Source organism: Cavia porcellus, unplaced genomic scaffold, assembly GCF_034190915.1.
Source record: "Cavia porcellus strain 051 isolate PalLab524CR breed Dunkin Hartley unplaced genomic scaffold, mCavPor4.1 scaffold_24, whole genome shotgun sequence".
Taxonomy (NCBI): domain Eukaryota; kingdom Metazoa; phylum Chordata; class Mammalia; order Rodentia; family Caviidae; genus Cavia; species Cavia porcellus.
The window spans coordinates 18,240,114-18,312,202 of record NW_026947507.1 but is presented as its reverse complement, the minus strand read 5'-3'; positions in this window follow the sequence as shown (position 1 = coordinate 18,312,202).

The following is a 72,089-nucleotide window of genomic DNA, read 5'->3' as shown; positions in this document are numbered from 1 at the left end:
TGTGTCATAGATGCCAGAATTTTAAGCACTTGAGGAACATTCTGCCTTACAGCATTTTCTGAAAAAATAATTCTTTAATGAATAATGATTTTATTTATTTGATATTTTGGCTGAAATATTTTCAAATAATCTTCAAATTATCTCACAATATTTTAACTTTGCACTTAGGTGCCATTTTTGTTAATTTTATTTTAATTTCTTTTAAGAGTAAAATATGTTTGTTGAGAGAAAGAAAGCTTCTTTCTGAGAAACAGACAGAAAGGGTCCCAAGTGGGTTTCCAAAGACTGTTTTTTCTAGAGACTTTTATAAAGTAAAACCACGAAACAAGGCAAGCCTAAGGTAAGGAAAAATGGGACTCAACAAGGCAGGGAGTCCTGAGGTGGGGCAGAACTATGGTCAACCACTAAGATTACAAGTGTAATTTGTTAGATAAAATTGATTAAATTGGTATCAAATGGGGTCCGTGAATAATTAATTCTTTCTTTGGATTTGTCCCCTTTAGATTTAAAGCTGTATGCCTACCCAAGATAAAAATTCCTTGTGTGTATTAAGGGCCTTTTGATAGACTCTCTGCAGACTCTCTCCTGACTGCCAATACTAACTACGATAGAAGTCAGCCTGAAGAAGCAAGATCGGTCATCACCCATATTCCTTCACTGCACTTTGAGTTACTGCTTCAAAGGGTAGAATGTTATAGGCAGCTGAGTTAGTTAAAATATTATAGGCAGTTAGACATGGAACGGCCTTTGAAGGGGCCAGTGCAGAAGACAAGAAATCTTTCATTTTTTTAAATAAAATAAAATCAAGCCAAACAAAAAGTAATAAACAAATAAGAGAAAAATGCAAGTGATACACAACAAGACAATAGGAAATGAACAGTGGTTACAATAATGTGTCTCGGGGCTGGGGATTTAGCTCAGCGGCGTAAGTTCCTGCCTTCCAAGCAGGCAGTCCTGAGTTCCATCCCTGGTACCCATAAAAAGGAAAAAGACAAAAAACAAAAACAAACAAACAAAAGAAAAGTGTGTCACTTTCTTCAAAATACCTGTCCATATCTCCACACACAATAAAATTAAAAAAAAAAAAAAAAGAACAAAACCAATCAAAACAAAATAATGAAAGCATTACAAGGCTTCAAAACAAGATAACAGGAAATCAACAATGACTACCATGTCTCTCATTTTCTTCAAAATAGCTGTCAATATTATCATGCACAATAAAAAAGAACAAAATCAATCAAAACAAAAGAATGAAAGTATTACTAGATAATAGGAAATGAACAATGGCTGCCATAATGTCTCTTTTTTTCTTCAAAACAGCTGTCCATACTATCATACATGACAAAATCAAATAAAACCAAATAAAATTAATCAAAACAAAAGAGTGAAAGCATTATAGTACCTCAAAACAAAATGGTAGGAAATCAACGTGCTTACCATGACTTTTTTTCTTCAAAATAACTGCCCATGCCATCAAACACAGTAAAATCTAACAAAACAAGACAGAATAAAACTAAACCTAACAAAATTATTAAAAAAGATACAAGAACTCAAAACAAGCTAATAGGAAATTAAAAGTGGTTATCACTTTTCATTTTAGTCATTTCTTTCTATATCACTTTCATAGTATCTAAGGTATTTTTTGGATCCCATTAACTCCTTTATTTTTTATTTTTTATTTTTTTATGTCAGGGAGATAACTCATGATCTCTAGTGGAATTTATTTACTGCAAGAGCCTTGATATCATCCTACTCTATAGCTGAGTAGCTTTCCATTGTATTAAAATACCATATTTTTCCTATCCATTCTGCAATTGATTGGCAAGTTACCCTTGCTTTTTTCAGGTATCCTGTCACCTGGAATAATTGTTTTCTCTCCTTTGATTTTCAGTCTAGGAATTTCCTTTTGAGTTAAATGTGTTTCTTCTATATGTATAGTGATGGATCTTGTTTCTTGATCTACTCTCCTTGTGTTTCTTTTTACTGATGAATTGAGGTCACAACAGGTGCACTGGTTCACTTCTGCCTTGATATTTTGCTCTTACTGGAGCTCCACTTTTCCACTTCATTCAATATTTGTCCTGTTTGGTGATGACTCTGCTGTTGTTTCTCAAAACATGCTCATCTTTACGTCTCTCTAGAATATCCTTCAGCATTCTCTGTAGGGTTGGTTTGGTGGTCATGAATTCCTTCAGTTGTTCTTTCTCGGAAGTAATTTTTTTTCCATCAATTTTTAGACATGGATTTGTAGGGTACATGAATGTACATTGTAAGCTGTTTCCTTTCAGGATTTGAAACATTTCATGCCAAAGTCTTCTTGACTTGGTGATTTATGCTGAGAAGTCTATTATGATTCTGATGGGTTTTACTTTATAGGTAATCTGTTTCTTTTCTCTAACAGCTTTTAATATTCTGTTATTGTGTTGAATTTCTGAGATATTGATTATTATATGTCTGGGAGTAGATTTACTTTGGTTCTGTCTAGCAGGAATTCTATAGGCCTCACTTATCTATATGCCAGATTCTTTTCTCATGTTTGGGAAAGTTTCTGCTGTTACTTCTGTAACTAGTCTTTTTATGTTATTTGTGTTGACTTCTGCTTTTTTGCTGAATGTATCACTTTTAAATTCTTTTTTCTTTGTATCATCTTGCAGCCATCAAATTGTTATTTCCTTGTTTCTTGTTATTTTTAGGAGATCTTTTCTTTCACAATTGCTAGCTGTGATCCTGTCTTCAAGGTCTAAACGTTTATTTTTAGTCTCTTTCAAGAAGTTTTGCCAGCTTTCAATCAACTTTTTAATTTCGTGAATATCTCTTTGAATCTGTTTCATGCATTGTAACTTCTTCCTATCTTATTCGTCCAATGTTTCCATCTTTTTCCTATTCTCTTCCTTGTTTATCTATGTTTTCTTTAGATATTCTCAGCAATTCTTTCATTATTTTTATGATTTCTTCTTTTAGCTGAGATAGTATTTCTGATCTGATTATCTTTATAGTCTCACGGAGTTGTTTCATTTCTTCAGTTTCTATCTCTCAGAAATTTCATATGTATGGCTTCCATTTTCTTCCATCTATATACCTGCCAAACTTGATCTGTGTGTGCTAGAGGTCTGAGGTTGTCTTTTGCTCCTTCATCTTGACATTTTTCTGGGTTCCACCTGTCAAGCTGGTTGAGAGGTCCCATGCACTTTCCACATTGGCTCCCCCTCCAAAGTGCGAGAGAGTAGTCCAAGAAACCTGGTTTTTCCTGAACCCAGTTTCCTAGGGAGGTAGCAAGGTATGATGTGGTTTTTTTTTTTTTTTTTTTTTTTTTTTAACTGTGTAGCTGCACTGAGGTTTCTCTGATGGCCAGGTGTTCTTGGTGGCAGGGCTGCTTCTTCTCTCCACCTGAGTGTCTACACTGGGACTCCTATGATGAGAGCAGGCACACGGGAGTGTGTTTGTTGGATTCTTCAGGTGGGCACTTCCTGACTGACTTAAGCAAAGGTCTTCTTGTGCCTGGGATGCGTCTGGCTGTTTTTCACTGCCCATGCTTGTTACCTAAGGAAGGTAAGCTTTCCAGTAGCCACAGCGAGTGTGCAGGGGTGGGTCCAGCTGTGTCTCCCTGCCTTTGGTGGCTTTCTAGGGCATTTTGTAAGATACTACTTTTCTAACAAGATATTTAGAAAAAGAAAAGATTCATTTAGCAATATAATATAAAATGTAAAGTTTTAAAAATATGTATTTTATTAAATATCAAATAACATACATATCAAAGCACATAGTGACCATTTTCTCAATTTGTATGACTAGTATGCTAAATTAAATTATTTCCTGTGTAGGTCAAGAAAATAAAAAAAATTCAGCTAGAATAAGATACACTATACTTTTGGTGATTTGTCTAAATTGTCACTGCTACTAATTTTTAAAAGAATGAACAAATATTGGGAAATATAATATGAGTCACTTGAATAATATATGATTCATATATATGATTCATTAGGAAAATATGAGTCATATATATATTTATATATGATTCATTTAAAAAGCATTCTAATTTTAAGGACATTTAACTCATTTTTAAAAGAATGAAATACTGGGAAAATACGATTCATTTGAATAATATATGATTCATATATATATGATTCATTTGAAAAACACATGATTCATATTTATATATTATTCATTTAAAAAGCCTTCAAATTTGAAGGACATTTACAATATCAATGTGTAGTATACGATTTCTAGTTGGCTTATTACTCAATCACTTATTAAGCATCTACTGAAGGTTAGTCAATTTTTCTAATAGGGCATAAGGATTTTATAGTATAGAGATTTTTTTTATAGTTAAATTACAGAAACCCTAAGAGCCTTCAGGGAAAGCATAGGGAAACTGACGATTACCTCTTTTTAAAATTTAAGCCTGTAGGAAGGTAGAGAGATAAACAGCAAGTTGAGGAACACAGACTATGTTCACTGTAGCATTAGCCACAATACTAAGGATGTAGAAACAACTTACTAAGTCTGTCAACACCTAGAAGAAAAATAAAATAAACAGTGGTCACATGGTATTACTCAGGCTTGAAAAAAAGGTGTTTTGCCTTTCTTGTAAACATGGATTAACCTGAAGAACATTATGCTAACTAAAATAAGCCAGACAGAGAGAAAATTATTGCATGATTTATGTATAGCCATATGAGTATTCCTAAGAACATTAATTGCATACTGGAAACCTTGAAAGTCTAGTACTACATAATTTTAGTCATTTTAAAATAATGGTTATAGAATTCATATGCCTGTGTTGCATTCTCATTGTTCAACAATTTTTAGATTTGTATCTTTTTTCTTACATGAGCTTTCTCCTTTTCTGTTGCATATACATAAAAGAGGTGTATTCTTGGACTTTCAGATAAAGTTTCTGTGTGTGCAGTGCAGCAAAGTCAGAATAGTCCCTTTAGGCTCCTTGGATGAAAGACAAATTCTTCCTTTGCAACAGTGACTATTAACTATTAATATTAGGAGTAGTTTAGCTCCCAAATTTAACACCTATACAATTCTGGGATCTTTTTCCTTTGAATATCTTCTACCTCCCTAAAGATAGAAGCACCTTCTATCTTATTTCCACTGTTCCATTCCTACTCTGGTAAACTTAGATTACCAGCAGTGATTGGCACCTTTCTCGGGAGCACTAGTTTCTTTCTCTTTTTCTAACGTCCTGCTAACTTCTTAACAGACTCTTTGGGGACTCTCGGGGTTGTTAGTTTGTCTTACTCTAACTCAGAAATTGAACACAGAAGAGTCATTTTAGCTTTATAAATTTTTTGTGGATCTCATACTGAGCACTCAAGGGACAGTGGGATCTTCTGTTGGAAAGAAAATTCTTGATGATGATTTTGAGGGTTTCAGTGATCCACTATCTTTCAAGCTTGTCTCTCCTTCATTTATTATGCCTACACTTCTGATGAAAATTGTTGGAAACTATCTACCACAACCTAATCTTGATGGTGTTCAGTGACCGTGTGCATTCTGCAATTTGTGAGCATAATTACATCAGTGATTTTATCACACTAGCTTTTCGGTCTTTCTTTTAAGTCATAAAGTTAAAAAAAAATCTACATTTCTATCTTGATTATTTATCATAATTTATGGTCCATATTTTAATGGAGCATATTTTAATGTACATCTAGCAATTTATAGATATGTATATATAAAGTACTATATTTTACTTTGTTTCTTTTAAAAGCTTTTGCAATTTTTCAATTTTGGAATATTTTAAGTTTTACTTAGTGGAAATAGTGCAGATCAATTTAACCACAAAAATGCATTCTGTTTCATTTTTGTAGTATTATATCTTTATTGAAACACTCTAATACACTTAGTTTCTTCCATTGTTTCCTCATAACGCTTTAATAATAGGTTTTTTCATTCAGCCTAATCAAATATCTGAGCAGATCAGTATTATACATCTGTAGAATGCTTGGGCCATTATGAAAAATCACTATGATTTCATAATAAATAAAATATATTCTCATTTCATTTGAATATCTCTTTTCTCTTTTCTACGTAGAATATTAAAGATAGTTATGGAGGTGCTCATGCTTTTGATTTAAAAACAGGTCATACTTTTAAGTGCAATGGAAAGAGATTCCTACAAACATATACTCTACTTTCAAGTAGAATTAACAGGATTAGCAAATCAATTGGAATTTAAGTACAATCTGATAAAAAGATTCATTATAAGGCATTATTATTTTTCTGTGTCATTCCCAGTAAAATTAAATTCTAACAATAGAAATGAATCAAAAATAAAAATTATATATTTTACTAAATATATATGTGAGTAGATCTAAGAGTCATCAAAAATAGAACATATAGAGTTAGTATTCCATGTCTTCATTTACATTTTCAAATAAGTGGAGTTAGTATAAGTTTTCAGAGATGATGGCCATATTTAAGGTTACAGGGCCTCAATTTCATTGTACAAAAGTCAGGCCAAAATGATTTTTTTAAATCTCAGTGACTATGTTATAGTCATAGTAAAATTATTATATATTTTATTTCATTAAAATGTTACTTGAGAAAATGTTTAAGTTTATACATATTTTGAATCTTGTCAAATTAGAATAAATATTATTTACTTCGTACAAGTATGGTGAAAAATAATGAAATAAAATTTGGAAGATCCAGAAAAAGGTTAAGAAATATACAACTGATTTGTTTACATTTACAGATGGATTCATGACATGCTTTGTGCTTTCAAAGACACAAATTAAAACCAAGAAAAGAAAAGCTGGGGAAAGAAAGAAAGCATGGAAAAGGGAATGGTGTGTACTCTTCCTGTACACTGTTAAAATTTCACAAGTATGCACAGAAACATTATGGAAGTAAGCAATAGCCTTCTTTTTTAAAATTTTAACTTAAAAAACAAAAACTTAAAATTTTTCTCACTAGTTTGTACGTAGGTAGTTACCATCTGCAAAATGTCTTAAAAGGAATATGCATATGGAATGTGTGCAGAATGTGAATGTGCCCTATTTACAAAACAAATTGGCAGATTGCATTTGGCTTACTCTGTAAAGCCCAAATAAATATGTTCCTTTAAAATTGTGTCTATTCTCTGTTAGTGATCTAAAACAGAACACCATTAAAAACACAAAGCGTGAACTTAAATAAAGTATCCTATCTGGCAACCATAGGTGGTGAATTTTTAGAGGAGATTTAATTGCATGTTTTACAAATCTTTTTTGACTTAAAAATTATATGTCACCACTGGAAAAAATTCAAATTGACAGGAATACATATTTTTTTCAGAAAACTTCATTAATGCCTGGATGCTTGCTTTTTTATTTCAAGATTTATGTATTTTCACTAGCATAATTGGGCCAGAAAATTGAATGCTTGGAATACAAAAAACATTTGAATAAACTGTGTTTTGGTGACCATTTTATTTTTAACAAAGTCCTCAAAACTATAATTAAATAGTCATTGTATTTTTCTGTTCTTCAATTTTCTATGCACTCAATATGTATATTAAATTATATTAATATATGTGTATGTAAGTAATAGAGAAATTACATTTAAACAAAGCATGGAACTTGAATAAACTTTTTATAATCTCAAAACTTGCCAATTACAGCAAAGGTCATCCATTTAAAAATTATTCTTCTTAATCATTGAAAACTAAAGGTTGTCACTTATTACACTTAAGAATAAATTTTTTATGGATTTCTACCCAGTTTTAATGGCTCATTTATCTACTGTAGTAGCTGCTGAGTAGGTGTATGTGTATGTATGACTATGTACACATGTATCTTCATGTATGAATGTATACACGCTCAATGTATACCTAAGTGTACATGTTTAGCCACTCACAAAATTCTGAGATTTCTCTCCTTGATTCCTTTCAAAGCATCTTTTATCTTTCCTCCAAATGTTTGTTTCCAGTCTACTAAACTTAAACAGATTATCTATAGTGTGTCAACCTAATTTTATCTGTTTTTAAAAAATGTTGATATTAAAAAGAAAAGCTATTGGAGGATTCCAAGTTGTTTGTATTATACTAACTCAGAAATTAAAGACACTGCCAGAAATTATGTAATGCAATTTTAAGATTTCCATCCAGAGGTTGGAAAAAACAGGTCATTAAACACCCAGTAGATCATGTTTCCTGAGGTTCCATGAGCAACTCAAGAATGGTTAACTCACTCTGTGACTAGGCAGTGTGTTCAAGGGTCTGTACAGCATTCTGCCTCAGCGGAGACACAGCTGATGGGACACAGCACGTTTTCAGTACAGAAGCAGGAAAGGCAGGCTCCTCTACAGCGCTTGGAACCTTCAGAATGGCTGAAGGAAGCGGAAACCAAGCAAGGCCGTGAGAAATAGAGCAGTCCTAAGTGGTCCCAACTTAGCCTAGGAGAAAAGTGCGCTCAGTCTGCAGGGTCTCAGACAGTGTTACACTGACATGACAACTGGTGCGTTGAAAATGCGAGTTTTATGGGTCAAGAAATCAGTCTTTTAAAAATCACACGGTTTTGATCATGGGCAGTGTGGCCCCCACTGAGGTAGCTGACTTGGAGACGGGAACAGGCAATACCAGATAGTTTTACTACTTGTAAAGTAGTAAAGTTGCTCAGCTCTTTTCACTAAAGTTAGTTATTAGGCTTCTAAACAGTTTTTCTAAAGAAAAGAAAAGAAAAAAAAAAAAAAAAGACTTTCAAATCATAAAATGTACCCATGGAGACCTGTTTTCAGACACTATTTGGGATTCTTTTTACCAAAGAAAGTAATCTTCATAGCAGAACTCCAAGCTTAAAAGTTATTTTGCTTTTAGATTTGTCTCTAAATGTTGCTATGCTAAAAGAAACTTACAAAACAAGAATAAAGCTTTTAAACTTCACACATAGCCACAGGGATACCTTCCTCATGCATAGCCAGGGGGGTATACAGAACTTTAATGCTAAGAAAAAAAGATTTCAAATCCCTCTATCCCCGTCCCATCTGGAGGACATTTACTAGGCCCTCACACACACACACACACACACACACACACACACACACACACACACACATTCCAGATAAGCACCCATAAACTGTGTTAACTAACAACTTAGAGATATTTTAACAGTATAATTCAAACCATCATATATTTTCAGAGAGCATTAAAATTTGTATAATGTGTTCTTCAATTTCTGATACTTACTCACTTAGTTCACTTATTGTGTGCTTAAAATCTTAGAAAATTAAACTTGTAAGAATTCCCTGGTTAGTTCCTAAACCATGTAGGTTATTCAAAATTCAAAATCTTAAGAAGTTCAGGTTCCAAGGGAAGTGCTCTCTACTTGTTTATCTAGTGAAAACCATTTTGAGCAGACACATGACTCATTGTCAGGTTTGAGTCATTTGAGAGATTTAAATTTAATACTGTTTCTTTACAGTTCGAGGAAATTCAGAAAAATCATCCAAACTGTGAAGAACTTTTAGGTCATCTTAGGGCGATTTAAATATATCTGAAAGTCATTAGGACTTTCAGATATATTTAAGTGATAAGTGTTAATCAGTCTCTCTAGTTTTAAACAAGGATAACTCCGATTAATCAGGACATTGTTTCCTGTTGGCCTGGGCTTGAAGACAGAACGCTCTGTGAAGAATCTTGAAAAGTGCAGTGTGAATCACAGCTAGAAGACTCTTTGAATAAAACCTGTATAAAAGACCACAAAAAGAGCAAAGACAGAAATATTCAAAATTACATTCTTTTCATCTTAAACATGTGCAATCGATTTGAAATTACTACCCACATCACTATTACATTCATTTTCAGTTGCTTTTAGTGATGATGAGTTATTCCCTTTTAGATATTGAGATTGTTGAACAATTATAAAGAAGTGTCTTCTATTAGAAATGTAACTTGAAGTACAGTACAAGTCAGTTATAGTGCTAGCTGCCCAGAGATAAAGCAGACCCCATATATTTAAAGATGCAGGTCCCCAAAACAACACCTTTACCTCAAGCCATCAGCACTGTGACGTTTCCAGGTCCACACAGTTCTGCTTATTAATTCAGGGCTCCTACAATTTCCTCAGGTTTGCTACTCGGCTTAACAGACTGAATTACAGGTTGGTGTTAGAGGACAGACTCAAGAAAAAGAAAAATTTGACATCAACCATTGGTCCAAATATAGACCAACTGAGAATTTCAACTGACAGGAAAAAGTATTGAAATAACTACATTAGAACACAGCATAACATTTCAATAAAGGTTAAGCTTCATTTTCTTTTTGATCCTACAATTCCTATTGTAGAAGCATGTTAGAGTAGTGATTAAGAATGAACATCAAAACAGATTTTTTAAAGTTATCAGAATTATTCATACTAATTCTAGACTGCAAATTGCTCCATACTCAATTTCTTCTTTTTTTTCCCTTCTTTCATTTCCTCTTCTTCTTTCTTTCTTTCTTTCTTTCTTGCTTGCTTGCTTGCTTTCTAATAGAAGAAAGAACAAGTCAGTTGCAAATTACTTAACAAATAAGACAACATTTAATAGAAATGCATATAATTTTAATTTAATTCAAAATGAAAGATATTCAAATAAAGCAACACCTTATGTGCACCTATCAAAATAGTAAATAATGTCTTATTCAGAATATTTTTCAAAATGGACAGCAACAACAGTAGCAAATACAATTGTTTAATGAACGTTGGTCAGATCCACACTATGGAAGCAGAAATACAAGATAAAAATTTCTTAGCCTGTAGTGCACAGTGTTTTGAGTGTTGTTCGTTGAATTTCCAAAGAAATCATTTAACTGATTAAGTACTGCCATGTAAAACTCCTTTGTCCTGGACTTTTTTGATCCTGTTGTAATGTAGTACTTTTCTGTACCATTTCGCGATCATTCTGCACGTCCCACATCAGCAAGACCCTGCTGATTGATCCAAACAGCTTTGACGCTGGATGGGTCACTTTCTGTGTCATGACTGATTGATACTAATTGCAGAGAGAGATCTTCCGCCATCTGCTCTTTTTTATTTGGTTTGTTTTAGGTTAGGACTTTAAAGAAATGCGAACATCTGTTGAATTGCTTCAGTTTTTGGTAGTTATGATTTTAATGACTGCTGTACAAAACCCTGTGTGTACGGGACTGTGAAGATATGAAGTTCTTCTCTACAGGCAAAACAACTGCTTCTAAGATATCTTCTCTCCCTCCGAATTGCTGCCCTGGGAGGAGTTTCATCAATTTTTCTAACATATAGAGGAAATAAAAACTCTTGATCAGAGTTCCACAGAAAGAATCTCTTCAAATCCTCCAATGCCCTCTACACTACAATTACTTCTTTGTGATTCTTTCAAATGTCTCCTACAAGCAGCAGTCTTGGTTGAAACTGTTCACTTTTGGCTTCCTGGGTTTTAATATTTGAACTGAAAATGTATAAACACAGAAGATAAAATAATGTGCATTGATTTTATTTAAATAAAAATATATGTTTAGGTCTTTTGTGTCATGTGGTTAATAATACCTGATAGGACTTACTCCCAAATTCCAAGTATAGTAAGTATAAAGTGAAAATAACTATAGGAAAAATATGCTACTTAACACTTAGTGTCAATTTAAGAAATTTTTAACAAATATAAGCTTTATGTAGCAACATATCAAAAGAACTGTACACCATGGGTATTTAAAATTTGCCCTAGGAATACAAAACAGCAATAAAATTACAAAATCAATTCATATAGGAATATCCTAAATTGCAACAAAAGAAAATACATGATGCTATCAGTTATCACCCAAATATCTTGAAAAATTCATTGCTTTTTCTTAATGAAAACATCATCAAAGTAATACATTGAAGGGGATTTTCTCAATTTGCTTAATACTATCTATGCAATCATCACAACTGCTGTAATATTCAGTCATGAAAAACAGAAAATTTTCAATGTTAATATTTGGAACAAGGCAAGATATCCACTTGTGTTGCTTTTATTGTACATTTTGTTGAGGTTCTAGCAAGTGAAAGTAAGTAAGAAAAAGAAGAGGTCCAAGAGTAAGTATCAAACATATTATGCAGGAAAAAATTCAGCTTTACTAAAAGACAATTATGGATTTTGTTGTAAGCTCCTGGCAGGCAATCTGAGTATTTTGGGAATGTCAAAAAAGGAATGCTTTGTTTTATGAAAGTATGTGCATTAGCAATGTGGTATTTTGCCTCTTAGGGTCAGGCTTCTGTGAGTCACAGAGTATTAGCTGAAATTCTGCAAGGATGAAATGGTGGTCCATCCTGAGGACAGTCAACTGTGCTTGGTAAAATACCTCTAAGTTTTCTAGGCATCAGTGATTGAGTGAGATCACTACATTGAAAATTCAAAAGTAAGCTTCTTTATCCAGTGCTATTAATATTTAAAAATACTCTATTTAAATATAGTTATAAAATAAAAGCAACATGCACTTGTTTTAGTAAACTCAAATTAATAAAAAAATGGAAATAAAAAGTCTGTACCTCTTCCTCCTGTCTCCCTTCATCTATATCTACCAACTGTTAACCTATTACATATTCTTTGTCTTATTTATAAAAAGTTTGCTATAAAATTATCTTGATTTAATACATATATTGTTGTCTCATAGCAAAGATATGCTCTTCTGAGAGAAGAGCAGAAAAAATATAGATTTACAAAAATAGATCTATACACTCATTTGCTTATTTGTAAGCTCATGAGGCTTGGCTCTAGGTATTTCTCTGTCACTGATTAATTATGGGGATTTTTATGAGTTACTGATTGCTCTAGATCTATCTTTCCAGAAACATACTCTGATTGTGTGTATATAATCAGCTGAAAGCCTAAACACAAAATAGGAGTCTTAGCTCTTAACTTTAAATACTGTCTTTTAGTAAAAGAAAGAGATAGGAAACCCTAAAGTCCATTCAGTGTGTCAAATTCATAACCTGTAATCTTTCATTATCTTTAGTAGTTTTAATGAGGTATAATTTAAACTGTGCAGTTTAAAGGTTTTATTATACTGACAGATGTGTCTAAACAACACTGTAGTTAACTGCACACCATGTTCATCACCTCAAGAAATAATGTACATTTTAGATGTCACCAACAATTTTCTATTTCATAATAAATTCCTAAACAAATACAAAACAAATATTAAATATATTAATATTTAAGATTGCCAAAGAATCTTGATTATAAATATTTTTTTATATATGAAGTGATATAATATATTGAAACTAACTTTTTTAACAGGGCATAATGTTTTCAAAATCCATCTGTGCTGTAGTGTATATTAGTACTTCACTTTTTGGGGGTTAAATAATACCATATATATGTTCTACACTTTGTTTACAATCATCAATTTGCAGACATTTGACTTATGTCTAACTTTTGACCATTTTGAAAATTCTTCTTCTATTAACTTTAGTATACATGTTTTCACATTATGTGTTTACATTATTTTTCTTATGTACAAACAAGAATCAGACTTGTCTGGTAGAGTGTAACTGTAATCCCAGGACGCTTAAAGATTGAGGAAGAATGATCAAAGTTCAAGCCTGCCTGAGAGATGAAATGACTAGTTAATATCATGTCTCAAAATAGAGAATAACAATAAATAGTATTTGTCAAAAATTCTATTTGAATAGTACATATTTTTATTATGTAAACAAATAAATTTTCGTATATCTAAGGCTTTCAAAATTACACATGCATATAATACTTTTGAAAAACATTACAAAAAATATGATCCAGGCAGCCCAATTTTATTTAGCCTGCTTGGATCATATATTTTAGTAATGTTTTTCTAAAGTATTACCTTTGAAAACTGACATTTAAGAATTTAGCAATAGAATGACTTTCCTAAGAGTTGACATCTTAATCACTGAGAACTATGGAGTATTAATTGAAATAATTTTTATAAGACTAGTGAAATTATAGTTTTTAGGTATTGTAATTTTTATTTTTTAAATTTAATTTTTTTTTTATCAGTACCAGGGATCGAACTCACGACCGCCTGCCTGCAAGGTAGATGTTTATGCCACTGAGCTAAATCCCTAGCCCCGGTATTGTAATTTTTAAAACAGTTTCCTATATGAATAACACATGCACATACTACATCCTACTCACTAAAGTATGTTACTCTGTTAACTAAAGCCTTGGAGTTGTTAACTCGTGATCCAGGAGTCTTGTTTTCCACATCTTTCTTTCTGCACCTTCATATGTACTACATAAGCTAACTATAATTATTTCAGTTTTGTGACATTGCCAGTAACTTCAAATTTCAGTTTCCATCTTTTCAATTTGATCTGTAATCTAAATTCGAAACAGCCACAAATATTTTTTGAAATATAATTATTTTTCCTTTTGTTTAATATCTACCACTGTTTTCTCATTTTGGAATGTACTCAGCAAATATATTAATAGGCATTTTATGCTTGCCTGCCTGCTGGCTTAATGTGGCCATATTGACCTTCTTTCTAGGCTTGACAGTAATTATGAATTTGATTTTTCTTTTGTTCTCTTTTTCGAATTATTTTCCCTCCACTAAAATTAAGATAAAACGCTATTTTTTTTTTTTGTTGCTCTATTCAATGTCCCCATTTCCCTGCTATTTTCTTGTCAATGAATACATAGCAATTGGTACCCTACACTGGGCCAAGCAATGTTTCAAACATTTTAGGTCCATATATGCTATAATTTTGTTTGATTTTTTTTTTGCAGTTTCTAATTATGGTGTTTATTTCTTATCTTGACTCTGTAGTCTTCTTGCCAAGACTTCTCTTTCTCATTTCCTGCAGTTCTTGTACATAGTACAATGGACAGTCCCACAATAGATACTCAAAGACAATTCTTTCAATCAATGTACCATGTTCTGGCTTTTAAATACAGCCTTTGTACAAGCTACATTAAAAGCCAGTCTGAAACAACACTATGAGCAAAAGGCATCTATCCAGAAGCTACTGAAATCAATTCTTCATGATTCCACTTTTCAGGTTTGGTACACTTTACGGTACTTTTAGTCTCAATATTTGCTGAAAACCCTTTGTCTTATGCACTAATTTAGTTCTTTACTCAGCGCAGAGTCACTGAATGTAACTTAATAATTCTATGTTAAAGATTGGAGATTTAGTTGCACATATAATGTATTTAGTCTAATTCAAAACAAAACTCATGAAATATCATGCAAATAATTGTATTAAATTATATAAATACAGTGCTGATATGGAAAAATGCAGGCTTTATTATGCTGAATGACTATGGTATAGGCAGTTGGAAAATTCTTATTAGTAGACAGACACTGAAGATGAATCATAACAAAAGTATGGAAGTTTTTCAAAATGGCCAATGACATTGGGAAGAGGCCAGGCTGTATTTTCTTCTGTAGTTTATAAACTGCCATTTTTTTTTTTTTAATATTTGGCTTTATGCAGTCCTTTGACTCTGGGTATAATTTTAGTCTTAACTCTGTGAGATTCTTTCACCTATTCCTCCAAAACATTACAACAATGGCAGCAGTCAACCTTTCTTCTGAAATGCAACAAAAATAAGTTTAAGGAAAAGAAGTTTGAGAGATGGATTTCAGAACTTTAGAGCCTCGAGGAGCAGAACAGTCTGGATATAAGTAGATTCTGTGAGAATGGTAAAGGATAGTAGCAGAATTTTTTGATAAACACCATAGGCTTCAGAAAATGGGGGAGGGACGATGTTGGGTTTAAGTATGAGTCTTACACTGGCAGAACATTTTGATTGCAAATTAATAAAACTGCTAACATGAAATAATTAAGAAAGTATGTTCATGTTGAAAATGTGTATCATGGTGTGATGAAAATTTCAAATGTAAGAAAAGAAAGATGAATTTTGCTTACAAGTACATCTGTAAGTACAGGAAATAGTAGAGAAGATTGTCGTGTATATGATATGGCTATCTTGAACAATGTGTATGTTTGAATATTTCCAAATTTCTAAGTTTGAAAAATAGACAATATCCTGCATAGAACTGCTAGCATCAATGTGGTTAAAAACTTAACTATGTATTGTATAATTCTTCTTTTATGTGCTTTTGCTAAATACTACATGGTTTTTTAAATTAGACAGAGGGACAAGAGAGACACATTTTTAATTAGAATTACAACATTTATAAAAATAAGACATTAACAATATTAAATCTGAGAAAAGCACCTACAAGATTTGTTGAGGGGAATGCTGGACACCACAAAAAGGGGTAAACACACTACAGTTCATGTATATAAATAGAGTGTCATTTTTTTCCATTTTTTTCATGATGATAATTATATTATTCAAATTTTTGGTAGTGTTTTACAAACCTAAAAGGAGGTACAGGTAAAATTATTATAATATCCTGTATTTAAAAAAGCAATTATGAAGAAGTATAAGAATGCCATAAATGCAGTTTGAGAATATTCTGCACCCCTTTATTTTCTTTTAAATTGGCCTTGTATTTTATTTTCTTACTCTCCTATGAATGTGAAATAGAGCAAAATATTTATTTTTTAAGTTAGTGATTTCTCAGATTTGAGTCAAGCAATTTCCATAAGACAAAGCACATTTTATTTTTTAATTTACATAGATATTATAATGCATTGTAACATTTTGCTACAGGCATACATTATTGAAAGTTATCTTTTCTGAATGTAATCCAGGAGATGTTCTCCCAGATGTCCTAGAAACTTGACCAATAGGAGAAGAGCCTAAACAGCATTTTGTATCAATTATGTGCAAAGCCCTGCCAATTATCTTCTCATATAATCCACATCAATAACTGAGAAGCACAAAAGATATAAACTCAAACCATCTGCTCTCACTACAGTAGGCTACTGAGAGCTTAGACAATAACTCACATACTAAAATACTCTGATACATTTATCTAGGATCATGCTGTTTAAGTGGGGTTTGTGATTAAAAATATTACCACTTTGGCCTATCTTCTATTAGAAAATATGTTTTCTCCTTTTAGGAAAAGCATTGTCATTTCTGTTTTATTGCAATAGTAAATTAAGAGAACTACTGCCAGCTACCTATACAGAACAAAAACTGAGCTTCTACTTTATGCTTCACTGTAATTCTTTTTCCTGTTGATGTTAACAATACTAAAGCTTTTAGAAAGAGAGAAAGGAAGAAAAATAGCCTCCAGAAATTCATTGTTTTGACACCTGCAAAATTTTTGAACTATGCTAAATGCCAAAATAAAACTCTATCAAAATATAAAATGTTAACCAAAAGTGCATGCATGACCTGAGAAAAAGAAGTAGACTACAATCGCATAAGAGAGCTGATATTTCAAAATAATATAAAGTGACTTTTTTCTAAGCATTAGAGACACAGACTGGCATTTGACAAAAATAGATATGATTTTACACAGTGTTACAATGACAGTACAAAAGATAGAAAATTCCACCCCCTTTTCCATCAGTGTCCTTTGTGTTACTTTGTGTTACATCAGACCTATCAAAATACCTATATATTCTCCACTAAACAAAAATCTGTAAATGACAGAATTATGCTATTGATTCCCTGTAATATTCCTAAGCTTCATTTACAAAGTCTCAAATCAGTTTGTGGATGAATTAACATTCACAATTTTAATTTGTAAATAGCTCATAGAAACTATATTCTACTTGTTCTTAGACTTCAATGATACAATTTTAAAATTATAGTTTGGAAATAATACTATTTGTATTATTTTGCTAATTGATAATACATTACAGTAGAATTTTTCCACTTGGTTACCAATAGCATTTATATTTTAACTGGAACAAAAATATGTTATTAATGATAGATGCAAATGATATGCTTAACAGTAACTGTTTAAATATTTTAAAAGTTATATATTATGTCATTGCACAAGCTTGTCACCACAGTGGGCAATGCAATGCAAGAGTCTTATAGTTTGTGCATGAATAATATCTTGCATGATTAAAGATATCCGCCCAAGATTTCAGACCCCTAAGTGCATATGCTGTTCAATCATCTAGGTTTTCTATAGGTATGAACTATAAAACTGTTGATATAACAACTCCCACAACATGGTTAAGTGGTTTTCAACTATTTCACAGCTCTAAATATTGTAAATAACTGATAAGTATACAAAATAATTTTACAGATATGTGCATTCATCCTCTCCCACACAAGTTCATTTGTCTTCACCCATCTTATTTATAAACTTAGTCACATGCTCATTTATAATTTATTTCAGTGTTCCTTTACTTGTATACACTTTGGTTCTTTGCTTTTTCAACTGAGTTGGAGATAACAATTGCTTGCTTTTCTTTTTTACTCCTAATGAGTTATTTCAAATGTCTAACACATGTCATTTTAAATTTTTGTTAAAAAACCATCCTGAATTGTTATAAAATATCACGTTTAATATATTCCAGAGTCATGAGTAATGTGCAAAGAAAAGAACACTTAATAAACATCTGTTCATGTTTCAGTATTTCTAATAATTAAAATGAAAAATATTAAAAGTAATATCTTACTTTTGGGTTTTACACAGTCAAATGGTTAGGCACTCTGCTAAAACAAAAGTAAATACCTGTAACATTTTCTCACCTGATAATTCATGGTGGAAAAGAAAAAGTCAGGATCTCTAAATGGTTGACCAGAACATAAATAAGATACAATCTTAATTCCATTAAAAATAAAATGTGACTTTTACTGTCTTCAATCTCATAGACATTATTGAGCACTCAAAATACTTCCCAAAATTTCTAATTTTCTTGTCCAAAGACAAACATTTTTCTTTGAACTTAATTTAGTTTTCCTTGAATTTAATTTAATAGGTTCATGTGAGAGACACTTGATAAGCAAACTAACTGTATGTATGAAATAACATTATAAATGAATTCTAGAGTTATCAGATTTTTAAAAGACACCTGATTACTGAAACATGTTATAAATGCATATTTTTGTAAATACATTTTCATGTAACATAAATTTTTATAATGCTTCGTATAACAAATACTTTTATAAATCAGGATCTGGAATTATTTATTTCAATGTGTCCATGCAATTGGGTAAGTTATTTGGAGCTATGTGACACAGAATCTGGTTCTCAGCTGGAAACCTAGGTCTCCTGTAATGAAGAGTCCCTCTAGGATTACATATGTGGTGTAATTCATAAATGATGGCTCTATGTGACTTTCACCTCATTATTATTTAAATAAGTTCATAAATATTTTACTTAGAATTTACCAATAAACATTTCACATCTAGATGCTCTAATGTTACAGTTTCCATCTACTTTGTTTTTCTATCAGATATAGTGTTAATTATATTTTCATAGAATACGATAATAAGAGAACACCCTTACTACAGATGCTGATGCTAACAGTATGTATAAAACCTTGTCTTCTCAACTTATTTACAACTCTTTGTACTCAGATTTCAGTAAATCCACAAAAGAGAATAGGCAAAAGAATTGATGCATAGGGTGACTACAGCTGTAGGATGGAAGCATCTAACAGTAAATGTTATTAATTTAAGACAAACTAATGCAAAGCTAGATAAGTTAAGGTTCTCTCAGGGATGCTAACTTATCCTCATTTAATATATATAACATGGGGTATTTTAAATTATCAGTTAGGTTCCTAAATACATATTTTATTGTGCAGGCTGCATAATTCTGGTGATATAATGTCACCATGAGAACTTTAACTTTTATGTTTTGACATATATGTTTAGATTTGTTGTCTTGTGTTGCATTAACATTGAATTGGTTTCCATATATATATTTCTTGTATTTCTGAAAGAGAAAGTGGAGTAAAACTAATTTTAAAATCACACTGAGTTGTAGAAATATGCATGCTAAAAATAATACTGTATTATAAAAATGTAAGATCAAAAACATTTCAAAGGAGAGTAACCAAGTTATGAAAATAAAATGATTATCTGTAATAAAGACAAATATTTCACTATGCTTGTCTTCTAATTTTTTGATGTAGATATTAATATTTTGAAATGCATGCCATTTTCCCTATTTTCATCTTTAATTTCTTGACTATTATCATGTCAACATATATAACACATTTTATTTGTCAGTTGTGTCACTTAAAAAGCTGATGAATTTTATGTGCTAAATATCATTTATTCAGATTTAAATTAACTGTTTTTATCTTACAACAATGATCATTTTGAATGAAATATCATATAATGGCCTTGTATTAAAACTTCCTGGATAATAGTTTCTGTTTGTAAAGATCTTAAACATATAGCTGGAAAAATATGTGATGATTTTTATCATGTATTCCTATTTCACTTAAAGCCACAACAGTATAACTTTAAAATTAAGTACACTCATGCCTTTTGTTTACTTTGAGGTTTGATGAAGACAATATTTGCTTTTTGATCTTTTGTGAAACTAAAATGTCTCAAATTGTGCATATCACGTTACTATTTGCTAACCAAGACAAATTTAAAATTATAACCTTCCTGTTGAAGTTTGTACAGAAAGTTAGGTATTCTTTATTGTGCTTGATTTGAAAGCAAACAAACAGAAACTTGACAGATACCATACAGGAAAATTGAAGTTCATAGTAATTTTATTTACTAAATTATGTAAGAATTTCTGAGTTTAAATGTAATATTTTGCATGGAATGTGGGTGGCAGGAACAGCAAAAATTATCACAGTTAATCACTCAACCCTTGATTTGGAAATATTCAAAAAAGATAAATATCACTACTGTTACTAATATAATGATGACATCTTGTGTAACACTATGTACTAAGTCCAAAATAAATATGGAATAACCTGTAGAAATATCTTTGCTTTTCAGATTAACTAAGTGAATAATTACAATGACCAGAAAAGAGTATAAATCAGTTCACTCTAAGAAAATCAGTTCACTATAAATCAGTTCACTCCCAGAAAAACTTACAGTTTTACAGAAAAACTCTGGAAAACTAAGTGTGGAACTTACTAATTATTGAGAGATTCATTCAATCAGTTTCTTGAAGGTAAATATATATTTATATTGTAACATAAACTGTTGGGAGCCGCGGCCGACACCGGTCGCCTTACTTGGCGGACGTAGGGCCTGTGGGTGGGAGCGGAGCCTGAGCTAGATTGCCCCTCCCATCGAGTGAGTCAAGTTGGCGCCTGCTTCCTGCCCCCTGATTGCGCTGGCGACTTAAACAACCCGCTCTGTAAGATAGTCTGCCTAGCAACAGCTGATGTTAGCCAGTCAGCCCGCATCGCGCGCTTTAAACTGATTGGCTACTGTTGCCCTATAAAAGTGAATGCCTCTCCCGCCACGAGAGGAAGCACAGAGAGAGATAGAGAAAGTCCACTGGCGAGAAAGGGCTGGTGGCAGAGAGGAGGCCTCGCGGGGCCCACGCGGAGATAAATAAAGGCAAGGTTGCACACCGCCAGACTTTGTCGTGTGTCTTTCCTGCCGGCCGGGAGCGACCCCGACATTTGGTGACCCGCACGGGGACTGATCAACCCCGAGACACGGCGGTGGTGTGCAACGCTCCAGCGTGGTGCTGCCGGACAGGTGAGTGGGGGATAAGCCTGGGCTCTGGGTGGCGCGCACCTACAGGGCTTTTAGACTCCCCTCAGGCTCACGCGTAGGTGACGGGTTCTTTAAGTCACACGTGGTGAGTTACAGCCCTTAGAGGTTGAGGATGGGTAATTTACCGAGCGCGGAGGCGCGGCCCTTGGTAAAGGCCCTTAAAAAGCTTTTAAAAGCTAGAAACCTCAGGGTAGGTCAAAAAACACTAAAACTATTCATAGCAGAGGTAGATAGGGTGGCTCCCTGGTTTTTACCCACAGGGCATTTAAACCTGCCGTCATGGGAGAAGTTAGGCGGGGACCTCGCCTCGGCGGAATTGGGAGGCGATATTTCACCGGCTATTCGCCCCCTGTGGGAAATGATACATGCGTGCCTTGACTCCTATGCCGAGTTGCGCCGCGAATTGTGTGCGTGCGCCGCTCGAAAAAAGCAGAGAGAGGAAAAAGGACCCCCGAGCGCTCTCTGGCGGGGAGGAGATAGAGAGCCATCCGCTCCGCCCTGGAGCTCTTTTCCAAAAGTGGCTCCCCGCCGAGAGGCCGCTACAGGGAACCCTCCCTTCTCTCAGCCGGCACAGGAAGTGACGCCCCGTTCCACTCTGTCGCGACCACCGTCCTATGACGTTGCGCCGCGGGGCGGACGGTATTTTCATGGGCGGCTACTCTGCCGAGCAGGCTGAGAAAAACGCCGGTCGAGGAAACGGGGGCTGGGGATTTAGCTCAGCGGCATAAGCGCCTGCCTTGTAAGCAGGCAATCGCGAGTTCGATCCCTGGCACCGATTAAAAAAAAAAAAAAAAAAAAAAAAAAAAAAAAAACGAAAAAGACCAAAAATAAAAAATAAATAAATAAATAAAAAATAAAAAGGGGGAGTAAGCCAAGGCCTGCCTCCAAAGGCACGGTTATCTATGGCATGACAATGGATGGGCCCGGATCTGGTGGTTAGCTGGAACCGAGGCGCGGTTTGTGTTTTTCCGCAGGAACCAGGACGAGAACCACTGTGGGTCCCAGAGAGGTTGACGCGACAAGTCCCTCGACTAAAGATCAGGCCTGTTCCACCAGAGGCCAACCGCAGACCCAACAACAAGATGAGCCCTAAAAGAACTGCAGGACAATCCCTTTTTGGGGAGCCTGGAATGGCTTGCTCCCCTATGTTTTACCATTGTTAGGTCCCCTGTGCTCCTTGCTTCTGCTCTTACTTGTAGGACCATTCTTGCTCCGATGGGTTACATCATTTATTAATGGGCACCTTGCGGCGGCCTGGCGTCAAGTACGCCTGGTTGCCCATGCGGCCCTGGCAGCAGCCCGTGATGGGCACAATGACCCCCAGGCTTACGCATGGCTCGCTCGACTGGCCTACGATTGGGTCTAGGTGTGGCGGGTCTTCCGCATTCCTTCCCTAATGACACCACACAGCAGGGTAGGTGAGTCAATGACGGGTAAGAGCGTGCCTCCCCAGCATGGCTCGACCTAAGCCAGGCCCTACCCCATGGCGCACGAAAGCCGCTGGATTACTAGAATCTGCCCAGATCTAGATGCCTCTCCGAGGGGATCACACAGAGGGGCATGAGTGCATGCCTATGTGCATCCAGGTTCCGTCCAGTTCACTCCTGGCCCTGGAAAAAGGACGAGGGTCTCAAGGCCTTGGCAGACCCGGGGGCGGCCGACCAGGGTCCAAGCCAAGGGCCTACGGTGGGCCTCAACACAGGGCATAAGCCTCTGCACTCGATCCAGGGCGGGCTGCGATGCATACATTCATTCAAAGTAAATAAAATAGGGGGAGATGTTGGGAGCCGCCGACACCGGTCGCCTTACTTGGCGGACGTAGGGCCTGTGGGTGGGAGCGGAGCCTGAGCTAGATTGCCCCTCCCATCGAGTGAGTCAAGTTGGCGCCTGCTTCCTGCCCCCTGATTGCGCTGGCGACTTAAACAACCCGCTCTGTAAGATAGTCTGCCTAGCAACAACTGATGTTAGCCAATCAGCCCGCATCGCGCGCTTTGAACTGATTGGCCACTGTCACCCTATAAAAGTGAATGCCTCTCCCGCCACGAGACAGGAAGCACAGAGAGAGATAGAGAAAGTCCACTGGCGAGAAAGGGCTGGTGGCAGAGAGGAGGCCTCGCGGGGCCCACGCGGAGACAAATAAAGGCAAGGTTGCACACCGCCAGACTTTGTCGTGTGTCTTTCCTGCCGGCCGGGAGCGACCCCGACAATAAACATATATTGCAGTGAAACTTGGGGGTACAATATTGGAATGTTGCATATTGGGTATATCTATATTGTGGATTTTTAATTCAGGAAAGCTAAGATTGTATACACTAATACATATCATAGGTAAGTATCTGTTATCACAGAGATAATATTTATTTGCGATTCTAAAATTTATTTTCATTTCTCATTAAAAAAACAGTTTGCAAAATTAGCGTTTCATCAATGAGGACACAAGTTAGAAAAGGTTTACTGAATGTATGCAGAGATAGCCATAATTATAGGTTCTGTGCACTCCAAAGTTTTGTTGTTTCCATTTAGGCATTCTATACAGTACAAGAGAGTTGACATGATAAAACGAACTGAGGTAATAAAAATTTCAGGAGGAGTGCAGAGATGGAGAGGTGAACATTTGCAAGGAAACTGAACTTTGAGGTATGTATATATGTGTGTGTATGCATGTGAATATATGTGTGTATACGTGTGTATATGTGTCTGTGCATGTGCGTGTGATTTATTTTTTCAAGCAATGTAGAGTGGGGGGATTTGCTCTCTCTAAGGCTGGAGAAAATATAGTAAAATGAAAGTGCCAATAAACAGTGCAAATTTATGTTTTGAGATTTTTTTATAGCAAATAACACTACCATAGAAAAAATAATGTTTTATAGAGGTTTTTGTCATATTAGAGTAATACAATGAATATTATTGTTTATCAATGCCCTTCATTAGCTGTATATTTTATTTAATGTCATATGTACATTTAAAAAGCTGAGGCTACTTGGATTGTAAAAGGTATAGTTACCTTCCCAAATTTTACAAGATCTTAACAATCATTTAAGTCAAATATCATGAAAAATATTAAATCTGAATTATTTCGTACGCAGAGTCTCTACTAAATTCCAGTCAGTGTCTATTTCCACAGTAATACTCAACTCTATTTCTCCCTGCCATCAATGTACCAATCATATATTGCATGATCTTGTAAGAAATTACCAATATTTCACTACAAGATGATCTTTGCACACTACATAGAAATAGTATTATGCAATAATTGATACAGAAAATTGGTATGGAACTAGATCTTCTCTTAACTTGATTCTTAAAATAGAATTGAAATTAAATTTTAGACAATTTCTATGATTATTAATACATTGATGGAAAGAATAGACCTAGAAAACTTAAGCATGATAAGGGACTACATTTTTTTTAATATTTATTAACATTGTTACTAAACTTTATACTTTCAGTATTTATCTCTGCAGCCTATTACTGTAATTTTGGTACAGTTGAGAATTACTGATGTTGTATCAGCTCCTGGCAGAAATCATTTAAAAATCAAATGTTTATCTCGATGTGATTGCATCTCTGAAGTAAACATTTACCTGTGAATGTGACCTGCCATAGACCATCTCAAGAAATCCAAGTGATACAAAGGGGTAATAAACTAATATTTTCTTAACCTAAAAGGAGATGTATTTGAGTTAATTTGCCACTGTAAATGAATGAGTCATTCAAAGAATATGATGAGACTGTCAGAACTATGAATGATATTTCAAGGAATTGTATAATGTATATATCATACCCACTACTGTGCAGTATAAGGATTTGAAATGAAGTAAATTTTCTCTGTACTAAAGATCTAACTAAAGTATCTTTATTTAGGTAAAATATTAATGTATGCTACTTTAACATTAACATTTAAAAATACCTTGCACTTTTACAGCAATATCACATATTTTTGATGCTATGTTTTGTTTTTCATATAATCAAGGAAACTTTATTTTAAAAATGTATAATTTTTGAAAGACAAATGTACAAAATTCTTTCTTTCAGATTTGTAAAATATTTGTAAACATTATCATTCCGAAAGTTACACAAATACATGAGGAGAGCAGTTGCAGTTTTGAAGAAACAGTGCCTTAAATGAAATTCAATTCATACTGCATGCTAAGGAGCAAAGGCATGAAAATAAACTCTTCTCACTCGTTTTTAGTATTTTACATAGCCTGATAGGATTCAATGATTTTTAATTTTTACATGAGTACCATTTATTAAGATAAAAATACATTTTAAAAAGTAAAATTGGCTTCTCTGCTTTTATTTTTAAGCTTACATGAATATTTTTTGATGAATAAGGAAACAATTATTGTTATAACATATCAAATTAAAAATGAAGTTACATAGTTTTATTTTTTCAAAATATTTATGTACTTGTAAATATCTACCACACAATTAAAATAGTCATTCAGTATTAAATTTTAGCTAAAATACAAATATTTTAATAAACACATGAGTGTAAGTGACAATTGATTCATTTATTCATTTACTTCATAAAAGTCTATTATTTATGACACATGAATTCTCTCTCTGTCAAAGAGATCTAATAACAGATAAATAATTAAACACATGATAGGTTTTTAACGCTGTGATTATAGTAAATATAGAACGTAGTTATTGTCAATAGTGAAATAAATTTTGAGAAAGGAAAATTTGTAAGTGAAAAATCACAGAAGAAAGAATTGCTGACTATAAATATTCGAGGATGGTTACAGAAGATTATGTTGGTTAAAGTTGAGCTCATTTGAGTCAAATTTTCATTTAAGGATATCAGAGTAGATAAACTAAAACTAAGAAAGTGGAAAAAGTGAGAAAATATGTAAGTGTTGGGTATTTGAATTTGAAATTTTACAGATAGCGAAAAATAGAAGATACCAAATTTCAAGATATGATTTTAAATGTTAATGGAGAATAAGGTTGAGTAAAATACAAAGTGAAGATTGAGAAAGATTCAAGGGTGTTATTTTAAATTGTTTGCTTTCCAGGGTCTTTCGTGATAGTACCAGCAATCTAGAGAGAGACAGGAAGCTTCTTTCTGAACATTTACGACTAAAAAATTCCAGACGACCAATGCAAAGTATTTTGAAGAAAGAAAATTAATTTGGAAATGGTGGTAATAGTACAAATAAGGTAGCAACCATATCAATTCTATTACCAAAGCTGTTACATTTTCAGTAGTTTGGATGATAAATAGGAACCAAAACAAATGAAAACAAGTCTTTTACTTGTAGTGGACACAAAGGCAGCAGTGAAGTGACAGAAAACCAATTTCATTTAAACGAAAAACGCAAATAATAACGAAAGCACAGCTCAAAAGCAAATGTGAGGTTTGACCTCAATCATGAGTTTTAGTTCATATAGTAGAAAGCTTTAGAAGGACAGAGAGGATGGAATGTTGAATGGGAGGAACAGAAGCAAAGTAGCAGATGGAAATATAGCTCAGATTGGAACTCAGATATTGGCAATCCACACAGAAAAACAAGGCTGAGCTATGCTGTACTACTATGAAAAATCACTGAAGGATATGTGGAAATTTGGCTCAAATTAAGCTTCCTTTGTTACGAGGACCTAAATTCTGCATTTTATTCAGTAAATAATTGTGTAATATATATGAAAATTGCCTAAACATCAACTTTCTTCCTTATTCATCAAAAACTATATTCATGCACCATTTGTTAGAGAATGATACAATTTAAAGAATAAAATTAGCTTCTCTCTTTTTAATATCTTTAAACTTACATGAATATGATAATTTTTCACATCTATATTTTGTAATCTGATCAACCATTTTAAAGATTACAATATACATTATATTAACCATTGTTAATTTACTATTATTTGTTTCAAGATTCTGTATCATCATTTTTATCATTGGAAAATAAAAAGTAAGGGAAAAAACCCGGAATAGCTGTTGTTGAGTACTACATTTTAACTCCCAGGTCTCTTCGTTTTCTTCTGGTGAAGTCCACTTAAAGAGGACAGGAACACTATTTTCTCACTTTCCATGAGAAAATTTTAATAAAATACTAAATGCTTGCTTTAAAAGTGAATAGAAGTGATCTAGAATTATTAGGTAGAGATTTAAAAACCATATTATTTTACATTAGTTAAATATTTATCACATGTGCATCTATTGGAAGATGAACTGGAATTTATTTTATTGCTTAAAGTTAGGACTTTTACCACAATTTTATTTCAATGAATAGCAACACTAGAGAGATATTATTTTATGGCAAACCAATTAGGTAGAGTTTTCTCTATATATTAGATTACTATATGACATAATGTGCTAAGTTTTATTTTCAGCATATTTTAAAAACATAGAATTTCTTCCTTTCTATTCAGAAAAATTAGTTGCTTTCATTTGACTTTACTATTGCAATTGTTTATACTAATTTTGTAAGGTTAGTATGAATATCATCTACAGATTGCTATGTTAATAGCTCTATTCCTATATTTTAGAATTACTGTTATCAAAAAATTTTGTGAATAAATTTATTAATTTTTTCATTAATTTAAATAAACTAAGTATAATCACCCGTATTAAAACTCTGGTTCAAGTTTTCAAATTTATTCTATAATTATGCATTTCAAACTAATGTGTAGAATAAAATTTAAACATTAGGCCAAATTCAGTCAATATGTAGTAGATAATAAGTACTTCACTATATGACACACTGACATTTTTACTATTTCCCAGAATGATACCTTTTGTAGATAATATACTGTTAAACCTATATTGTAAAACAATCAAAAAATATATTCTAAAAAATATATTCTAGGGGCTGGGGATTTAGCTCAGCGGCATAAGCACCTGCCTTGCAAGCAGGCAGTCGTGAGTTCGATCCCTGAAAAAGACAAAAAAAAAAAAAAAAATTCTGGAAAAATATATTATAAAAAAAACATTTTTACTATTTCCCCATATGCTACCTTTTGTAGATAATATACTGTTAAGCTTATATTGTAAAATTATCACAAAATATATTCAAAAAACCTCCTTAAAAGAGACTCAATAATGACAAATCCAAATGTAGGCTATGTATTTATTTGCTGAAAATATCAGCTATGGACTTTTTTCAATTTTGAGTGATTATTTTCACCTTTCCTGTTTCAACAGGAGTACTCAAATTATGGATAAAATTAGGGAGCTAAGGAAAAGAAGCTGAAGGTTAGTTAAGGTTAGTTTACATTTAGCAGTAGAATAGTGACTGAAACATAAAAATCAGTGCGATTCATTTCCATTACTGTTGGGTACAAGAGAGAAAGATAATCATGCATGTAAAGCTTTGGCTTGACAAATCTGTTACATACCACATCTGTTTCTAGACATAATGCATTCCCTTTCAAGGTACTTTTTAAGTACTTCATGTACCTTTCTAGTAGGTAAGTTTGAGCAAATATTTCAAAGTAATGCTTAACTGGGATAATATTTTTTTTCTTCTTTCAGTTGTTGCTCTGTAGAATGAGAAAAGTTACAAGAAATAATGCATGTTTAATTCTAGTTCAATGGTATCTAAAGGACTTTTTGTCAAAATTTTCTAAATATTGTCAAAAAAGAGTAAGCTAAATAATATTGTTTTCTTGTGTCATAGAAGAGAAAAATGCAACACTGGTTCCCTACTTTGTTACATAAACAATGTAAATGTTGAAATGTAGCACTTAATAGTTGAAGAAAGTACTTTAAAGATCTGTGAAACTATATTTCTCATATGTAGAATATGCTATATATCATATATTTATTATGCTGTACAAATTTTGTTTAAAATATCTTTCCAAATTTAAAAGTGGAATTATCAGCTTTCTCTGTGTAGTTTGTAAATTGTTTTATACCTGTTCTTTTCTAACATTAATTTACCTGTTTCTGTTTCTTCTTTCTAGCATACATCTTTTTTTTGCTCAACATATTATACATATATCTAGAGAATATGTGTGTAATCTGCTTTGTCTTTATTTTCTTCTGATTTAAAAATATGTAACATAGAAGTTATATATGGCCTCTAGCAGCACAAACAAGTTTCAATATTTTTGGTAGAATATCTAGGTAAAAGGAAGGTAATAATATTTCAATTTATTTCCTTTTTTTGTAAAAATGTTCTCTTAGAAAGACATTTTCTGTACCACGAAATAAAGGTTGTTCTCTAACATTTGGCCAAAGTCTTGGATTGACTATATCAGATATATGTACATCAAAATCCAAAATCCTTTGTCTTCTTCCCAGAGTAGTTCCTGTTTCCTTATTATTAGCAAATGACTTTGACTTTCTGTGATCTATTGGTGCCTAGCCATATAATAATTCCCACATGTAAGACTCCCTGAAGGTAATTGGTTAACTATGAGAAACAATTTCCATCACTAATCTGTAATATTTCAGAAATGTAGCTTAGTATACTGATGCATATTATTTTATTTATGAGCATGATTTAGAAAAAGAAGTGTTCCAACCAGAAGTCATCTAATACAAAATAGAAATTTTTTGTGAAAATGACAATGTTGAGTTTTTACTTAGGTTGTTTGCTGAGTCTCATCATTAAAAATAAAAGGGAATTGATCAAATGGTATGATTATGGGAATCATAACTGAAAAAGGAGGGAACTGTAGAAATAGACTTTCATGACTTTTTCCACATGAATTAAACTATTTTGAATTTAACTATGCCTTCTAGGATTTTGATCATATAAAAATAATTTATAGTTTTCCATTGTTATTAGATATTTGTGGATAAATGATACATGAGACTGTGGTGATATTTTGAAGACTATTCAAGATGTTTAATATTCCTTTATTCCTTCCCTAAGTATCTCTAACCTAAAATAAAATACTAATAGAATTGCAAACTGTCTTAGTTACCTTCTCTCACTGTTGAGACAAAACACCTGACACTCAAAATTAGGGAAGCAAACGTTTGTTTCTTATAGTTTGGAGGTTTTAATCCATATTCAGTTGACTCCAGGGCAAAATGACATGGCTGAGAGACAGTGATTTATGGCTGCTATAAACAGCAAGAGCCAGCAGCAAAAGAAAGACACACCTTCCTCCTGTCTTTACTGGCTCCACCCGTGTGTGGGCGGGTCTAACACTCACAGCACCAATCCCAGGGCTAAGCAATAAACCAATCACAAACACCAGATTCAGCCACATTCATGATTGCATGAGACTTGGGGGTACTGGCATAAGCCATGGCACAAGCTTTATCCACAGTAGCCATTTTTAATTTGGATCTAAACTGTTCATTTCATCATTTTCACCCACTTTGCCCATTCAGATTATTGTATCATGTTATAGTTCAGCCTCTTGAAATACCAGTACTAGTTTATTTTTTTTCTGGCAAAGTATCATTTGCAAACACTAACACACTAAATGTCTAGTCAAGAAAGCAGCTGCAATATTTCTGGTCCTTTTTCATTTTTGCCTTTTGCTCTTAGCATGCACTGGGCAAGTACAAGTTTTCGTCTATAAAGATTGAAATTTTATTACTTAATCAGTAATGAAATCCATGATGAAATGAATAATAAAACTATTTTCTTACTGAAATTAATATAAACATTTTACATTACAGAAGCCAAGTTACTCTAATAGGAAAAGCAATGACAAAGTTACATTTAGATTAAAACATACCAATTTACCACCATAAGCTACAGGGGCTAGGTTATTAAACTTATAAAAATAAACTTGCTCTAATATGTTATTTGTAGTTCATTTTGCTGTGAAAGGCTCCCTAAATATGATATTAAATATAGAAGATAAATAGTTTAAGTATAGAAAGCATAGAAAGAAACTGTACAGTTTAAGTACAGAAAGAATACATCATAGTTCATATGAGGGGGAATAGGTTTAAAATAAAATAATTTTTAAAGCCCAGGTCTAGAAACTATAAAAACACATGAATCAGTTGGGTCAGGATAGACGTTAGGCATATGCACACAATTTCAAGATTTTCATACCTGCAAGGGGCAGGTATGAAAGTCAACTATATTAACATTCACTCACAGCTGGGGTGAGTGGAGGTGAAAAAAGAAGGAAATTAAGAAGAGTAACTTGTACTTATTCCCAATCACCTGATAGATGTTGAGGTACGTTCATAATTTCAGGTGTAGAAGCTGCCAGCATTAATATTAACCATAAAAATGTGTTATTCAAATAACATTGTAATCCTTTGCTTCTTTCATTCTCTCCTAGCAATTTGTCATACCAAAACAGATGTTCAAATGAAAATACTTATCCATATTTTTTAAAAATTTGGTTATATGTGTTGTTTTAACACAATTCACTGACTTAGAAAATGTTATTTTCAGATTCCTCTTGGGAGAAATCTGAATCCTCACTGATTCATAACATGTCAGTGAGAATATTTGGATAATTAATGCTGAGTATATTGATAGTGTTGTAGATCTTAGAAAGTGAAAGGGTGAAAACAAATTTCATGAATAAAAAATGGCAGAAATTTCTCTTGGTGTATCTGATAACACTGGAGACAAAATGGGAAATACTGTAATATTGGTGCCTATAAAGTTTTTATGAAGTTTTCTTTCTTGGAGCCAGGATGTAAACTGAGTATACCATGGAGAATGCTGAGTGATTTGTGATCCATATAATATCATAAGTTTATCCAGGTATGAGGTCCATCTCTTAACCTCAAGAAGTCATGACTATTATTGGAAAAAGTTGCAGAAGGTAAAGTTATCAATGTAAGATAGGCACGGTGTAGAAATGTGAAAGTGAGTACAATTTACTCTTAGTACCAGTGACCAACTTTCTTCAATCAAGTTGTCCATTTTATGAAGAGTTTATTTTATGTCAAACTGTCTGGTGTTACAAGTTATTGTAATTGTCTCTGAAAACTAAGAGGGCCTCAGTTTTTCTTAATTACTAAAGTCAAACACATGTCAAGTATAATAATAAAGTTTCAGACAAAATTAGCCTGCAGAGATCTCTGATTTTTATGCAATTGTTATCTTGAATATAATAATTTAAAAATGTATTCTACTATAATTATCTTCTGTTATTTTAAAATCTAAATTTCTTGTCAACTTGCATTTTTTTTAGTTTTTGTAGTATAATGTTTATAAAAACAAACTTTCCTATAATCTACAATAAAGTCTTCCTATTACTTTTCCCCTAGATACAAATATTTAGATTTTAGTGGGAATGATGATGATTGGGTTTGGTAATGATGCTTGAGAACATTTATATGAATTTAAACAGACTGAAATAAATATAAAAGATGTTGTTATAAATAAAAATTTGCACACTATTTTTATGTTTAGCTATCCTAGGTATGTTGTTTACTTTTATCACATTACTGAGTGAAAATACCTGATACCCCAAATTAGGGAAGGAAGGTCTATTTATCTCACAGTTTGTGGAGGTCTCAGCCCATAATCAGCCCATAAACAGGGTGGCGTGGCAGGTAGACAAGAGTTCATGGGGACAGCAGATACCAAAATAAGCAAGAAGAAAAAGAATGAACAAGAGGAACAAGCCTCTTTCCCCTCCTTATACTGCATGCAGGCTACTGCCCCAGGACAGAGGATGTAACCTTCTCACTGCTAGTCCCAGTACTAGACAATAAGCCAGTCACAAACTCTAGATTCAGCCATCTTCAAAAAAGCCCACTTCCTCATGTCCACAGGAAGCTTTTAGGGGAATCTGGACATAAACCATTACACTGGGCTTTTGGGTTAATAGTTAAAATGTGTTTAGACTTCAGTAGAATCTTTTCTTACTGATCTTTTTTTGCCCTTTGAAACATAATAATATAGTCTATGCCTCAAATCATGTTGAGTCAAATAATGAGATTTTTAGCTTGAAACAAATTCTTTGTCAATATAAAATTTGATTCAAAATTTCTTTTAATATGGCACCTTGATACTGACAAAATATTGGAAGTGAATCTACTTCAAACTATAGCTGTAAGCTTAAATATATTCGTATACTGGAAAATACACCACAAATATATGACATAGTTATCTATGAAGGGAGCTGCATTGGCTTGATTTCTGCTTATTCTGTTAGTAGAGTGTTAGAGGATTCAGTCTTTCCTCACGTTCTCTCTCTCTCTTTTTTTTTTTTTCTGAACATTTTCGTATTGGAAAAGCAAGGAACAACTCATACATAGGAAACAAGATTCAACAGAGCTACTTGTATTTTGTCTGCTCGAAGAACTTTTTAAATGAGAGGCATGTATAAATAGGAAAAATTATTCTGCCCAGGACACTAAACAACAGGATGGAGGTATATAGACTAGTTTTCATATTTATCCTTTCCAATACTTACATGTATTCATCAACTACTATCTTTCTTATGATAATGTTTGTTTAAAATTATATAACTCATTAGACTATGAAGACAGATTAGAGAAAATATTACTAGGGATAATTTAGAAAATTTATAAGACAGAAGTAATTTTTACAGGGTTAAGTTTTATAAGTAGCCATTGTGCCCATTTGTCCCTCATTCCCATGGACTTCCTAAAAAACATTTGAAATCCCTGTTTAATCACAATTAAATATAGTATTTGCAAATATGTTCACATTTGTTTTATAGAAAATGAATGCACACAGATGCACTTTGTGGAAACAGTCCTGGAGATTGAAACTGGGATGAATGGTAAGCAAAAGCTCTAGCACTGAGCTACAACTCCAGTCTGCAGCATCCTTTTATACCTCTAATTCTCTTTGAAATGTTTATAAATGATTTTTTAAAAATTTCCTGGCTGGAAGTCATTGATTAGTTTTGCTTCCTGCTATAGTCTGGCTGGCACTCCAGGACAGTGGTGGTGAACCTAAAGAACACATAGTATTTGTTTTACTTTTCTAAAAGATATTAATGGCAAGTTGTTTTCTTCTAAAATAGAACCTCAGCATTCAGCTTTAATTGCAGTGGTGGCACTTTACAATCAGTAAGTGGGTTTTCAGTGACAGTTTGTGCATTTGTCTCACCATCACTATTCTAGGTGTTTTTTCCTAACATATTTTGAAGCCAAAACCCTTAATATCCTTTTTGTATATGGATATTTTTACTTTCTATAATTACTGGTCAATTTCTTCATCTTCCAATTATCCCATAATGAGATAATCTGTCCTTTTTAAATCAATTCAAGTTTATAACATACATTCTAAAATATACAATGTAACTACTCTTTTCATCATCTTCTCTTTTGTTCTTAACATTCAGATTCAATTTCCAAATATACATATAGATACATACCTTTTAGATGTATATTACTTTATTTCCAGTGATCTTACCTATTTTCCAAATCTGTATGGAAATTTCTTTTCATATATATATATATATATATATATATATATATGAATATATAAAAAAAATATATAAAATATATATATATAAAAGAATATATAAAAGAAATTTCATATATATATATGTATATATACATATATATTTCAAATGTCTAATATTTTCTGGTTTTCAAGTGTTTTTAATATAATTACTAAATATTTTTGTTAAAGAAGTACTTTTTCTTGCTTCATTCACTAAGATAAATTCTGAAAAAGTGTTTGCCATGGGTGTGTGTGTGTGTTTGTGTGTGTATGTGTGAGAGAGAGAGACAGAGAGAGAGAGAGAGAGAGTGAGAGAGAGAGAGAGAGAGAGAGAGACAGGTATATGTGTGTAGACTAGATTTAGTAGATGAATCTTAAAAAATTCTAAAAGATCAATATATACTGACTTGAGGCTGATGATTGATGTAACATAGTTTTTCCTCTATGCATATCTGCAGTGAAATACAAAAGTCATAAAGAAATTATCCACTGATTATGTCACAATTTACATATTCACTTTCTAAGAATTTGCAAAGTAGACAAAAGTATATGTACATAATTTATAATTTTAATAAAGGAATATATTTTGGAAACACAATATTATACACTGACTTCTTTAGCCACAAAAGAAATGGTACTTATTTTTAAAAAATACTATAATCTAGAATTTACATTTTTAAAAATCAAATGGTTTTTATCCTTCAAAACTATGTACTCCTACACATCTACAAAACATTACTTTGTCTCATAAGAAGTTTTACATTATTGAAAAAATCATATTAAATTTAGTACAGGCAGGTGTAATTATAAATTTATATAATATTTATTGATAAAGTGAAAAAGAAAAATTGTAGCCCAAAAATTATTAAGATATTTGCCTTTTGTAACTTACCTATTATAATATAATAACTAACAAACTAATGTTAACTCATTCAAGGCCCACAACTTTGGATTGAGATTTTGTTCAAATTATTTTATTTCTATTACAATATAATTACTTAAAAGTTAAAACATGATTCTTCTACAAATATAAAATAAGTATCTATTAATAATTTCAACTGAGCATGGTAGCACTTTAATCCCAGCATGCCTGCAATCCCAGCACTCAGGCGGACTGCCAGAATCCAGGCCGTTAGATCTACATGTTGATTTCAAATCCAGCCTAGATCACTTAGCCAGATCTTATGCCCCACCTCCAGTGAAAAAAACCAAATATATATATATTTTTTTTCATTGAAAAATTTTTCATGAAACAATGTGTATTTTTTCATTTCCCTATTCCCATGATTTTTTCATGAAAAAAAAATGTTTTTTTCATTTCCCTATTCATCACTAAAGAAGATTTTATGAAACTACTTATAAAACATTTAGGTTCAGCTAATATAAATATTGGGATAATTTTGCTACATTTAGTATAAAATTATGTAATTATGTTTTGGGGTAAAGAAATATAAACTTTGGGATTCTCTTTTTTCACTGGATATTATTCTATAGTTCACTAAACATGTATTGTTAGTCAGTAAGCCATAGTAGTCAAGTAAAGTACAAAATGTGATCAAAATATATGATGAATGCTAGTAAAAAAGATTACACATTTAAATACACATTGTAATGTACACTATTCAAACCATCCCCCTAATGTAAAACATACTTATCCTACTTCCTGAGATAGATTTGAGAGTCCCATTTTGTTAAATGTCTTGATAAGGTGCAATAAAAAATATGGCTTTTGGTGAGTGCCAACAGAAAGACAGGGCCAAAGAACTATAAGGTGTTCTCATCCACATTATTCACAGGATAAGGCAGTGTTGATACAGTGGCATGGATCCAATAGAGAGATTCCAGGCTTTTAGGTACAGCGAGCAAAGAATTGCAAATGTACATCCAATGGCGAAAGCAAAACAGCTATATATATTGAAGATAGTATAGGGGCACATTATAATGTAAGAACACATTTATAAAATAGCAAACTTATAGATATTTCATAGTCAGTTGGAGTTCTCTGACCATTATGTGTTCTGCTGCTTCTGATGAATTCAATTATCTTGACAGTGTCTAAAGCCCAGCTACATATCTCTGACTAGCACTGAGTCACAGTGATTGTCTATACCTTAAGGCACCCTGGGCTAGTCAAGGATGGCTTTAACTATGCTCGCTTTGTGAGTACCAACTTCCCTGGAATGGTTCTATATTATGATAATGCCTATGCTCACTCTTTAAGGGCTCTCTTCCCTTGTTCCCAGAGTGTTTTTATATTATAATAAGCAATTATTTTGCTTCAACAAATCTGTGTTAGACTAGCCTGCCTGTTGATGTATGACTCAATGCATGTACCCAATCATGTAATGTCATGTCACTTACTTTATAAGTTCCATTTTTAAATTCTATGTAAACTATGCTCTAGTGAACTCAGGCTTTTGCCTTTGAGGAATTGTCCCACAATAGTCCACTGACATGAAGATTCAACAGTCTGCTGCACACAGATTAAATGATTCCTTCTTGTGCCCTCATTGAAAAGTCTTCCTTTTGGTTTGGTTTGGCTTGGGAATTTTCCTACAATAGTGCAAAGACATGCTCGGGGCAGATCAAGCTGAGGAAAATGTGCCACAACCTGAAAAATGTTGCCAGGCCAACATTAAAGTAGAGAGCACACAGAAAAAAATAGATTTTTTTTTTTTTTGGACCCTCATTGAGTCTTTGCTAAGATTGACAGGAATGATTAACAAAGTGCTGAATCATCCTGAGTCAGGGTTTCAACAAGTGTGAACATTACAAAGTTCATGCTGACTAAGTCATATGCCACAATGGAAGGAGAATTGTGCCTGAGATATTGTCCAATCTCAAGTGGATTTTGGGTAGTGCTACCACGTTGTTATCTGACTAATCTACTCTGAGAGACCTGGCCCCTGAAATTAATTCAGAGGTTCTGAAGAAGAAGCCATCTTCCATCCCTACATTCCACTGAACAGATGTGCTGGCCCGATCTACACAGAGATCAGAGAGTGCTAGCCGATTCCAATGTAAGAGAGTACAAGAGAGTTGTGTTCTTCTATAGGAATTTCTTGACCAGTCCTGCATAGAAGCCAGATTTTGTCTCAAATTCAGGCCATCAACAGTAATTTAATGACTATCAAACAAGAAGAAACAAATTTGTCTAAGAGTTTAACTATGAAAGATCTAAATAAGTTATGAGAAGCATTAACAAAAGCAATGTCCAGGACATTAACTAAAACTTCAAAGTTCAAGTATTTGGCTATGATATCCATGATTCAAATAGTTCCCCAAGGATTTTAGAGGTGGATTTAGCTAGCTTGTTTTACTACTTCAGACTGATTGACATAGGTACTACATTTTTCTTTTAGAAACAAATATAATCCCTCTGTTCTGTGGTGAAGCAATCTCGTCCCTTACAATGCTGTATGGCCAACACTGCTAGTGAATTTGTTTGATTTTTGAAGATGGTAAAATTGCTGGCCAGTTTCTCTAGGCTGTCTGTCAAGTTAAATAAGTGTTGACAGGAAAAAGACGTGATTATCTGTCAAGTTTTGTACAAGTAATCAATAGTAATTTTCTCTATTTGATGTTTTGTGAATTACCCAATAGGATACTTAGGAAAACGGAAAAAATACAGACGTCATGTTACAACTTGGGACAAGGACCCAAGTATAGCAAACAAGAGATTAGCAAGATTAACTACACAATTTACTTAGTTAGAGGTAACAAAATGTTTACTTATCTGGTTCAACTGGGTAATGCATGGCGACTAGGATTGTAGCCAAAGCTTTATCAATAATGGTGCTTAGTCCTTGCTTATCTTCTGTGGTAAAGTAAAACTGTCTTTTGTGAGATTATAAATTAGGATCTTTTAGTTGAATGACTATCGCAGTGACCTTGTTAGCTATCCCCAAGTGGCTTGCATTATATGCTTGAATATCAACTCCTGGAAAAGACAAGGGTTTAGGCTGTATAGGCCCCTAACAAATAGGACATGGATTGCAGAGGTTTGAATATTAGAGGGGCCCTAAGTGGGGAAAGTGTTTCTCTTCTACTTAGGCAACTTCGAAAAGGAAATTTTCCAAATGACAGTTCAGAATAGTGGCTAAGCAAATTGTCCATCTAACTCATTCAAGGCTTCCAACAACTTTTGAAATGAGATGAAAGGCCACCTCAGTAGGATATTAGAATTACAGAGCTGGGGATTTAGCTCGGGGCATAATATGCTGCCTGGCAGGCTTGAGGTCATGGTTCAAACTGGGATACCAAAAACAAAAAACAAACAACAACAAAAAAAGAGAATTAAGGAACATGTCCCATATACATGGAGAAATACAATTTTTTTGTCTGCTACGTCCAGAGTCACCGAGGTTCTGTAAGGTGATAGAACTACTCTCATGCAGCAGTCCTATAGGCTCTCTTGGGTACCATCATTCACTGAGAATTTTTACCTGGTCGCCGTGCTGGTCTGTGAGCTCATCTCTCTCTGGGAACAGGACAGTCTCTTTTCCAGGGCTATGGTTCTTAGTGTTAGGCCCAACAAGTGCTTGGCAGCTTCAGATGCTTTCTTTTGCTCAGCCCTTTGATGGATTGCACTTGTATCACTCTGATTTGCTGTTATCACTTAGATTATCTTAGTGCTGTGTGGTTTTCATTCTGAGCCTCATTCCTTAAGGTAACCAGGGCTTTTACCTCTTTTAAATGCTCAGTTCTCATTTGTCCTCTACTTCACTGCTATTAAACAGCAAATAGCCTGCAATTGATCAATTGACATTTTCCTATTGGGGGGCATCCTGCTGGAGTTCCTAGAGCTTTATGTTAATTTCTGGAACTGACTCACTAATAAAATATAGTCTTATGATAGTCTAAATTTCTCCAAAGTCTGACTCTAAATTGGTGTACCCCCAGAGTGCCCCTTCAAGCCAGAGATGGAAAGCAGCTAAATTTTCACCAGAACCTTGACTAACAGAAATGAGTTAGGGTAGTTTGCAGGTGTGGGCATCTCTTATCACAAACCTGGTAAAACTACTTGGATGGATGCTGCCATTCGGCTTCTCCACCCCTGTGTCATAGTGCCTTTCAGGTGCCTCTTAGGGTTCAAAAAACATAGCAGATAGCTGCTTATCAGTGGTTGAAGCTTCAATATCTTCATCATCGGCCTGTTTTAAAGCTATAATCCTTTACCTTTCTATTTCTGAGCAGTAATAAACCATGATAAACTGGCCATTTTACCAGAGAAAAATGAAACCATTGTTATTTACAGAATGACCAGCAAACTTTTCAGAATCCTTGGAATATCTACACAGTTTACACTTGCAATGTGAATGTCCCTAACTGAAAATGGGACCCACATCTAGGTGATATCTTTGTCAGCTTCCAATTTTAAGGCAGTTGAGTGGTGGTAGCCTTAGATATTGAGTTCACTGAATTGTGTCCCTGTGGGAGGTGATTCAAATCTGGCATGGGAGCTCAGGATATGATTTTCTTCTCTTGGGGGTACTGACTGAGCATACTGGTGAGGAGACTGCCTGTGGAGAGCAAAAGCTGATGAGAGGGAGTCAGCAGTATTAGCTTGTGAGGAAATACTAGTTCTAGGTCAAAGATTAGGTGTCACGCAGAAGCATATACACTTGAGCATAAGGTGTTTCTAACCATTTTCATGTTTCTCATAATAGAGAACCAGATGAAATGTAGCATTATGTTTTAGTCCTCCCAAGAATGGCTACATCTCTTTTTCTCCAAGTGGATACACAGCCCGTTTTTTATTATACAGGAATATGGGATGATCATTGGGGAGGACATTGGAATGGAAGTGCCCCTGGTCAGTGAGGAGACACCTGAGGGGGCATCAGAAGGAACAGATAAGGCATTTCTCAAGTTGGGTCTGTGGATAAGAGAAATAATAATTAATCTGTGAGATCTTAACAAGCCTATCCATGGTCAATTCCTGACCCATTAGTAGGAACAAGACAGGACATTGTTTGTGGATCCAAACCTGTAGTCTTTAGGAGATTATAGTTACAGCTGCTTAATTTACAGATCCAGATTTACAAACAACAAAAATCTCTGACACTGAGGTAAATATAATAAGATGTAGTTTAATAAACTGTTGATTAACATATGCACAATTACATAGAACAAAAAAAACAGAAAATACAGAAAGAAAGTTACATCATCAGATCAAAAGAGCTCCTACACCTGAAATTCCAATTCCAGTCTACAGCTTTCAGGCTTTCAATGGGGAAGCATTCAGTCTGTGTCCTCTCCAAGGATGAGACTGCAAAGACCCCCTAGCACAGAGATCCTTTAAATGGCAATTAAGGCAAAATTGACAATGTGCCAACTATTTGTATGGCCAGAGATAAGGAGTGTTTGGCCCCCAGGAACTGGCTAAGTGCTTGAAGGAACTTAGACAGACCTTTTAGATCGGTAAAAAAGAGATCCTTGAGACGGGATCATGTTCCTAGAGAGTTTTCTGTTCATCTCAAGATGTTCTGCCAACCATCCTGATACCTCATCTTTAGAATAAAGCCATTTCACTCTTATGAACAAGGGAGACACTTCTACATTTGTTTTAACCTTCAGACACTTTAATGCCCAGGGCATGATTTGATAGGTCTGAAGTTGTGGAACTGGGCAAAGAAGACTTATAGATCCTTCCCCTGAGTCAGCTCCCACATGGTTATGTTACGAAGCATCCTCTATGATTGCCTACAAAAAATTTCAGCTCTTTTCCAGGGATCCTCTACTAAATCTGAACCCCTTGGGGTCAGGACATTTCCAGTCTTTAGTGGACACTAGTGTCATTTCCCTTTAAACCTTTGGATCTCCTCTATGACACAGCTCATCTTCTGAACAAGGAGTCCAGAATTGGAGGCCTCATGGTCAAGTATAAAACTACTTCACATCTTGTTTTACAGACAGAGAACAAGCACTTCAGTCCACATAACCCCAAAATTCCTGAAAATTTTTATTCAGAGGTGTGTCCTTGAAACCTCTGGCCTACATCACATCACAGAAGAATACATATTGAGTAAAAAAAAAAAAAAAGGAAAACAATGATGGATTACACATCCATTTACATAGGGCATAAAATTAAGGCTACATCAATCACAACAAAAGCAGAACTGGCTGGAATGTAGTAAAATAGCACTAAGAAAATTATACAAGGGAGAGAAAGCTATAGAATGACTTTAGGAGCAAGCAGAAAAATGTCATTTTAGATACATTTGGCAGCCAGTTTGCAGTTGTGGGTTCACAGTATTCAACTGTTTTCCCTTAATATCTTTCTTTAACTTCTAAAATATTTTTCACGTATCTATTTGTTTAATGTTAAGTTGTACTTCTCCTACATAGAATATAAATTTTGTGAAGTTTCGAATTTGATTTCTGTGTCAGATAGACACTGGGACTTGGCAGAAAACAAATCCTCCAAAAGGATATGATGGACCTCAGGTAGATGGATGGAGATACAGAGTTTCGCTTTACTGATAGAGTAGGGAGATAGAAACAAAGCAGAGAAATTCAAATGGTTGCTAACAAGTTGATAAATAATTAGATTTGTGTGTGAAGGATAAAAGCAAAAGCAATCTGAAAAATAAGCAGATAGGTGACAGGAATAACCTCCAATATTAACAAACATTGTCTTTATTGTTATGTACAACTGATGAGTTAATACATAAATATCGTTTTGGGCAGTGATTTTAATCTATATGACTTCACAAGGATTCTCGGAATGCATTTTCAATAGAATTTGTATTGGGTCACTGTTGTCAGTTTTCTGTTATCCTTCCAGGTCCTTCCCTCGGTGAGATGCATCTTCTTATCGGACCCCCCTTCCAACAGCATGTCAGCTACATGGCACCCACGATGCAATCACATGCTAAAAACCCAACCAGGCATGCGTACAGCCTTTGAGCGGGCATTCTCTAAGCCATAATGCTGAATTCTTCCTCACTTTCTATTCTGATCATACCTTTATGATTTGTTTAAAGGGAAATTCAGAAATCCCAATCATATATCAGAAATGCAATTTTTTACATGTGATTTTCATGCAGAAAATATGCATGAGTCTTTTTCTCTTAGATACTCTGACAGTCTCCTTAAACAGAAGAGTAGATAATGTGTGTCAAGGCAACATATTAGACTACAGCCAACCAACTAGCTTAATGGCTTCTATTACTTATTTTTTTCTTTGTTTCATGTGTCTTTCCTTCTGCCATTTGTTTTGTTATTGATCATATTATCTAAGTGAGTGTATCTCCTCTGTTCATACATTATAACTTCATTAAAAATAGTTGTCCTAGATTTTATCTGCTATATTTTTTAAGTAATCAGAATTCCCTTCAATGCTCAATTTGTGGTATAAAGATTGTTTTGTTATATTTCCTTTCCTTTGTCTCCATGCTTTGGGCTATGATTTTCATATCAGTTACTTTTACCTAGGTTATCAACACATGACACATTATTTTTATTTGAGTTTCAGACAGTTTCTAATCCTTTAGACCAATTATATGTTTTATTATAAAATATGTACTTTTATTTTTAAAATAAAAAATAAAAATGACGATACCGAATTTCAAAGCAAAAGAATAGATTAACAATGGTTAATATATTGCATATCATTATCATTAAAGTAGTTGCTCAGATTATAAGATACAAGCATGAAGTGACCAAACAGTGAAAAAAAGCTGTATTCAAATTGCTGATTTTTCTCAAGCTGTTCTTTGTTCCTTGTAATCAGCAATTTGAATACAGCTTATTTCTAACATTATTCTTACATTTTTCTGTTCTTATACTTCAGTTTATCTGTTTTTATCATTCAAAAATTTCCAGCATTTCCACCATTAATTTGTGAATTCTCTCTCTCTCTCTCTCTCTCTCTCTCTCTCTCTCTCTCTCTCTCACTCTCTCTCTCCTTCTCTCTCTCCCACCCTCTGGGTCTCTCCCTGTCTCTCTCTCTCTGTCTCTCCCTGTTTCTCTTTCTCTCTCTCTGTCTCCTCCTGTCTCTTTCTCTGTATGTCTCTGTCTCTGTCTCTGTCTCTGTCTCTCTCTGTCTCTCTCTGTCTCTCTCTCTCTCTCTCTCTCTCTCTCTCTCTCTCTCTCTCTTCTGTGCCTTTTCAGGATTCAATTACCTATATCATACAATTTTGATATTGACCCACAAAGTTTGGAAATTTCATTGTTTATAAATTACACTTTATTTTTCCTTACCATGAAATTTCCGTCCTAGTTATATAATATGCATTGAATCGTCTTTTAATCTCCTTATTTTTTTTAAATCTAGGTGAGCCTCACTGTTGAGCCTAGAAAAGGCATTTTATCTTTTAATTGTATTTTTTTTTTCATTTCTGGCATTTTTATTTGATTTTAATTTTCATTGTTTTATCAAAATCATCCATCTATACTTGCAGTGTTCATTCTCTGCACAGTGATTTTACAAGTTGATTACGATAATGAATATTTCTAAGTTTTTATAAGGACTGACTTAGAGCAAGATGCTCCAGAATGAGACCTACTCTCCCACACCCCATCCCAAAACAGCACTCTGGCTGCATAGGCATGAAGTTACCTTGACAAGCAAATGAGAGAAGAGATTTCACTATCTGGTTCCATGGTCATAATAAGAATAGTACACTGAACAAGGATATAAATAAGATGTTTGTGGCAGATTGATAACTAATGGTCAACTTAGCAACCAGTTGAATAAAGCAGAATAGTGCTGCCTGTGGACGGCCCACCTGAGGACTGATGCCAACGTAAAAAGGAGAGGTGGAGAGAAAGAAGTAGTGTGGTCGGTTCTCCTTGTTGTGGTTGGTTCTCCTGTTGCTGTGAGTTCTGGAAATGCTTGCCATGCTGCCTTCGTGACATATCACCTCTGTTCTCATTGTCAGAAGAGTTTAGGACCATGTTGTTGCTGAGAATGGCTGTAGTTCACTTAGGGAGAGTTCTGGCCTTTAGGACTTCCTGGCTCCAGAGGGGACCGTGTGATGTTCAGTCTCCAAGAGATGAATGTCACTTTGGTTTTCTGACATGAACCTTTATCTGGAGGAGCTCCGGCCTTGTTGCTGAGGATGGTTGTGATATTTTATGGGAGAGCACTGATCCTTACTTTGAATGTTGCTAGCTCCAATGCCAATCCCTCCTTCATCCTGCTGGCTGGCATACCTTTCTTGCTCCATCGCTGACTGTTGGGCCTTCCCCACACAAATCAGTGAAGCAGACTTGCATGAGATATTGTCATGGGTTCTAGGCCTCTTGTTGGACTTGTGGGGGCATTTTTATGGGCTCTAGGTCCTCAACTGGACTCATGCAGGGTGTTGCTGTGGGATCCAGCCCCCCCCCCCCCGCTGGATTCTTTGGGATCTTTAGTGTATGGACAGATTTCTTGCATTTTATTTGTTTGACTCTTTGGGTGACCATTATAAATAATACTATAAATTATGCATGTAATTATGCAAATTATAGGTAATTGTTCTCCTCACTGTTCCTGACTACCATAGAGTTACTTGTGACATATCTCTCCCAAATTTAAGTGGCACATCATATAACAGAATTTCACCACCATCTTAGAGAAGACAGTCTTGAAACTTTTACCAAGAAATGGCTCTAGGTAGAGCTCTTCCACTCCTACACACAGACCTGTAGTCACAGATGGAGACTTGAACTCTTGTTAACATTGGTGCCAGGTGACTCTTCACTTTGATCTCTCCCTAGCTTGGTCAGAAAAATTCAGAAAATGTTCATTTGCTGCTCTGTAAAACTTATATTATTATTATTTTTAATCTGTATCCAGTTTAACATATGTTCAAGTAGCTCTTAGTTAAAGCACAGGTTAGAACTTTTTCTCTGTATAGAAGGACATTTTAAAAACAACTTACAAGAAAGCTTTTCTTGAGTATATAGTGAATACTACAACTTAGAATATGTATAATTATCTTCTATCTAGGCTTACAATTTCAGATTATCTCTTCCCTTTGACAACAGTCCAACATCCATGCTAGTCATTTGGAAGTCATCACAACTTACCCTTATTTTTACCTCTTGAGAGAAAATTTGTTCCTAAATTGTATTTTTTACTGTATATCATGTTTATTGTAGTCTTCTTTCCCAAATCTTAAATTCTACACTCCTCACTAATTTGGCTTCTTTTCTTACGAGTAACTGTTATCCTCACTGAGTTAAATATGATTTTTTTTTCTAAATTATGCATTGGCAAATTTACTGCTGGGTCAGAGCCAACTCTTGCTTTTCTAGTAAATTATGTACCCTTGTATAGTACATATAGTACATATAGTACACCTTGTATAGTACCCTATATGCCGTCTGCATTTCAGTTGCTGTGTCAGAATTTAGTGCTTTCAACAAAATCTGTTTTGTAAACAAACTATGAAATATTTAATCTCTGGCCATTTTTAGAAAGGTGCTCCCTTTTGTTTTCAACCAAGGTTCACCTGCAAATACCTTATTCATGAGTTAAATTTATTTAAAGGAAACTAATTTATTCCAAGCAAAATTACAAGGGCTTTAGTAGGGTATATACCTTCATGATGTGACTTATATTTGCTTTTTACCTAATGTCATTCATTATTAGTATCTCCCAAGTATATGGCATCATATTACTGCAGTTGTGAGTTATATTATTATCTTGGTTACTTTTACTTTTCTCTTTGCTGGGAGAAAGTTCCTGATGCCCAAAATGAAGGAAGGAAAGGATTATTTATCTGACAGTTTTTGGAGGTTTCAGTCCATAATCAGCTGGTTCCAAGGCAGGATGGTATGGCACTGGGGCAATTCTTCAAGACGGCACCAAAAGCAAAAGGACAGCCAGACAAAAGGGAAAATCAAGGCTCTTTTCCACTCTTATATTGTACCCAAGCCACTCCCCAGTGCCACCGCACCCCACCCGCTGTTCAGGGCCGGTGTAGCTCTGATGCACAACTATCTGGTGAGTTTTCAATCCATCCATGCCCATCTACACAAGCCTACCCTCTGTTTTCACTGCCCTGTAGCCTGTTGAGCATGGCACTACTGCTTTGCAGCTACCAGGGTACAGGACCTTGCATTGCCACTGAACTTGCTCATTCCAAGGCAGAATTATTTTCTATAAGTAACCAACTTTGTGGAATAGCTAATTTTATTTTGTGTGATTATTTATTTCTTTATAAACATTATACACATGAAATAGCTATTAGGTAAATACTGATAGACTACTATGATCTTAAAAATAATCTCAATGTATTATTTTCAAAATTGATGAAGAAACTATATAGAAAATTTGGTCTCATCTGATACTGGAAGGCTGATATATTTCTTGTCTTTTTTGCTATTATGGATAATAAAATATAAGACAAGAAAATATTTCATTTATAAATTAAAATCTTATCCTCTATTGATGCATAGAGAAACTGGTTCCCCACCAGCAACATAGAAGCATAGCTCAGTGTTATTCATCTAACAGCAGCCATTCTCCCCACCACTAGTTTAGGGTTTTTCAGATGATTCACCATTTCAGTGACTGAAAAAAACAAAAAACAAAAAAAAAAACCAATGCTTTAATTCTGTTAATTACCTGTAATAATAATGTGCTATGTTTCAATAGGCTTTTTAATTACATTTTTATTTGATATTATTAAGCAATAATTGGAGTAAATAAATTATGCCAGCTTTATTATTTTCTTCTTTTATAATAAAATATTATAAAAGTATAAGATAAAATAGTGCATTCATGAACAATTTCTGGAATTTCACTTTGATTTTAATGCAGTATATTTTGTTTCAAAATATTTGGAAATATAAGGAGAAATGAGCTATAATTTTATTAGCAAAATTAAAAAATTAATGTAACAAAAATTTGATTCCAAAGACACTTATTTTCATTGTTATATTATTTATGCAAAAGCATATTTTTATTACTAATTATCCTTCATCGATCTTTAAATGCTATTTAATATGTAATTACATGAACATTTATGCTTTATCATTTCTCTTTGATGAACCTTGATATAGTTACTATTTTTTACACTGTCATGTTAAAACCACATATTTCAACCTCCAATGTCTTTGAAATAATATTTTGTAGTTTTTACTTTTGTGCCAATAATTATGGCTTTCTCTGTTGCTAGAAAGCAGAATCCACAGTTCTCTCTCCTAAGTTTTCCCCAAGGTTCTGTATAAAGAATAGCTAGAACAATGGTCAAATACGAATGCTAAATTATGTGAAGGCAAGTGCAATGAGTGTGTGTGTGTGTGTGTGTGTGTGTGTGTGTGTGTGTGACTGTGTGGTATACATGTTTGTACTTATGTGACTCTTTAAAAGTATGAAATTAAAGTTTGCAGTATGTATCATACACCTGTATATGCACCGTGAATGAGTGCATTATTTTTTAAAATTTCATTTCTTCTTTTAAAATAATCCCAGTAAAGTTAAAAAATAGGGAAAAATAAAATGTATAATTCATCATTATGGATTTTAAAAGTGGAAAGTAATTAATTTATCAAAATTCGTTAGCCACATTCCAATAGATACATGTAGAAATTTCAATTTTATCCTCAGAAATAAATCATAAAATCAACAACAACAAAAATAACTATCCTCATGAGGGAGTTGTAATATGACATTTGTAAATGACCTTACTATCAGAAAAATTTGTTATAACTTGAAATACATTGAAACGTAAAAATAGAACACCAATTAAATGGCCTTGTTGGTTCATCAAAACAATTATATAAGGATTTCTACAAGTAATTATTGATAATTCATTTCTAAACTTCTGTATGTCAGAAACAATGTTTCCAATTGCCAGCTCTACTAAATTCACACTCATCAATCTTATGATCATCTGCAAATATTCAAGGGAAAGTTGAGATTGACACAATTTAAAACTGAGTTTCTGTGATATCCCTGTCTCAATCCCAAACTGACTGGCATTTCTGTATTTTCTGTATTTTGCTTTCAGTCTTAATTGTGTGATCAATATATTCTTTATTTTTATTGTCTATAGCAGTCAGCACATATGTTGAAATTACCTTCAAAGTGTCTGTCAACTTCTGATCTCAATAATTTTATAACTATTTTCTGGATACTTCTAACCCTGACATAATCTCTCCGTAAATGTTAACAACATTTTTTGAGTCAAGATATGGTCCTAATTTTTCCTGACTTAAGTCAAAGTGTGTCCACGTTCTCCTTAGTAAATACACACAATTGCCATTTTTCTATCTGCTTGACTGTTAAGGCTGTGCTGGTTAACTAAGTGTCAGTTTGAGTGGGGCATGCTAGCTGAAATAAGTGAGGATGGTTTTGGGCGTGGGAGATCCAATTCAGACTTGCTTGAATGGTATAAAAGGAGAACCAGAGGGAAGACTTTCAGCAGTTTCCTTGGAAGAGTTTCATTCTAGCTTCTCTTCTTTGGAGGGGTTTAAGCTGTTCTCTTTGGCTGAACTCTGATCTTCCTCTTCACCAAGGATGGGTGCCGTTCCCTTTTTGGAGGCGCTCTGGTGGTCACTCTTGCTGTGGGTGTCCTCTCTTGGCTTTAGGCACAGATTCTTCAGCTTCCAGCACTGTCTTTTGGCCTGCAAGGGTAGACCACTCAGTCCTTCACTGCACATTCCTTTCCTTGGCTTTCCGAGACTGTCTAGTCTGGGACATTGCTGTGAGCTCCAGGACTTTGGCTGGATTCTTCAGGTCTCAAGCTACGTTTCACACCATGGGCCATTATGTCAGCTAATCTTGTAATTTTCTGTGTCCTGCATTAAATCTGTTTCTCTTGCAAATACTGACTACAGGAAGGCTCTGCTCAATGTCTTGTTCCTTTTATTTTATGGCCTAATAATGCTGAATGATTTATTGTTGCAGGAAAAGAGCTCAGTGTGTCATGGTTCCATTGCTGGGACCCCTTCCTGTTTTACAAGCATTTGACTAGCAATGCATTCTTACCTAAGGTTCTAGAAACATGAATGCCCATTACATCAGTAAACATTTTTAATAACACCACAAATAATTTTTGCTGTCGCATTATTGAACTATATATTTATCTAAAGACTTTCCTATCACTTTCCTCTAATATTCTGTAGTAATTTAAATAGTAGCAACTTTTTCTAACTGTCCTAATACTGCAGTATCTATTTCAGTGTTTTTCATGATTATACTGACTGAAACATAATATATAATATTGCTGTTAACCAAAAGTTCTAAGAAAAATCATAACATTCAAATTTGAATAACGCTTTCATATTTCTAGTCTACTAAATTTTGTCAAAATAATTCTTAATGAATTTACATGGAGGAAATCATATATTTTTGTAAGAATATTTAATTTGTGTATAAAAAGTTGACAGCCAAATGAGAGAAATACAAGTGTTTCAAAGACATTCTGATGGGCAGCACTGTAAAACAAACCTACCAAGAGAACAGCTAACTCTGATGCAATTTACAAAGTGATGGTACCAACCAATGGATACATGGCTACACCATTTTGTTCACTTTTCTTAGTCTTGGTTTTAAGAAAAGTGCTGCTTTCAATCTGGGAAACAGAAATGAGCTCTAGATCCTTGGTTGGAGAACTATGTGGCAGGGGCAAAATTAGAACCAAGAACAGACACTATTTCAGGTATCCTTGTTGTAAATTAAATATGCCACTCACAGGATGACAATTATCACATGAGTATCTAATCAAATCAAACTCATCAAACTAAAGATTGCAGAAATGGTTGCCAGGATATTTGAGTGATGGAGGACATGGAATAGTGTCTTTTCTCTAAAAGTTTCAGTTATAACAGATCAGTGTGTTTCAGCAACCTGCTGTACAGCAAAATGTTTATAATTAGCAACATACTAATGGGTACTCCAGAATTGGTTAAGAGATTAGATACCGTGTTAAGTGTTCTCACTAAAAACAAACAAACAAACAAACAGTAAATGATCACAAGGAATCTTTGGGAAGCATTACATAAGCCTCCTACCTTGAGTATAGTGACAGCGTTGGATATTTGCTTCTATTCAAAGTCAACAAACAACATTTGTGTATGAGTTGTATCTCAAATCTTTTAGAAAAGTAGATTCTATCATTCCTACAAGCCAGTCTTGGTAATGTAGTTTATATCTTGCCCATAATGCCAAATGAAAAAATGGAAGGAAAATGAAAGATACTTTATCCAGTATTTTTTGATGATGCGGCTGTGCAATAATAGCAATAGTAACTACACCATAAAGATTTTGCTAGAGTTGGGTGTGGTTATACACATCTATAACATCAGTACTATAGAACTGAGTCAAGAGAATCACAAGTTCAAAGACACGCCTGGAAAACAGACTTTGTCACAAAAAAAGGACTTTGTTAATAATTATACTACTATTTACTATTAAAAGTCAAATTATTAGATTTATATAATGTTTACTCTGTATATATTGCAGCTAGAATAAAAATAATATTAAACACCTTTTATATATCAGATATTGATTCAACTTTAAGTAAACTGTACTCCCAAAAATTCTTGTCAAAAAGACAAATGCCATAAGATCAATTAATTAAATTTTATTCAACTTGTCTAATAAAAAATGCTACATTAACAGTTTTTCATGTGTAATTTTACTTCACTAATATTCCATTTTATAATAAATATTTCTGAGCTATATACACACATATTAATCGTTTTAGACATTTGTAAATGCACACACACATACATACTACATTTACTGTCTAAAATATATTTGCATTGAGTGGGACCAATCATTTTTGTGCTGAGCACTCATTTTTGTGCTGAGCACATATATATTTACTTAAAAGGAACTTCAATATTAAATAAATTGGATTTTTTTGTAATTGTACTAAATGTTTAATTCTACTTTAATATTTCATTTATTATACTATTTCTCGATTCTTCACTCTCACTTTTTCCTGATATTCACCTAATATTTAATTTATCACTTAAACCCTTGAGAAGAACTTGGATACAGTCTTAGGCAATGCTTGTCTTTTAAAAACACGACTCATAACTCTTGCATTTCTACAAAAGTCCTACATATACAAACCCATGTGATCATTTAGCACAGATGGCAGAAATCCATGACAAGGACCAACTAACATAAGCACAGTTGACCTAACTAAAATTAACATCCACTTCTGAAAAATTTATTAACCATTTATAAAATTCAGTGGAATAACATAAATGTCATGCCACCTTAGGTCTTGCATGAGTAATTGATTTGTTTATGATACAAACTAATTCTCCACATTCTGTTTGTTTCCCAACAATTATGAGGAGGAGCATGAACAGGGAAAGTTATTATTTACCAGTCACAGTTCAGTGCTCTATGTAATCAAATCCTTTGTCCGAGCATCCTGGCCCATAATCAGATGGTGTGAATTGTCAACGGCAATTGTATAAATATATATTCATTTAAAGCCTCAGTAAACTTGTTACAAGGGAGGTTTATCTTTTTTTTTTCTTTTCTCTGTTATTGTTGTATTCTAAATTCCTGTGCATGATGTAATTATATTTCCTAAAAATATAGCTCAACTGTGGAAAAATAATAGATTCTTTATTCACCTGTAACAAATACTACCTTTTTTCATTCAAAGCCTAATACATTAAACTATTACGATTTGATTTGCTTGCAAATTTCTCCAAGTATTACTTCTTTACAGGATAACTTTTATAAGACACTTTAACTATATTTTTTAAAAAATCTTAATAAATATTTTTTTCTGAACCATGATAGGATTTAATAAAAGTTCAGTATGCAATCCAAAGTTTATCCGACTTTTATAAAAAGCAAGTTTACAAAGAGCAAGTTTCTGTGTAATTTGTGACTTTGCTTTGGTTTTATTTGTCCCTGACAGACAGTTGAGCACCTTCAGATTTTATTTACATTTGGTAGCAGTGAGCCATTCTCTTCCTAAGGTTCATGGTATTGATTAAATGACTAAGCTGAAAATTGATCTGCACCTCTTTGCAGAGGCCGGGTGCCTCACCACTAATAATAAAAATGGTATTGCATGGTTATTCTTACAAGACAACAATTACATAATCTCTGTGGGAAAACAGGGAAGAAATAGGACCCTACTTTCTTAAAATTAATTCTGGGTCCCAGAAAATCAGCCAGGAAACATTTTTCCTTCAACATTGACTTTCAAAATATTGAATAACTACTCCTCTATTCAGTGAAATTAGGAGAAACAAAAGAGACAACACATTCAGTCTATATCCTTGGGGAGTGTAGGTTAATGAAATCTAGACAAGGAAACTGCCAGAGAACATGAAGGAGAATAAAGTGAATGCAAGTTGAGAATGAGAGGGAATAGATGCTAGTGGCTGTGAAGCAATTGTAAGGTATTTTAACTTAATCAAAGATTTTGGAGAAGGAATTGATTGCTTTGGAACAAAAAAAAAGTTATGTTGAGCTTTTTATGCAAATATTGGACAATGTCTTAACTATTACAAGAGTAAAAGGAGTGATAGAATACTTTGGAATAAGATGATCTTTTCACATGCATGTAAACTTAGGGTCAATGATTACACAAAAATAATTATTACAAGAAATCATTAATTACATATGTGAATTATAGTAATAACATAATAATTCTCTAGCGTAATGTTCTTGGGCTCTTGCCTCAGGGTCTTAATCAGTCCTTAAGGTGAATAGTGAGTGTTTTTAGTTGTGCTGCTCTAATGTGATGACCTCAATTGATTCAAAACATTTACCTCGTTGTCATTTTGACTTTGGAGAAGCACCAGAAGTCTCATTCTACCAGATGTACTGAATAAGAGGGTAAGAACATGCTATAATGTTCTTATGAACCAGATTTTCCTTCAGATGACATTCAACATAAACAAAATATTTTTTATCACATTTCCTGAAGACACTCAAGAAAAATGACTTTTAGAATTGCTTCAGAAAATGGCTTGGACAGTATAATGTATGTTAAAAGAATGAGGGAATATTTTAAGGTGCATTTATGGTGATGTGTATTTTACTGAACATTTTTATTTAAAAATACGCTATTTTTATCAGTCCTTGAATATGATTGATGAGTTGGACAAAAGTATCTAACTCATTTGATAAGACCCACCCTGCCTCCCTGAAAACAGTGGTTGGAATCAAGGATTGCGCAGTTGTTGACTGTCTTCATTACTGTCTGTCACCATGAATGTTGTATAAGTTAAATTTGAAATAAAAGTAAACCGCCAAAAAGAAATTCGACTCATCTAGTCTTCAACACTTAATAAAATGAGTATTAATTTACATGCATTAGACCTGGATCTGTACTCTTGTGTCTCTTCTTGACAGGGAATGTAGCATAGTTGTTCATTGCGTGTCTAATGAGACAATGGACTTATAATGATAAGAAAAAACGAGGTCACAGTTCTTTTCTAATACTTTCACGTCTCAGTATTTGTGATTAAATCATATTTTCAAACAAATGCCAAAATTTATGTGACATGTTGTTTAATAAACAAATTTGTTATATGTTAAAATAGGATTTGTTCAATAAACACATTTGTTATATGTTAAAATAGAATATATCTATATATTTTAGCATATTTTAGTTGTGTAGAAAATGTTCTTTTCCTTACATTCATTTGAAATTGCATACTCATTCATGCTATGTAATAACTAGACCTAAAATAGTATTCTACAACCTACAAAGAGAGATTTCATCTCATAATAAGAAATAATGGGATTTTAATTTTGTTCGATAGTGAGCCTAACACTGTAACTATAACTTAAAATGTCTTAAATGTTCTTAGCTTCCTTGAAATAAAAATAATACATTTCTTACCTAGAAAATTTATCCTGTCCTCTAGAATAATATTATAAATTTTCTCTTTTACAATGTCCAGTGTATTATAAACTATTAATTAGTCACTAGTCATTGTTATTTAGTATATGCATTAGTATATATTTTAAACATGTATGAATTTGGAAACATGCAGCATGGACCTCCTAAAATTATTTCATCAAAATTGATTCAAGAAAAAGAATATTATTAAAGGTGTTATTAATTGTGTACTAAATCATGTATACCTACCTATGTGCTGAAAATCACCAGAAAATCTTGGTAAACATGTCAGTTGCATTATACCACCAGCCAAATAAAAAATACTAACTTAAAAGGAAGGAAATAGTGTTGGCGAAGATACCAATTTGAGGACATGATTTGGTTAGAGTGGTTAACTGATTCTGTAGGCAATATCTGAAGGCGGGGAGTAACAATTTTTAAAGACCATGAAGAATGAACAATGCATTGGAAAGAAGTGGAACTTTATGCTTTATGGTAAATCTGTTCAGTTATTATTGACTTTTGTTATCTTTTGATATTTTAACATAAACCAAAAATTACTTTTTTCAGTGTATCAAGCTATGCAGTTAAATAAAGTAATGGACTTATTTCTCTGGGTTTCTTTTGTTCTTTTGATCTGGATCCAGGATAGTTTTACTTCATGGTAACTTTCCTATAATATCCGAATTTTTTAAAAAGAATTGTATACCCAGATATTTGACTGAGTATGTTGGTTAAAAAAAAAATTAGCCCACAATTGCTTGAAATTCTCTCTCAAATGAGTAGATGCTTGATAGATAAATGGATAGCTAGGTAGACAGATACAGATGATATAAGTAGATAGAGCTAGGTAGATAGATTAGATAGATAGACAAAATATAGATAGATGATAGACAAAATTTTTGCTTATAGACGTGAGTAAAGACACAAAGATAAATACTGTGACGTGGATATATATTCATGGATATATATTCATTTAATATTAACCTTATATAAATTATTATATAAGGTTAATATTAAAACAAATGGAAAAATTTATCAGACAACTTTATTCATTTGACTCTGTCTTTTGAGATTAACAATAGGTCTTCTTCTGCCAAGGATCAGTTTCATATTAATCTTTTATTGAGAAGTAGGCTTGGAAGTGGCTTCTCTTCTTTTTGGAGCCTTTCTGTTTGATCATGAGAAAGAAAACAAATTAGAAAAACAGTCACTAGTTTTGAAATCATTCAAATGATTTTGGACTTGGAAAGGGAAATTGGCTTGATGAAAGTTTCCAAGTCTTAGTTCAATGAAAGCAAATAATGCCCTCATTTCCAAGCAAGTAAATCCACTTAATTAAACAATCAAAAAGAACCTGTGTAACTGCCTGCCACTGCTTTGATTTGTACTGCAAGTAGTGGACCATGTACATTTAGAGTCACCAACAATAAATGAATATAATAAAAACTCCAGAAGAGTGGAGTCTTTGAGAATAACATGTGAAAAGCACCATTAAATGCCCAAATTTTAACTTTTTACTATGTGTAATTCTAGATTTTTAAAATTAACTAATCTGTAGACTAGATTCATTGAAAGTGTTCGATGTTTTATATGATCTGATATTAATTTCATATAGTGTACTCTATGGGCTGTAACCAACAAACATGGATAGTCAGTACATAACTCTTTTTAAGTATATTTATATGTAAATTTTGTATGTATGAAAAAATAACATAATGATAGCTGAAAAGTACACATTCTTTTGTACTTATGATTTATCTTATATCTCCTTCGAAAAGACAAGACAGAAAACAGCTTTCAAATGTAAATTTATTAGAATGTTTTTCTTAATAATGTTCTACATCTCATTTTACTTGTGAGAATCCTTAAGTAAAAATCATACTAAACAATACAGTAAGTAAAATATTTAAGATTAATAAGCTTAAAATTAAAGTAGAATAAAGCTAAAATAAACCTTTAATATTTCAAAGGTCCAATGTTAAAATCAAATACGAATAGGAGTAAATAAATAATGAAAACGCTAATACATTGCTATCTTCAGTAAACTGACTTACAAACATTATTATGTTTTACTTCAGAGAAATTGTGGTTACAACTATTTTACTCCTCTTGCAAACAATGTAAAACTGTTACAATGCCTTTATACATATACATGTGTAATATAGAACACAAAAACTCTGAAGGGTGAGAGGAAACACTAGCTATTAGTCACTTCCAGACCCATGATCTCATTTCTCAATAGTTCTATGAAATATATAATCTAATTTCTATTTGAATGATGAGGAAACTGCCTTAGAGTAGTTAGATACAATGTTTCATTAAATATCGATAAAGTTCATTGAACTAAAGCACCCTTTCTCGTTGGTCTGAATTTCCCTACTAACTTTCTTTGCACAAAAGTATTACTTATTTCATGCCATTTGAAGTAAGTATTGTGTAAATTAGAAAAATAAAAATGTATTTCCAGAATTTGCTTCTTAATTTTCTAGATTATCAGATTGTATCTATTATCTCTCTGGTTCTTTGGTGACTTGAAGAAGCTTGCATACTTTCTTTGAAATAGAATATATTCAAAATAAATTATTTGGGCCGGGGATTTAGCTCAGCAGCATAAGCGCCTGCCTTGCAAGCATGCAGTCATGAGTTTGATTTCCGGTACCAAATAAATAAATAAATACATACTCAAGATAAATTATTTCATGATACACTGATATTTTATAGTGCAGGTTCTTGAATTTTATGATAGAATTTGCTTAAAATATGGATATTTTTTTCCTATTCAAACATAATTATTTAGCTTTTTGATAATTCAAGAGGACATGTTATAATAAAATACCCACATTATTTTGATACAAATGATCCCAGTTCACATTGTGAGAAACACTCTCTAAAGTAGAAATCTGAGTGCAAATTATGCCATCTACAGTGACAGTTTCACAACCACAGTGGTGCTATGTGATATTTTTCGTGAGATAACGGAAGGGGAAGTGAAAAGGTGATGTATTTGCATACACACATATTTAACCATAAATGATTAAAAGCAAGATAACAACAAAATTGCACACTGAGAACAATTTAACTCAATTTGGGTAACTATACCTGCCGTGTCTGCAAGTATAATTTAATTAAAAGGGGAAAGCATGATATTTGGGTAATGCATTTTTGAACCTTTTATCTAATTACCAGCTATATATGAACTGATCTCATGCTGCTACTAAACAACTCAAAATAACACAACATCTATTTCCCAAATGCTTCTTGCCATGTAACTGTAGTTAAGCCAAAGTGTTTACTTACACATTTCTATGTAAGCAGATATATGTGTTAATACTTACAGCCTTAGAAGCTAAGAAGATTAAATTTCTGTATTAACATAAAAAATTTGTCAAAGTATTATTTCAGAAAAACTTTCCTCTTTTCTGTCAGCTTGCTAGAAGCAAAAGAGGACTTTAAAATCAAAATAAATGCTATGACAATAAATTATAAATATAAAGTCGATGTTTTTTCTATAAAAGTTTGAAAATTGTGACTGTTATGCTTATTCTGAGATAATAACTGTTACGTTTCTGCTCAAATATAAACTGGTTCGAAGTATTCATTTGCTTTATTAAATGTGGCATCACATGTGTTACCCCATGTAATAAGTTTTTTATTTGATTGTAGCCTCAGTAATAGTGTGTATATATATATATATATATATATATATATATGACAACCATATCTATAAAAATATATATATGACAAATATATACATATATTTATATGTGTATACAACACATATGAATAATAAATGAATTGCTGGTTTGCAAGCTGTAGAAGTGAGAGAAAATATTTCAATGATATAACTTTTTTGTAAAATTTAATATCATGGAATTAAAAAGTCAAGTAACCCAAATAAAGATTAGCTGATTAAGCTGTGGCATATCTGCTGATCTATCTCCTGGTCACATGAAAGTAAGCTTCCTCTATATTCACACTTTCATCCATAAAACAGTTAATATTACACTCATAAGATTAATTAAAATTGATATGAAGTGGAGTGTTATTTGAACTGTATTATCTTACAAAATAAATCAGTGTTAATAATAAAACTCTATAAAGTACATTGGGCAGAATTGTACATCATTACCCTAATATGGAAGAAGAAAGATGTTTGGATTTTAGAATCTTGAAATACTCAGTGTTCTTGTGAAGAGCATGATAAATCTTTTTACAGTGAAAACATGTCATTTCATAAAGTATTTTAGAAAGCAAAGAAAAATTATGGGATCCCATTGTGGTAATATCCTATTAATATATAAAATAATTTAGTTTTAGTTTCATTACTACTTAACAGCATCCTATTTTTTCCTTCTTAATATTCTATGATTTTTCCTATCTATCCTATTTCTGCTTCTTCATAAAACAGATATAAGTAAAATGTTCTTATATCTGTTTTTATGGGCACCTATACTAATCGTCAGTTACTCATTAAGTCAAGTAAATGAAATTTTATAGGGTTTAATTTATCAAAAGAAAATACAATTGCTTCAATATAAATATCAATAGATACATCATATCTATGTATTTAGATTCCAGTGTTCCTGTATTTTTAAGTGCCAAGTCAAATTTATTCTATACCAAGTTCTAAGCTTGTTATCAAATGATAGAAATGCAAGAAAAAAAAAAAGATGGCTCATTCATAAAAATAATGCTAATAGCCTTGAGTGTGTAATACACTTACAGAAATAGAAATATAATATTGCACTTTAGACGGGAAGAGCAGACTAAGGTGCCTGGGAGTATGACAATCGGGGTATTATTATTTACTGAGAGGTGAGGCAACAGATCAGGGAGAGGAAACAATAAAGAAGTTGAAGAAAAAGCTAGTTGTTTTGGAAAAATGACCCGTGGTGCAGAATGTCAGGTAAGCAGACACGTTGTGAATACTCTAATCCTGAAAGAGCACTGTGAGAACAAAGAGCCAGGACTGCAGGATATACTTAGAAGTTAAACTGAAAAATGAGGTGAAATCAATTAACCAGAGATAAACAAGAAATAAGTTTGGGACTTCAACAAGCAGAAAGATGTCTGAATTTTGTTTTCAGAATAAACAAGGATCACAAATGAGGAAAGTGAGAAAAATTGTAAGTGATTTATGAAACACACACTGTGGAATTTACTGGAGGCGTTAATTAGATTGAGGGACTGAAGCCAATTAAAATCTGGGGAAGATTGAGTCCTAAACAGATTACAGTGAGTTTATTTTCACAAAACAATTTGACTCTAAATATGTAAATTATAGATAACAAATAGTCTACATTCTGCATAAAATTTAGTTACCAATATGATATCAAAAGTCAAAGTCACATTTGTCTAAAAAATAAAAAGTAAAATTGTTTCCTCCTTAGGATTTTACACGTATTATTCAATACCACATTCCTTGTAAAATCTAATAATGTGCACTTAGGAAATATTAGTTGAAAATCTAATTAGCAATGGCTAGACTGTCTTCTTTTTTAATATTGGATTTACTTGTATCATTGGTTTATTTTTCTCTTTGTGCTAGACACCAATACCTGAGTTATCATTAGGGTTCCTATCGTGTCAACTATATATTTTCATGGCCTAGATAATAATCTTTGAAGAAATATTACACTGTTGGAAACATTTGTGGCCTAACACTAAAGGAATGTGACATTAAAGCTTTACCACAACTTCTGCAAGGCAATAAGGATATAGATACAGAAAAAGCATACTTACAAAGACAGTTTAGAGACCCAATTGCAAAGACAGGGCGTGACTGACGAGCAAATTAAAGGAAGTGCTCTCTCAGGGCTGCTGTTGCCTGTGCCTCTGATGGGTCAGAGATGCCTTGCACAATTGTAGGGACTCATGGGGAGGAACCCTGCCTTTACTGCATGCAGTTAACGACACACTAAGCTTCAACTGAATGTTATTTTAAAACAACATTTTATGCATAACTTGGTTTTATAACTGAAGAGAGTACTCTTATTAGAAGTAAAACTGATAAAGTCATTTAGGAATCTGTGGTACTAGAATTTATATACTCTACTTGAACATAATTTCTTAATGTGATGAGAAAAGAATTCTTAAAGACAGGGCCCTGAGGAGCATGAGCACAGAAGAGTACTACTCAAAAAAATAAACACCAAAAATACATAAAATAATTCGTAACTAAATAGTTGTCAAAAAGTGTGGAAACATAAACAAGAAAGACAAAGAATTGTTCCATAGGAGAAAAAAATCTTTGCATAGCAGAAACTGGCTGAAGTAATATTAAATGTGGAAAATGTTAGGTCTGAGAAGAGGGGGATGGGGAAGGAAGGAAGGAATGGAGTGGGGTGGAAAGAGTGGAGTGGAGTGGACAGCCGTGAAAGGAGTGGGCGGTGGTGGTTGCAAAGATAAGAAGTATAAAATATAAGTAACCTTTATTTTGGGAATGCGGGGAGAGAACCCCCAGCCCCCGGGGCGCAGCATCTCCACCCCTGGCCGGCGGTCTCTCTCTGGAACACACACACACACACACACACACACACACACACACACGTGGAGTGAGGCCCATAAGTAGCCTCTGTCTGGGGTGGACCCCAAGGGGCATTAGGGATGCATAGATAGCCCATTGGCACACATTTGGCACCAGAGGCAGGTTCTTAGGGATGGGGGTATAGGGTTACAGGTAAATCTCTAAGGGGCGGGGCAGGCAGGAGCTCCTTAACTTGACTGAGGCTTCTCCTGGTTAAAGTGTCCGGTCTGGGCCAGCAACTCTTTCAGAAAAATCATTTAGGATGCCAGTACATTTTTATTTGGAAAAGAGAAAAGTAAATTAAAGTAAAAACAATAATACAGAGTTCCAAAATAGGACAATAAGAAATAAACAATGGTTAATATATTGCATATTGTATTCAAAGTAGATGCTCAGATTATAAGATATAGGGATACAAAATTAGTTAACCAATAAAAGCACCAACCAATCCTTTCAGTTAACTAGGAGAAATTAGTAGTATAATTATGTTAGCTACTATATATATATATATATATATATATATATACAGATATAGATATATAGAGAGATAAAAATACTATTTATTTCATTTTCCTTCATTTCTTCTTTCTGTCACCTCAGTTGTTCTTTCCTTTTGAGCAGTTTCTTTCCTTTACCAATATATATTGAAGATTTTGTACTCTTTTAGTTTCTTACCTAAGGAAGACAACACGATACTTACACATGTGTATTTGATTTCAAGTTGTATTCATTTAACTATAAAAGCCATGTGTTCATCCTTTTTTAGAGATACCAGTAGCCTATTATATAAAAATACCATATCACTTTTGTCCTTTCCTTGGTTAATGGACATTTGGGTTCATCTGCTTCTAAGATTTTAAACTACAAAAATTGTGCTGCTATAAACGTGAATGTGCATATATCATCATGGTATGATATTTTTAATTATTCTGGGGAAATACCCAAAAAGAAAATAGCTGAGTCAAATGGGACTTTTAATCCTAGTTTTCTGTATAGTCATCATACTGATTTCCAAAGTGGTTGTACCAGTCCACACTTCCACCAACAGTGGAGGAGGGTTCCTTTTCCCATAACCCCTCCAATATTTATTATTGGTTGACTTGTTGATATTGGCCATTCTTTCTGGGTTGAGATAGTATCACTGCTTTTTTAAAATTTTCATTTCTCAAATGACCAATAAAGCTGAACCTTTTTTCATATATTTATTTTCCATTTGCATTCCTCCATCTCAGAAGTTTTGTATTCATCTCAGATGCCCATTTTTTGACCGGGTCTTGGAATTTGATTTTTTCAAGTCTTTTTGTGTTCTAAATAAAAATATTTTGTGGGACATTTGGCTAAAATTGTTTCCAAATTCGTGGGTTTTCTTTTCACTCTGCTGATGATTTGTTTTGATTTTCAGAATCTTTTTAATAAAATGAGATCCTAGTTGTTGATTCTCCAAAGTATTTTCCATGCACTTTTGTTTTTGCTCATGAACTCTTTGCTTACCTGTATGTTCTCAAGACTTCTAGCTAATTTGTCTTCCAGTAGATTTAATTTTCATTTTAATATTCAGATCTTTGATTCATTTTGAAGTTAGTTTAGTGCATGGTGATAGATATGGTCTAGTTTTAGTCTTCAGCATGTGGAAAGCCATTTTTTTCAGCACCATTTATCAAAGAGACTGTCTTTCTTCTGGTGAACATGTCTCACATCTTTGCCAAAGACAAGGTTGCTGAGTGGGTTTGTAGTTGCTTCTGCAACTTCTAATCTGTAAACCAGTGATCCTCTAGTATTTTGTGTCAGCCCATGCTGATTTTATCACAGTAGCTTTGTATTATAATTTCAAGTGAAGGACTGTGATGTCTGCTACCTTGCCTTTGTTGCCAGGACTGCCTTTGCTGAGAATGTCAGTGCTTTTGTAAACTCCCAGAGGAAATGAAAAAATAATACGGACAAACAAACGAATTAAAAAAAAAAAAAAAAAAAAACCTCTAAAAAGTTAGATTATTCAGTGATGCCTGAAAACATTCAATGGCAATACTAGATAAACAAGTCAAACACAAAACTTGCATTTGCAATTTTATATACTTTTCAGAATCAGAGGAAAAAAGTACAAATAAGTAATGAATACATAGTTCATACTACTAGCTATTAGCACAGTTTTATGCACACGAAAACATAAGTCATACTTACATAAGGACATTTGTTCACATTTTAGAGTCTAAAATCATTTAATATTTTGCAATAAACTGAGGCAGAAAGGCTTTGAAGGGGAAAGGGCTTGGAGCCTGAGGTTCACTAACAGTTTTCTTGTGAAAATGGAAAACAGGATACACTATAAAAGAAAATAATACCGCTCAGTAAAGCTACACATGACTTATACCCTTTTACCCAATATTCCGCTTCAAGTTTAAAATCTATGCATATATATCAAGTATTTGGGAAAAACACACAAGTATTCCTTGTGATAGAATTTTTATGGCAACACTTTGGACAATACAAACACACTTTGTGTAGACTCTTTCTATCTTCATATCCACACAATGGAGCCCTGTACATCAGTATACAAGTGCAAAGGGATGCCTCAGCATGATTATTCAATGTCAAGTAAAATCATCGGGATATATAAAATTATAAAGCAGAGGTGAGAATTTATCCCTAGCACCAAAAATAGTTATAAAGCAATCAAAGGCATTTTAGTGCAGGTGCTTGCTTTTGCCATGCGTTATTTAATAGGAAGGAAAGGAAGGGAGAGGGAAGGAGAGGGAGAGGGGAGGGACATAGATAGATAGATAATGCAGAGAGAGAGAGAGAGAGAGAGAGAGAGAGAGGCCATGAAACTGGGCGTGGTGGTGCATATCTGTAATCCCAGCATTCAGGGGGCTGAAACAGGAAGATTGTTGCAAGTTTGAGACCAGTGTTACAAAGTGAGCTCAAAGCCAGCCTGAACTGCATAGCAAGACCTTGTCTCAAAAAACAAACAAAAAAAAAATGTGTGTGTGAAAACTGGATTAGAGGCAAGCATGAGTTAACTTGTGTTACCGGTATCCATGTTCACAATTTAAATATTCTAAGATGTTTCTAAAATAAACTTAAAAGCAAGGTTTAAAAAAGTCTTTAAGAGGAACATTTAAAGACAAAAATAAACCAATAATAACAAACTGATAAGATTATCACACATGCAAAAAAAAAAAAGTTAAGACAATTTTAAACCATAGCATATGATTATTCATTTCAATATGGGTGTTTTGGGTATTATGAGGACAAAAATAGCTTCAAAAGTCTTGTAAGTTACTTGATAGTTCAAAAGCATTAACCTGTTGCTGTTTGAAATTATAATTATCACTGTAGAAATTTAATAAGTAGAGCAGAATATAATATAATTCAATTATGATATATATATTTTGGAGCATTTAGTAAATAAAAAGACATTATTTCAAATTAGCGATAAAAGATCATTATAGCATATCCATATGGTATTCACAAACATATATATATATATATATATATATATATAATTTTAAAATATTTGAGATTATTTTAGTCTTAGAATTTAGGAAACCATGTAAAAAAGAAAACCTTGAAACAGTATTGAGTGTACTAATATTATTAAATAAGTTTAGAAGAGGAAATTTTGAAAACTCCATAAAGAACATTTGTAGTGCATACGAACAGCATTAATTTAAGCTCATTAATTCTCCCAGAAGACACATTTGAAAATAACACATAAAAAGTGAATAAGTATAAATATAGAGTTTTAAATTTAAAATAAGTAGCAAGTACAATGTTAAAATACACCTATGCTTACTTCAATTTAAGTCCATCAGAAGCAAAAAAAAATGATATGACATTTTTTCCTGAATGAGCTTGGTAGTAAATATAAATATTGGCTAATATCCCAAATTGAAAATTGAGCAGAATGATTAACACTTACAATTAGTATTTGTGCAAGGCTAATTCAGATAAAATTTACCATTGTGGCTACAAGTTCTAATTTATTGAAAAATCTGTTCTGACATCTGTACAACTGTGTCTCCGTTGTACTAGTTGTAAAATACCTTAAATATTTCTCCTGTGTGAAAAGGAGTATAAATTGTTACAACAATCTTAAAGCAGTGGACGCACAGCTTAATATAGCCAGGTGCAAAATATGTTTGTATTCTGGTACAATAATTTTTTTCATGGAAATTTTGTCATCTCCTGTCCTTTCCTTGAAATTTATCATTTTGTGACATGAGAAATTGGTTCAAAAGTTTGAACACCTGTTTCTGGATTTCTCTTTCCTGATTTTTCATTCCATGTTGACACAGTTTCACTAAATGACTTTCTTGGAGTCTGTCAGTCTGCTTGTATACTTCTTGCTAGGTAACATAGAGTAATTCATCTGACCGGCAGCTTTGGGAAGAAGAACCTGCCAAGACTTGTTGATCAACTGCTCCTGGCATGATCACCTCTGTCAAAAACAAAACACTTTCAACCATTCTCAAAACATGCGCTCTGGTTAGTGATAAAGGCTCTGCTCCAATGGTAGTTGTACCTATTAGTTGAATCTAATTCTCATGCTAAATATTTAAGATGCAATACTACTCTACATAAAAGCCAAGTTTCAAGTGTAACCTCCCATCAACGTTAATTATACTCTTGTTTTCTATTTGCATACTGTTATCAATTGGCTGATTTTGATATATGATATGATATGAATATTTATTTATAGTGGAATATTTGTCAATGTTTCAATAAATTCTGCTATGTATAGTAGCACTCCTTAATTCAAGTCCTCACTATTGATGTGTATTATAATAGCATCATCTCATAGTGTCTGCTAAACTTACTGTATGTACTTCCCAAATTCATTTATCACCACTTGCCTCTGGACTTCAGCCACTCCTTTAATAAGAAACTTGGCAACCTAGATAATCGCCTCTTCTTCTAAAGATGTCTGTAAGTCCACATTTGACCATGATAGAACAAGTTTATGCTATTATTACTATTATTATTATTATTAATATTAATATTACTGAAAACATTTTGGATCTCAGAAGTACCGAGACTGGAAAAGTTGGTAATATGGTACCCTATATTCCTAGGTATTTTAGCTTCCCCCATGAGATAAGGGTTGGGCTTTTGTATAACTTCAGAGCCATTATGCCAGGTGTCCAGGCAATACCAACATTCAGGGACAGTGGATTCAGTGTTTCAGAATATAAGAACTGATATTCCCACAGAATCTGCTTGTTATGATCTTGTAAGTCAATATAGAAAATAAGGACAAGTATGCAGGATGGAATAAATTTTGTCGGTGATAGAAAAAGAACAAGGAGAAAGTATATATGAAATTCAAGCACTTAAAAACTAATAATGATGTTCAATAACTACATAAGGCCTCTGCATGTGTACACAACACCAACAACATTTTTAGAGGCTGCAGTGATTCATTAAGACATCTAAAATTTGCTTTATCTGCCATCACACATTCTCCTTTCTTTCTCATTTGTTGACTTAGATTTGTACTCAATGATTTAAGGCACAGATTTTTATCTCTTACTCCAGGAAGGCAAAGATAATACCAGGAGTGGCCCTGAAAGTAAATGCTTGTAATTACATTTTGGTTTGGATGTTTTACCTATCTAAATGTAATAGGAATGCCTTTGCCTTCTTAAAGTATGAAATAAAGTCATGGCCTGCCTTAACATAATCCATTATTAAAGCTTTTGATTTTTAAATTGTTATGAGATGTAAGGTATTAGAAGATCAAGAGGACATTGCACTTGTGAATTTAAGGGTTATGAAACTTAGAAGAAGGGTAACGTGACTGTTTTTTATGACATTACAGATCTTGCAAAAGCATAATGGAAATGATATGCTCAGGGCTCTTAATCTCTAATTTAAGACATTTTTTAAAAGTCAGAGACTTTTAAAGCAGCTCCAAAGGAGATCATCATATGCTAGAACTGCAGACAGCTCTGCACTAAAATCAGTCCCACGATGCAGCAGACAACTCAGATAAAATGTAATGTCTTATGCCAAATTTGGGTTCATAGTAGAGAAAGAATGAGGACCTGTGAGCTAGTATTTGAGTAGATGAACTCAGGAATCTTTAACTCCACAAAACCCCTGGACTTTCTGGCTAGAAGAAACCTCCTCATTATACTGGAAAAAGCACAGTGTTTTCTTGTGCTAAGAACCATGAAAATAAAAATTGTAATTTGCTTTATAGAATAATATTGTGTGATTCCAATCATCCACACTCACTACCCTTCTGTATCTTAAGGAAACTGATAGTAGTTCTCAGTAGAGTCAAAGCTTGAAAGCATAAGCTCTAATTGAAAAGAGTTCAAGAATCAAAATAATTGAAAGGGATGTTGGGGATAATATTGAGAGTGCTGTATGACAGAGATCAAAATTGAGGCAGACTAAGAATGGATTTCTTTTTGAATCAGTACACGTTTGCTGTACAAGAAGTGTATAGTCATTTTAATGAGTAGGTTCGTGTACATTACTTCTTTTGAATCTCTTTTCATAAACATGAACTGAAAATAATAACAATAATGAAATTAAGAAGAGGTTGTTTAGAAATGGAGAGAGGGAGGTTGGTGAGGAGTGGAAGGGGAACGAATAATAGGAGAAAATTCCTTGATAGTTGATAATTTATGGCATAGAAGTTACTTTTCTGGCAGGAAACTCGAGCTGAGTCTGGTCATTTCTTGCTTTGGCTTCTTTGATCTAAGAGTCTCTTATATCTGATTGACTTTGGCATCAGGATATATGTCGCTTCCATTATTCGAACTACCTGTGTCACTAGTTGATTTTCTCTGAGCATCTCCAAGGTAACTATTCCTCTATTCAGCTGTGTTGAATCTCTCCTTGCCTTTGGTCTTTTGTGACCAGGGACACAAAGAAATAATCCACCTTAAATATAGGAGGATTCCGGAAGGTCTTCAATACAATATATCCATTTGAGGCAGGGATCCAAATTTCAGGAAGTGACAACCAAAACCTAAGTTCTCTGTTTCTTTACATCTTGGATATGTTCTCTGAAATAATGTATTGCACATGTAAAAACTGCCTGTACCAAAGCATATGACCTGCCCTGAAGGCAATAAATTATAATCTATAAGAAAATTACAATGTCATACAGGTTAGAACTGAATTTGGAGACACCACATAAAGTTGGGTGCCTTAATTTTGCTTCCAAAATGGCAGCAGTTGGGTAACAGCATTGGATTGGCCTGGACAGAGTAGAGGCAATTATCTTAATGGGAAGCAAAGTGGAGGTAGTACTTAGATTTCATTACTCCACATACTGGCATTAGCTAATAAATAAATCTTGATAGATCTGAAAGGCAAAACAGAGGACCAGAATTTGATTTATTTTCTTTATTTGCATTATGTAATATAAAGGTAGCTTCAAGTTGAACATTGAACTAGTTTCCACTAGTCACGTCTGATTCTCAGAAATATAAAATAAAGATAAATCTATACCTCATCAGATGGTGCTCAGATATTTCCAAAATTTCTGGGTATTCCTTAGGACAACAGAATTCTGAAACTGAAAATAGCTATCACTTTAAAAGACAGGCATGAGTTTTCCACAGTTGATAGTAAGAAGACACAGCTGTCATTGGAGTTGATCAAAACAAGTGTACCAGAGAGACACAAGGTATAGTGCATAAATTTAGTTCTTTCACTTCCCCAATAGAGTGCTGTCTACTGCCTGGGGACTATCCTCACAGTACATGTAACTACCCCTACACTGAGTGATGACTGGAGAGCCTTGCCCAATCCACAGCCTCAGCTCCTAAACCCCTAACTAACCTGCAGTGCTGGCTGAGATTTATCATGATTCCACTGTGTCAACAATAGTGCAATTTGCAGGAGCTCTATGGCCAAAGTATATGTACACCTTAACCATGGAGCTATGTATCCCATAGCACATTTCCGGAGGAGCTATCACAGGAACACACTAAGGAATGGCAGAGTTACCATTATCTGATCCAGATTTTAATGCAAGACACATTTTAAACATAGTTTTATTTACTCTTTCTTTTCCCAAGTCTTTTCTCTTTTTTCCTAACTCATTTTTCTTGGATTCTCTCTTAAAAGAACATTAACATGTAAATTTGACACCAGATTGATTCTGCAAAACTAATACTAATAAGTATGATAATATTTTAGTTTAAATGTCTTAATAAGATTATGACAAGTCCATACTAAAAATACGTAAGAGCCACTTTCAATATTATCGCTAATATTAGTATGAAAAGGTAAATTATGAGTTTCATCATCAATATAGTGATATTAAATTTTAAAAAGTAGTTTCAAAAGTAACACTTGCATAATGCGATTTATTTATATGTAATCTAAAGTTGTAAATCAATGAAAGTATTGGACCTCTGAGCTTAAAAAGAACATAATATTCATTTAATTCTTCTGGAAAAAATGCACAAAAGTGGAATGGTTGGGTCAAATGGAACCTGCAATCCTAGTTTCTCTATACTGATTTCCACAGTGGTTGTACCATTCTACACTCCTACCAACAATAGAGAAGGATTCCTTTTTCCCCAGACCCACACCAGCATCTGCTATTGGTTGATTTCTTGATAAGACCTGTTCTTTCAGGAATGAGATCTTAGTGTTGTTTTAATTTACATTTCTCAAATAATCAATTATGTTGAACGTTATTTCATGGTTTTTTTGTAATAATACACCAAATTTTTAAAGTAATATTGGATTATCTAGAAGACAAAATTTTGGCTCAGTGTTTATTGGTATACATGTTGGTCTAATATGCCTATTAATAAGTGAGTAAAAACAAATTTAACTACTCATGAATTGAAACTTATAAAAATAAATGTAAGATATAATTATATTTAAAAATTAGCTAATGATAGAAGACAACATAAATCAAGAGCATAGACTTCCTAAAAGTGTCAAATAACATTGAGATTGAAATATAGAATTCAAATAACAATTTTCAGAGAAAATTCTTACATAGTTCCAAAGTTTAAGACTTCAAATTTGTAAATAAATTAGGACAGTTTTTTCTTGCTGAGGTACAAATGTTTCCTGAAAAGAAATATTTAGACAAAATCAGAGATTATAAAATATCAAAAATACCAGAGGGAAAACTAAACAATTTAAATTGAATGACCAGACTGTAAATATGAAACCATTTATACAGGAAAGAAATAATCTTTTATCAAGTTGATTGCTTTTACACTATGAACTAGAGATTTGAAAGAGCTTGCTTTCTAAAGTATGCAATAGCTTTATTTTTCTTTCCAGTTTATATTTTAATATAAATAATACATTTAACATGCATATATAAGAACATAAAGATTTAAAAGCAAAAATTAAAAATCATCTTGATATTACAGCAGAATTTTGTTTTTATTCAATTAATTCTTGTCATTGTATTACATCTCCAACTATGTACTTTTGTCCCTGAATAAAATATGCTAAACATTTTTTCTTTTGCTTAAAAGAGCCTTTGAAACAATTGTACGTTATTCTGTAGTCTATACGTAGTATGCTCAATATATTTGATTCTATAAAAAATCATAATTGTTAATTTTCATTGTGGTGATTTTGGTGTACGTCAATATAAATAAATTGATATTATACTTCCCAAATTTAGTTTCTGTGTAGAGTTCTGGGGTCGAACCAGCAACAGGAAATGTATGTGAGACGGTACAGCTAACCTGGATTTTCAGAGGTTAGAGAGGCAATGGCATACATAGTCAGTGTTCTGCTTTCTTTCCCTGTTGGCGTTTGTTGAGACTGGAGGCAATTATGAGGTGGAATAAGTGGAATTCTAGACTCATGGTTATTTCCATCCCTACTAAAAGTTTTCCTTCCTCCTCTCCTCTGTTTGGAGCAGGAATATTTATCTTCCATGATCAAGTGTTTAAGAAGGTGACACTGTAAATTTTGCTTGGATGTTATGATGTCACCTCCAAGATTTTTCAGGTAGGTTTTAGTTCTCCCTAGTGGTTCCAGTGTGTCTTTGCTGTCTATGATTCCATATTTGGGTTTTTCTAATTGTAAATATCGGCACCGTGCAGTGATAAACACTCAGCACTAGATGCAGAGGTAACAATTTGGCAGGGGTTGATTTGTAGCCCCCGTAGAGTTCACGGCTAAATTCTCACCCTTTGATGCCTTACTAATCTATGCCTGAGACACATGCAATTTTTGTTCCAAAAAAGTAAATCTTAGTCTAAAGCACTGATTACTAATATATTTGCTTCTTGTAATAAATATGTCAAAATTATGAAATACTAACTTTAAATAGATATTTTCTCAATGTAAAATATAAATATCAGCATTTGATTTTTAGACACTATAAAATACATTGAATTTCAACTTGAGTTTCACTGTGTTGGTTGTAGCTTTATTTTACTTAAGAAAAATATTTTTAGTTTAAAATTAAATTGCATTTTAATCAATTTAATAGAGGACTATAAGGATGAAATTCCTTAAAATATTCATACACTATGGATTATGTTTTAAATTTCTTTATTCCTTAAAATTCGAAACTGAAATTGTGTTATTCAGGAACATAGAGACAAATGGAAAAAAAAATTTAAATGTCTAACTAACTTTAGTATATATCATATTTTGCACAGGATAGGTATTAAAATGATTACAAGTTATGGGTAATTTTAAAAGCATTTATAAAACCCCATTAACTTAGTAATTTTCCAGTCACACGTTATAGCTGACTCAGGGATGGATTAGGAAGTTAAAGGTAACATATAATTAATGTATTGGAACTTTACAGTCAATTTAGGAATTTGTTTCAGTTTCTTACTGTAAATATTTTTTTCACTAGAGGCCTTTTGTGTATAACAATTGTTTCCTACCTTAGTAATATTTTTTATTGGATTTATTTTGTTGCTAGATGTCCTATTTTGTCTGAGAATTTTCCTGATTTATTTAGATCAGCTATGTGTCTAGATTTTGGTCCTCTCACTGTCA